Source organism: Fundulus heteroclitus, chromosome 4 (genome assembly GCF_011125445.2).
Source record: "Fundulus heteroclitus isolate FHET01 chromosome 4, MU-UCD_Fhet_4.1, whole genome shotgun sequence".
NCBI classification, from domain to species: Eukaryota; Metazoa; Chordata; class Actinopteri; order Cyprinodontiformes; family Fundulidae; genus Fundulus; species Fundulus heteroclitus.
In genome coordinates, this window is record NC_046364.1 from 17,874,600 (window position 1) to 17,946,688 (window position 72,089).

At 43.1% G+C, this 72,089-nt stretch overlaps 1 protein-coding gene across 7 annotated transcripts; it reads right to left on the reverse strand.

Moving 5' to 3' along the window:
- Nucleotides 1–23,741: 23,741 nt before the first annotated feature.
- LOC105916364 (transducin-like enhancer protein 3-B) lies at nucleotides 23,742–52,969 on the reverse strand. 7 transcript variants are annotated; one of them, XM_012850834.3, is made up of 21 exons: nucleotides 52,493–52,969; nucleotides 51,735–51,999; nucleotides 51,223–51,323; nucleotides 50,948–51,011; nucleotides 49,405–49,449; nucleotides 42,846–42,908; nucleotides 41,939–42,013; nucleotides 36,240–36,441; nucleotides 35,285–35,343; nucleotides 32,603–32,725; nucleotides 32,342–32,392; nucleotides 31,801–31,956; nucleotides 30,699–30,834; nucleotides 30,322–30,494; nucleotides 29,837–29,913; nucleotides 29,489–29,738; nucleotides 28,507–28,754; nucleotides 28,128–28,275; nucleotides 27,883–28,033; nucleotides 25,986–26,062; nucleotides 23,742–25,094 (listed from the first exon to the last, which is right to left on the reverse strand). In XM_012850834.3, exons 2-21 carry the CDS (start codon nucleotides 51,756–51,758, stop codon nucleotides 24,987–24,989), a joined length of 2,331 nt encoding a protein of 776 aa, XP_012706288.1. In that variant the 5' UTR covers nucleotides 51,759–51,999; nucleotides 52,493–52,969; the 3' UTR covers nucleotides 23,742–24,986. The 7 variants fall into 7 exon arrangements, with proteins under 7 accessions (XP_012706288.1, XP_012706287.1, XP_012706285.1 ...); XM_012850833.3 differs by having other exon boundaries at nucleotides 36,240–36,444; XM_012850831.3 differs by having other exon boundaries at nucleotides 41,909–42,013.
- Between the last annotated feature and the right edge of the window lie 19,120 nt (nucleotides 52,970–72,089).

Consider the following 72,089-nt stretch of genomic DNA (forward strand, 5'->3'; position numbering starts at 1 on the left):
CTAAATATTAGTGAGCTGTATTTTTCAAATGGTTTCAGTTTAGCAAAATTTTTTCTGCTTTGTTTCAATATCTCAATATCTTACCCATTCTTGGGGACACATCTGAGCCTCGTAAGCAAATTTCCAGACATGACTGACTGTTGTGCTGTTTGGACTTTATGATAAAGCCTAACTTGTTTCAGCAAATGCAACATCCACCAAAAATGAAAAAGGATTGTCGCTGCAATCGGTGGATTGTTTTTCATTAGTTGCCGAGAGTGAAGAACTCAGAACGAATTAAATGAAATACCAGAGTTTCCTCAATTTACTTTGTCACCAAAAGACCAACCCCGCATTGTGATTCAGATACCACTATCCACCAGAGAGCAAATTGGCTTTGATGGCAGAGAGCAGATCAGTCAGGATTTTACATTAAGGAAAAGTAAGTGAAGATTGATACATTTTATGATCAGTATTAATGCATCAGTCTATGATATGCCCATCTTTACATCCATTACGGCATTCTTAACCTTCAGAAAAATCCCACTTTACACAGTTTTTGAGCTGTGAGCAATTTAAAAGCACAGAAAACACCAGATCAAAAGTTACAGGCCATTGCTTCAGGTTATTTTCCAAATTTCTGAAAGCTGATGGTGCAGCTGTGATTATCCATCTTAAAGTGTAAAATTTTATATTCCTATATATTTTATTCTGTGCTTTTGTTCTAACCCTTTGTTTGTTAACATTTAAAGGTTTTAGTCCGCAAGTCACAAACTCTATTCCCGCAAAGCATCATGGCTTGCAGGAATGACAGCAGTACAGTTCCTCTGTGCGCCTGTGGGGGGCTCTGAACTCAAGAAAAAAATTGATATTGCTCTTCATTACGCGCCCAGTAATTTATTTGTGTAATCTGCTTGTTTGAAGCGGAGTCTGATCTGATGGATACACCCCACCGATGGCTCTAACCCGTACTTTGTGTGGTGACCCTGCCTTGGCCTCTGGTGTCGCTTAGTTTAATCATGGTGCCTGCCGGTGCTGTGTAATTACCAGGACCAGCGTGGTGTCCACAAGGTGAAAGCCACATGGAGCAGTGGCCGACAGCCAGGCATGGGATTTGGCCATGGCGCTCTCTCTGTTTCATCCCAAAGTCTTTGTTTATGTAAAAACAGTAGTGAGCCTTTTACCCCCAGATTACTCCACACTGGGAGGATAAAGATATACACACACAGCCTGGGAACGGGCCTCAGGCCAGGGCCAGCTCAGTCCAGGGATAAAGAGATTGAGGCACAGAGAAGAGGCTCTGCTACAAAGCATCCACACTTTGTCACAAGGTTTGCACTTGTTTGTTTTTAGTTTGGAAAATTGCGACAGGAACGTGCAGGAGCTGCTAAACCTTGAGTATTACAAAACGAGTGTCAGAAAGTCACTAACAAAAAACAAAACAACCGTTAACACATCCAAAAGATTTGGTAAGAATTTATTCGGTCACATCCTTATTATGGGAAAGACTAAATTTGCACACTTCCAGCTGTGATTTTGAACCCTACTCTAAGGAAACAGCTGATGTTCACATATTAAGTGATATGATTGCCAAATAATGGTAAAAACACTGTCATAATAAAAAATATCCTAAAAGCTTTTACTCAAAGGCATTGACTAACATTACCTGAAACAGGATTCATGCTGATTTTGACTTTTCTTTTCAGGATGAACGTATGCAGAATTTGGCTTAAACACATCATTCTTGGCAATATTTTTTTTTTCCGTCAGCAAATAAATAACTCATTCTGTTCTCCAGGCAACAACTTCATTTGCACTTTACAACTTTGAGTACAATTGTTTTTTACTGTAGTCCTAATATGTATAAATATGAAACATACATGATTTCCATACTAGCTTTCAACACAATTCACTGAATCATCGTGCTGTGGAGTTTCCACATATCACTGGCAGATAAACAGCAGAAGTATTATAAACTACAGTGGTACTGGCTTTTACATTCATTATTAAAACACCTTGTTTGAAGCATTAGATGTGATTTATGATGGTTATATTCTGGGATCTTATTGATGTCCTTGTATCATAGGAAAAAAATCTCAAACAGAGACTTTAGCTTTAAGGAGATATACTGATGAAAGATGTTGTAACTTCAAAAGCATCACTAAAGTTGGAAGAAGCTGTCAGCGTTACAAGACACTGTTGTATTAAGAAAATCATTCATTATTGTTTGAAATGTTTTTTTTTCCCAAAGGACCCATTTTCTGGGCCAACACAAAGTTGAAGCAACATCTTCACTACAGAAAGGATGTTATAATAATATCCACGAATAGCCCTGTGAAATATTGTCAAATCCACAATATGCTGCATCCCTAATGATAAATATCACTCATAAACAGCAGTTGTCGATAATTAAACACATTTAACACTGCTAATAGTTGCTAATTAGTTACCATGCGTCATACTAAAATTAAATATGCCAGTTCTTAAAGACCTGACCTGTTTTATTACCTGAATGCTTATATCTGTTGGCTTGAATGAAAATGTTCTTGTTCTCTGATTTTCATCTCTAACACCATTCTGTCTGGATTTTACTAATAGAACAACGCTAGTATACAATACAGTGTAGGGCCATTGTCTCAGAGGCGTTTTTATAGCTGCATCCCTCTTTCTCCCACACCACACCCATCTTATCTGAAGCCACCTGTTAATTTCCTCAACTCCACCTCCTTACAACTGATTGTTTAATTCCTGAGCTAGCGCAGCGAGGTTTGACCTTCCCTTGATTTTCCGAGATGACAAAGCTTGTGCATTGGCTCCCCGCTTTCCTCCATAATCCATCTATATAATCACGCGTGCCCCTCCTCCAAGACAGCCTCCAAGAAAAATACAGTGGAGGTTGTTTGTGGGTGATGGCACACATTAGGATTCCTCTTAGATCATCATTTTTTTCTCTGTAGGAGACTAAATAGACCGAAAGAATAAATGAAAGCACACACAAACACGGGCTAGATTTTCTTTCTCACACATGCACCCGCAAAGAAACAACTAGACAGCGATTGAGGAAGTTAAACCAAATGAATAATTCTAAACAATGGCACACTGACAGTTTGATGATGATTGTCAGCAGGGCTGATTGACCGATAAATGCATGCAAATCAAAACCTTTTTCTGAGTACAATTCAAATTGCTGTTTATCTCTCCCACTGGGATGGAGCGATACAAGGAGGGTTCCCAGTCAGTCACCCACCCATCCCTGCTGGCAGCCTCCGCAGGGAGGAGGGAAGGAGAGGGGCAGACTAAAGTAAACAGTAGAGAACAAATGAGCTCTGTGATGGCTCAGCAAGCACTGCTTCCCTCCTCGCCCGTCTGAATGGCCATTCTTTGTTGATGGCTGAATAGAGGGCTAAATATCTTTTGATATCAGAGCCAGAGCCATCTCTCTCTGGGTGCTATATGCCGAGGCAAAATCCTTTCATATGCAAATAAAATCTTAGGTTATGATTGGTTCTACCCCTGTGGTCGATGTGCTATAATGGACATCCCATTTGGGATCAGAGGATGAGTAATGGGGCCATATTTGGGTTTCTCATCTTCCGTTAGCTTTTGGAGTCTTTGATTGTTCTTTGGGGTTTTGGCATTGTGCGCTTATCCATGCTGGTTGACAAGAGCTTTTTTTTTTCTTTTTTTTTTTTTTGAGGGAAGAAGACCAGATGGTGTCCCGTGAACTGGTGTTTAGCATGGCACACAGGAGGATTTGTGGTGAGGCTAATGCTTAGTTGCAATTCACTGATGGATTAGTGCGTGTTTACGGGGACACATCCATGCGGGTATGCCGTGGCAACCCATTCATCAGGACCTGAATCACAAACTAATGCCTTCTATGTCCGCTAAAGGGGTTAGGTCCAAAAAAACAAAACAAATAAAAAAAACCCACAGGCACACAATGCGGATTGATGTTAAAAGCCAGGGAACACGTAGTGACACCAGGCTCAGATACACCAGCTGAAAAGTACAGTTGGACAGTGGTGCACATCTATCTAAAAAACCATACTTACATAAGAACATGACCTGAGCCAAAACTGCATCTTCAGCTTGAGTTCATAAAGTCCTCAGACTTGAGAGTCGAGAAACTAGAGTCCTTTGAAGGTGAAGTAATTTTCATCCGGTCCAACAACTGGATTCTGATGTGAACATTTCTACGAAGAGCGAGAAAAAAACATGTCCTGCTGCCATTAAATAGCAGCAGGCTGTCAATAGGGTTTTTTTTCCCCTTTAAAATACGGAAACTCATATTATCCTCAGATTGGTGGTTGTCATGGGAAAAGGAGAGACATACTATTTTCTGCAGCCTTGAAAACCACTTGAGTGACACTCAACAGTTTACATAAGAACAGTCAGAACGTTGGCCTTTGTCTGCTGTAGAAATGAGGGCAATTACCCCTGCCTCTTATAATCCTCTCTGTCTTCTGTAATCTTGCTGTGGAGAGGCTGAAAGGAAAATATAAAGGCCGACTTGAGTGCATCGAACGCTCGATCCAGACACAAAGCACTTTTTCTTGTTCAGGAGTGAGATTTTAGAGGTCCGTTTGGTCCTTTGCTGAGGATTTAGGTATAGTTTCACTCTTTTAGTGATGGTCTGCGTTTGGCTGTGAATAGAAATTTACTCCTGGGTGGCCAAAATGTAGACACAGGAATCTGTTGAAGAGACTCAAGAAGGGGCTTCATGAAAAGTGCAACCACTATGTATGAATATAAATATCTTCATGAATCATGAACTTGACTACAAATTATTTTATTATAGAAATATTATACCAAATGCAGCCAATGAATGTCGGTGTTAACAAATTACACTCAGTGCTTAGATAGTTTATCAACAAATTATTTAAATCTAAATTGTACCAATTAGAAATCACTGGAGCTCTTGTCTGAGGTGTTTTACACCAGTGAAGATAAACACGTGTATCATAATGTAATAGTGTCCATAGAGGTACAAAAAAATAAGAAGAGAGGGGGGTGTGCACTGAGCCTGGTTGGACTTCTGACAGCATCACTAAACACATACAGTTCAGATTTAAATCTGATTAATGTTTTTTTTCCTGATAGTAAATTAGACATGTCCTGAAAACACTATGTTGATTTTGTTTTCAGATTATACGTTTCTCAACAATCAGTGGTCAAACCTTTATTGGCATTACACCAATCAAACAAATGCTGACCAGATTTGTGCATGTTTCTGTAACATTAAATGATTACTTTAAACCAGGGGTCACCAATCTTTTTGAAACTGGGAGCTACTTTGTTGATGTTGTGTCATACGAAGGGCTACCAGTAATGACCTTTGAACTAAAAGATTCAGTGTTCACCTTAACTTTATGTAAAATAAACATATTTTTCATGTTTTATTATAGATATCGTCATTTTTAAAGCTATATAAAGGCAAGTGTGAATAAACAGGAAGACTAATGGAATAAAATAAAGTATTACCGTATTTTTCGGACTGTAAGTCCCACTTTTTTTCGTAGTTTGTTCAATCCTGCGACTTATAGTCAGGTGCGACTTATACATCAATTTTAAAAGTTAAATGTTAATGTTAAAAACATGAACCAAGTAGTAAACATTAGCGTCTAATAGCTGCAAAGGGGTGCTCTAGGCTTGTGAAAACTACATTCTGCTCTTGCACCACCTAAAAATTAATTGAAACATTAACTTATAGACACCAAAGACTGAACACATGTTTGTATGTTGTTTTTGCTGTTTCAGTATGCATTCACACAGGGGAGCGTTGCGTGGTGACGTTCGAAGGAAACAGATCGCAACAGAACCGTGTTACTGGGCTGTCTGTGAAGCTAATAACAGCTAGCGCTAGCTTACTGGTCTGTTGTCTGGGCGGTGTACAACTTCGCTGATGCACGCCAGCTTTATGTTGCTCTGAAACATCCTTGTCGTACTGTTAGCTTAGCACGTAGCACCTTTATGCTCACGGTCTAATTTCAGCGTTATTAGACCGCAATACTCTGACAAGAACGTTCCGGGTTGAAGTTGCTGGCTTGTTGTGCTAATTTACCCCATTCAACCCACCACTAATGTTTCATATTATTCAGCCGATTGTGGATGCAGCTGTGCAATTGAATGGGTTGCCTTACCAGATTAAATTTCACTTTTTAGTCTTGGATTCTGTGAAATAAATGTCAAAATAAATGCAACTTATAGTCTGGTGTAACATATATTTTTTTTCCCTCTTTATGACGCATTTTTTGACTGATGTGATTTATATTCTGGAGCGATTTATAGTCCGAAAAACACAGTAGATGCATTTCATTGGTGGATTGTGATCTTTTAGAACAGGCAATGTGTTTTCATTGTTGCCACATGTGGTCTTCAAGGGCTACTTGGTGCCCACGGGCACCGTGTTGGTGACCCCTGCTTTAATCCATCTAGTGTTTGTTGTAAAAGAAGGGCAGAAAGTAGACTCCGTCACTGTTTTGATGAACATTGCAAACAACCCATGAGTCAGGATCCCGTGTCTTCACATCCAGTCCAGCTCCTTGTGGAACGCTGTAACATGTTAGTGTCAGGTAGTTATGCATACAAGAGATAACTTTCTCATAATCGCCTTTTTGTATGAATCACATCTGGAAAGCCCTTGCAGGAGTTTCAGGGTTTGTCAACTGATTTTTTTTTCCCTCTGTTTTTGTGCTGAGGGGAAAACTACATCCTCCCCAAAACATACACGCAGGCACACACCGCTCCTATCATCTGACACACACACATACAACCTCTCTCTAACACTTTGCTTTTCAGTGACACCCAGACAAAACCTTTTTTTCTCTCCACCTGAGGACAATAGCTGTGCAGTGAGGTGAGACCACAAGAGGAAAAGCATTTATCCCAGCGGAGCGGTGCTGATGACCCTTCCTGCTGGCTCCTCTCTTGCTCTCTTTCTCCCTCTGGGCCGACACAGGACGCTTTTGTGTCGGCTGGATGGAGTCAGGGTGGTGGGGGTGCGGAGCCAGCGGCGGGCGGACCGCTGTCACACCACACACAGCTTTTTCAAGACACAGGCTGTACTTTTGACATGTGTCTACTGACATTACCCATGATGCTGCCCCTGCTCCTCCTCCCCGCTGGCTGGGGTTGTCTGCTCGCCTCACAGGGGTAATGGTGTGTGAGACAGGTCGAGAGAGAGAATACGCTGTGACTGCGTTGGTGTGTGTTCATCTGTGTGTATGTGACAGGGGAAAACTCAGCCTGAGAAATAGGGCGAGCAGAGAGGAAGTCATTTTGCTTGTGTGGTTCTAGAAATTGTCCGTTTGTCTGTTTTCCTGAGGCAGTTTTTCCCACAAACAGAGCCAAATATAAAATGTGTTACTGTTTACAAGTGTCCTTACAAATGCTCTTAAGCCCTGATGCATCCAAGAGCCAGCATGGCTTGGGATGATCCTGTTTACATACTGTGTGTAGTTTATTTTTTTAAACAAATTTTCATGATTGAACCTTTTAAAGAAATCATCTCTCTTGAAATTAAAATTAACCTTTGACAGTAAGTTGTTAAAGATTCTTGGCAGGGTCGGTATTTCACTGGTTTTATTTCTGTTTTATTTATTTTTATAGTCACTCTGATTGCTCAGGTCAAGGGACTGCAGTGAAGCAAGGAAGGATTCAATGAAATTATCCAACAATTTTGTACCTGTTGGCTTGAATCTGACATTTTGTAAAAGAAATTCAATTGAAGTGGACTGAACCCTTTCAATGGTTTATACATATTTATTTGACTGAATTAATGGAATTGTTCAAATGGTTTTTTTTCTAACCCTAACCCTTGGTAAAATAAAGGGTTAGTAATAATAAAAGAATTGTACCTTGAGATACCTTTAGTTGGGCTTTGGCACCACACAAATTGATAGCATTAAGCTGACTTTAATATAACGGCTATTCACAATCATCATTTATTTCAGAACAAAAAAGTTAAGTTAAATTGAAACTTAACTTCACCTTGGCCCAAACAGTCATGGCCCAAGTTAGTGTGGTTGGGTTAAGTTTTATAGGTGGTTACATTCAATTGAATTAAATGCCTCAGATTTGACACCCAACCAGCAGGGGCAACCCACCTGTTTTTCCAATCAAGGACCATGCCCTCACGCTTAGAGGAGCTGTCTCTCATTCTGACCACTTTACACTCAGCTGTAAACCACTCTATTTCACCCTGGAGGTCTGGAGGTCATGGACCAAAGAAGCTTACAGAACCACATCATATGCAAAAAGCAAACATGAGATCCTGAGCTTCCCAAACCAGACACCTTCCTCTCCACAATGATGCCTTGAGATCCTGTCCATGAACACCACAAGTGGGATAGGTGATAAACGGCAGCCCCGGCAGAGTCCAATGACAGCTGGGAATAAGCTCAACTTTGTGTCGAGAAATGAGGACACAGCTCTTGCTTTAGGCATACAAGGAATGTACCGCTCTTGAAAGTCCCCCAGCTAATATAGCTATATGGTCGTAAGCCTTCACCAGATCCACAACACCAGAGAAGTATACTCTCATGACCCCCCTAAGCTTTTCAATGAGGGTAAAGATCTAGTCCACTGGTCAAAGGCCAGGGTGAAAGCCACATTGCTCCTCCTGGATCTGAAGTTCAACAATCAGTTGGAGTCATCTCTCAGAGTAAAGTTTCACATGGTCACATAACTGTGATCCCTCAATAATTGGAACAAACTCTCCAGTTCCCTTTCTTGAAAACTGGGACCACCAACCCAGTTTGCCACTCTAACAGTGTTTTCCCGGTACTCTATGTGACATTGAAAAGACATGTCAACCATAACAATCCCTACAATGTCCAGAGCTTTTAGAAAATCAACTGGGGTCGGGGTGGAGGGTTGGGGTATGGACCGGGTTTGCACAGGATAGGGCAGCGTTTGGCCCTGGTCTCGGCTTGAGGCTTGGACGGTCTACACTTCTCAATCCTGGTGAAAGGAATCACCTCCAGGGTCCGGGGGCTGATCATATAATATATAGGATGTGTGTGGTGAGTGCAGGTGTGTGTACAGTGTCCATTCTTGTGTATTATTAGTTTGAGTTCATGGTTGTGAGTATCAGCATGTGTTGGCATTAGGGTGGGAACGTGTGATAGTGACTGCGTACCTATGATTGTGTGCTTGTTTCATTCTGAGACGTTCCTCTCCTGGTGTGTGCTGACTCACTCTTGGTGGGTGCTTCTTGGGGTCTGGACCCCCTAGCTCTGTGGAGGCCCTGCTGGGGGCCAGTATGCCCTTGCGCCTCCGATCACTGGCTGGATCCCATGGCTAGATCTACTCTGGCGTGGCTGGCTTCCGGCAGGGCCTAAGGGCTTATTGCTGCAGCCTCCTGGGGCTTCTGCACTGTGGCTGCTGGGGGGTTTCTGGGGGCTCTTCTCGACTTTTCTTTGGGATGGGGGATACGCCTATTCCTATGTTGGGCCTCCTTAAGCTCCAGTGCTCTGGGGCCCTTTCGGATGTCTGGGTGTCTGGTTTCCCCAGTGTCTGCCTTGGTGCCCCGGGGGCTGGTTTTTGGCTCTTCATAACCATTATTGAACATTTGTCCGATACATAAACCTTACATATATAAGCACACTCTTACAGATACACCTCTATCCAGATAAACCCTATAGTTAGCTTTGGCTGCCGCTACATACACCTGTAACGTTTTGTCTCAACTTTGTCTCTTTCTTTTACCTTTACATTTCTGTGTCCATTGAATTTGAAATAATCCCAAAATAGTGTCCAATAAAGTTTTTGTATTAGTATCAAGCAGAGCACAATAGAAGAAGCACTAATGCTCCACTTGTGAAAGTAAATCTGTTGGGCTGTCTTTGGCATGAAGACAGCCATTCTGAGTGCCAGACAGGATACATAAAAAATAAGTAAATAAATAATTGTTATTAGTTTTATTAAATAAACTTTTTATTAACAATTTCAACCCTTGATTCAGTCAACAACATGAGCTGGAAGATGTGAGGCTAATTCAGAATCATCTCAATGAGTATATCAACCCAAAGTTTTTGTAAAAAGCTGAGTGGCCACATTCCAGCAGTTTGAACCACAACCAGCATCTGGAGAATTTGTACTCCCTATTTAGAGGATCATTATACCAAACCAAGTTAGCCTCTGTATGAACACCTAACAAATGAGAACAAATGAGACCACTAGATATGCATCCATCTTCATTCTGGAAGCTTTAATATTTGTGGCTCTGCTGATTTCTTCTCAGGTTTTCACTCCCATCAGAACCATCTGGAGCTTTGCGACATGCCGGCTGGTGTATAATTGAAGCGATTTGTTGATGGATATTTTTATGAATGTATATCACATTTCAGAAAGGCCCTTAGAAAAGAGTGAAATATAAATACATATCCCATTATTATCTCTTCAGGCGTTATTCTGCTTTTGAAGAATTATTACTCTATGGGTGGTCATGCCTTCACTGATTTGAGTTCCTACTTTTTAGGAATGCCCCCACTCATCTCTGCTGACACATTAAGATCCCGTACTGAATGAGCAGTTTCCCCTTTTGCCTCTCACTTTGCATAAAGCCTGTAGAAATTTCAGGAAGAGGCTCATACTCATTTGCCTGTCACATTAACTCGTTTCCCTCGGGGCTTTTTACCACACTGACCCACCCAAACAAATGACCTGTTCATGGAGCACAAAGCCCCTTTCCTTCTCTGTCAGCCTTCCGGCATCACTTCGCCTCCTCTCTAACCTCTTATGACCTTTTCTTCCTCCTCTTCTCCATTTTTTAATAGTAACGCCCTTTAGATTTGAGACAATATAATTATGCATTTATTAAAAATAACTATAAAGAAAAAAAACTTGTCAGTGTGATGATAGATAGGAGGCAGTTTCTTTAAATAGTAACAAACTTTGACATAACTTCTTTTTATATGTGCGGGCTTGGAAAAAAAACATTTCTAGAAAGAAGTAAACTAAACAGTACCTTTATATTGTCATTAAGTGTTTGAACTCTAAGTTCACTTTCAAAGCTAAAAATGCTTGAAATGTACAAACAACTTCAGACCAACTGAGACAAAAATGAGGTGTTAGAAGCTGATTTGCAGGATGTTAAATTACGGCAAAATTAGATGCATTCACTGACTGAGTGAGCGTTCCCAGAGAAGACCTGCAGACATGCAAAATCTTTGGTTTATCGCCCAGGCCTACTGTGTAATTATGAACAGACAATACAACATATTCTGATTGTAATGAGATGTTCAAGTTAAACAGAAAAGAAGAGATGCAGCAGTTCTTTCACAGAGTGATGTAAAAAAACTGCAATTTGCATGGATGTACTGGACAAACATTCCCTGAGAAGTTTAAAGTGTGCAAATAGACAGTAGCATATGAAAGGCAATTTTATAATTCTCAGTCGGATCAGGAACCTGTGGAACCAGCAGCATGCTTGTAAACATACAGACTATGAACTGGGCTGGTGGTTTATTTGATTCTCAGCAGGGGACAATAGCCTTCACAGCTTTGGGAGAGAAGCTGGTTTTAAGTCTATTAGTTTTTTATTTAATATTCCTGAATGGTTTACCTGATGGAATTGGCCAGGTAGGTGGGATCTGTGGCAACACATCTGGCCCTTTTCTGGACTCGTGCAGCATAAACCGTGTCCCGATCTTGTAGGCGGCATCCCACAATCCCCTGAGCTGTTGACCCTTCAGAAACATGAGAAATGATGACCCCTGATCTAACTTAATATAATTCTCTGCCATAATCTGAGCCATATCTACTGAGCCACAAAACCACAATTAGTCACAGAACACAATGAGCAACTCATAGAAAACTATTTGCAATAATTAGTTGTCAGAGCAAATACATGTTCTTCTGGCTATTACGCATGTATACATGACGCATTTTAAAACGTTTCACGGAAAACGTGGCAAAACAAAAGTATAAGTTGGCAAAATGCTGAAATGACCATGAGAAGAAGGAGTGTCATCAGTGTCTGTGTTTGGTTGCTACATGTAGAATTAGGTTTTATGACATCTTAAAGGTTACAGAGTGAACTCTTACAGACAAACTCTTTTTTTCTGTGTCACGCAGCATCTGACCCCTTGACAGAAAATGCAGAATCACTTCTCTTGGAGGATATTCAGTTAGTGTTTTTTTGTTTTACTTTGCTGCAAAAAAAGCAAAACTTGCTGATTTGGGATATAATAAGGCAAAAACATTCTGTTAGAGCTGTTTAGGGATTTTTTTTGGGAGTTTATTAGAAGGTTTTAATGCAAGGTGGAAAAAATGGTACCTGATGAGACCCAATCCTGCAAATCTTATTCATGAGCCGCTCTACGGGAATGTTGGAGCCGGATTAATGAACAATATTGGTTATTAGGGAAGTCAATGCCTCAAAGAATTCAGTCTGCCTGAAAGAGCAAATGCAACAAAGCACCAACTCAATAATTATTTTATTTTTTTGGTTCATGAGTCAAAATGTTTAATTCTCAAATTGTTGAGAATTGCAAATTGCAAAACATTGCAAAAATTCAAATTAAATAGGAAGCTATGAGTGGTAGCAGGGTAGTGATTCTATAGTGTGTTTCAGGGGTTGTATAAAACACACATTCTTTGCTGCAGTGATTAGCTAGAGTGGTTGTGAAGGGTTGAGATAAACTATTGAACCTGTTTCTGTCCTCTGCTTACTTCACATAAACATTCACCAACTTTTAACATATGTGGCCACAGATGCAACAGAGACCTCCTGAACCTGTTATAATGACATGTTAACTACTGTGGATTATAGTTTCATCTTTTAGCTTCTCATTCTGCTGGGATAAAACCGGTATTTACCTAAACATTTAGACAGTACGTTATAAACGATCAGGAGTCTCTACATTTTCACTTAGCCTCCATTCAGACACCGAAAGGCCAGTAACTTATTCTGGTTGCTACTCAGTAAGTGGGAAATATTTATTTTTGAATTTTCTGGTGCTGTTTTCTGTGGTTTAGATAAGAAGTTTGTGTTCTCTGTTGCAGGTGTGAGCTTACATTGCGGCAGCAGCTGACATATGACTTGTCTCTGTAGAAAACTCTTCTGTTATCTCAGATGCTGTTGGTGACACACAAACAACCAGATGACAACCAAAAGTACTGACCTTACAGGAATATCAACAATTTATTTACTGCATGTATGCTGGATTCAGTTGATTATAAAAATATTAAAACACAGAGTTTGAGACAGGAACAAATGGACGTGCTGATGACTGTTCATTAGCAGTCATAATGTAATCACATATACATAGTGTTCATTTTAAACATACTTTCTTTTGGCCTCCTCTTGCAAGTGTAGTCCTGCTAAAGAGCAACGTAATGCTGAAAATCTACGATTCAATTACCAGGGGAGTTCTCTGCGGCCTAACCCTGTGTAATTTGATCAAGGGTTAATTAACAAAACGCAGCTTGAGAAAATGTGCAGATGATCAACTCTTGTTGTTAAAGCATTTATGCTGTCTGACTGCAGAGAGCAGAGAACTCTCTGAGTTTCTCCTCAGTGGCACTTTTGCCCCATGATCCTAATTATCTGTGAGGCCCTCCTTGTTACAGCTTCAACTGGCTGAGGAGGAAGGAAGGAAGTTTATAATCATGTTCAATTAGTGCTCCTTCACATTTTATCTGAGGCTTTCCACTGTGCTAATGACTTATTTGTACCAATTATTTGCCTTGCTGAGCTTGTTAACCCACATGTTCACCTCAGCAGTTAAAGAGGCTGCTGTTAGAAGTGTTTCACAGTTTCCCTTTTGCTCGTACCACAAGACGAAGATCTGATTTATGTTACTCTCTGACTGCGACGCCACTATTCTGCTGTGCGTTGCCAAGTAGTCGTGTTTAAAGGACCTTCTAATGCTGCCCGCTGAAGTCGGAGTGACGTCATCCCCGAGCCGATAGCGTTCCAGTTTCCCGCTTGTCTGAAGGCAGAATAAAACATGGACCCTCACAGCAAAGCCTTTAAATGCACAAATACAACCAACCCGAGTCACCGGATGCTTTTTAAATTCACATTTTACTGCTAAATTCTTCTCTTTTAAAGCCGAACTAAATGTTTCAACCGAACACGAAACCGTTGCTCGTTTGGCCACTACGGCCACTGTTAACAACACTGTTAAAACAATGACAATAACTCTGAGTGATAAACAATGTTTAAACGTAATAAACACAGAAACGTAGCAGACTAAATGTTACACAATTAACAGAGAACTGCTAAAAACAGTCAAAGTGTGAAGTTTTACACAATGTTGATACGAGTAGCAGCCATCTTGAATGCTAACGTTAAATTGTTGCTTTTTTTTTAATTTGCTTCTCTTTTCTAGTCTCCAACATATTTAGTTTAGCAGTTTTTGGTTGTGTTTCCTGACTTCCTCGGGTACAGAAAGATGTTCTTCTCCACTGGAGGAGGGTTTGTTTCAGCCACATGTCAGTTTGTACCAACCGTGGAGACGTTTTCTCCTGACAACCAATGATTTTAAGTATTTTCTATGTAACCCATGCAATAATTTCTACTGGAAGGAAGTAGCTTTGGGATATTGTAGTTTTATCAGTGGTCATACTTTGACACATTTAATAAGAATCAACTGGCCTACTGGGATTCAAATTCATAATTAAATCAAATGTGAGATTTGAGCATTTTTCAAATTATTTAGCTCTATAATTAATCAAAATGCTAAACTACCAATTTAATTAAATGGAATTCACTGTTGTTGTTGGGTTGTTGTAATGGTGTCCTCTGTGTTTAATTGGCTTCCTGCAGCACAGCCTCCTCCCCAGTTTTTATTTAGTTTTTCCTTCAGCAGATCTCTCTACAGTTTTCTCCTGCACAAAAGAATGTGAAAACTCCAGTTCATGCATTGCTCTCGCTGGTCTGTGTGATCAGAGATCAAGGGAGCAGCTTTTATGGGAGTAAAAGCATTGAATTATACATAACAATATGAAACACACACATGAAGACCTCCTCCAATTTGTGACGCTGGTCCTGAGTGGGCTCTTGTGTCCTGCCGAGTCTGATGAAAGCTTCTCATCTTAAGGGCAGGTCAGACGGAGCAAGGCCTGAACGCTTTCAAAGACACCCAAATGACCTCTGGGAGCTAGAGCAGCAACGGTCTCTGCCTCCACACAACCTCCCTTTAATCTTCCTCTGCTCTCCGTGAGCACTTGGTTATCCTGTGACTGAAGGAGCGGAGGAGGTAGCCTTGTGCTATCTTGTGTTTCTTCGTGCATTCTCAGCCCTCCCTCGGGGTCTTAGAGAAGCCATAGGAAGCGCCCGTCACAGACGTGAAGAAGCAGCAGAGAAAGCTGTAACTGCTGGGAAGACGGCGTGAGGAAGATGAGTAGGTGCAAATAAAAGATTAAACCATTCGAGTCCTGTCTCTGTGAGAATAGCACCTTCATTTTGTTCTCCATGACTTGTCATGGTTCTTTAAAAAGTAAAAGGAAATCCTACGACTGTCAGCCAAGGAGCCCGACCGCTGACAGCCCAAGATGGAGGGGGACCTCCATCCAGTAAATTAAATTATTGTCCAGCATGTTTTTTTCTTCATGATAAGCCTGTTTGTAAAGAAAAAAAAGCCTAATAATTAAGTTTTCTTATTTGTCTTCCTAATTGTCCTTGCAGTAGTGTGGAAGAACCCCCTCCCAATCCCAAACACAGAAATGGTTTTGCCGCCGACATGAGTTCTGACTCTGAGTTTATTAAGCCACTTCAGTAAAGTATAAAATGCTTGGGGCGCTACAGGCAGAGAGAGGAAAATATGCAGCTTCTCCATCACTTTGATGTAAGGAGACCGTACTCTGTCTGTCATCTGAGAAACACGCCTCAAGGTACAGCCTACCTTCTTCTCTGTCCTCCGCTCTAATGGCACCAATAAACTCAGCGGTCTTTATCAGACATGCTTTGCATATTTACTAGTGGAAGTTATAACTAGAAAAGGTCCGACGGGTAACGTTTCGAGGAAGGTGGACATAAATGGCTTCGATGTTTTTTGTAACTTGCTCAAGACTGATGTCGCTTCCAGGCTTGTTCTCACTGCTGCACACAGGATCTGGGCAGGAGGTGAGAAGATGTGAATGAAATTAACATATTGCTGTAGAACCTGAATATCCAAAAGAAGGTTCGGCCCATAGGATTTGGAGCGGAAATCCAAACTTCTACCACAAGCAGAAGCCTAAAATACTAAAGTTTTGGACCGCAGCATGTATATAAAGGCCTGGTTGGAAAACGTGTGGGCATACCCACAGGAAACCTTCTCTGGAACAGTCTGTTTGATGCTATTGTTACCCAATTTTAACAAATGTAGATATTTTAATAGAGTCTACCAAGTTTGTGTGTAACTGATTAGCAAATACAACCAAGAGTCGTCCTACTGTAGCGGCAGTGTGGCGCCATTTTTACAATCAATGGTGCAAGTTCACACCAGTAGCCTAACAAAGTTGGGGCAAGTTGCTCCCGCTATGTTGAGTGTTTTGATATATGTGATCCCCTGACTGTAATTCACATTGTTCATCATTTTAGTTAAAATAAAAAGAACTAAAATAAAGTCACTCCCGAAATCGCCGGCTGTCTGTCTCAACAGGAAGTTATTGAAGTCGTATTAAATCCACAGACCTTCAGTTTAGGTTTCTCATCCACCGATGTTAGGGTTAGGGATTAGCTCTCAGTGAAGGAGATAAATCACATGTATTAAATTAGGTTTAGGTATTAATCTACTGACATTAAGTTTAGGTTTCCTTACCTCTCTCTTGGTCTCCGCATTTTACACTGATTGTAAAATTGCCAGCGCCCTGTCGCTACAGTAGGGTACCTCTCGAAATAACAGCCAAACAGCTCTCAGTCTTCGTCCGTCATTTTTTTTATGAATACCTGCCTGGTGAGGTGTGGTTTTATAGAAAAATAGTTGAACTGAATTCACACACTGGCATTCTCAAACAACAGGCATTATACACGTGTCAAATACAGACCAAAAATCCAGGAAAGTCCTAAAATACATGGATTTATTAACAAAATACTTCAACTAAGTTCAACTGCATTGGTCAACAAACTCTTTCACTAAGCTAGCAACTTTTAAACAAACTATTGAGTAAAATGAATAGAATAAGAAAAACTAATGAAATACAAACAAGGAAAAGATTATAAAATTGAAACCAATAGCCAATAAAATTATTCTGTGCAAGGAATCTTAAAGATGATGTATTTTATTAATATATTCTTGTATTTTTGGAAATAAGGAGCTATAAGAAATCCCACAAACCTTTGTGTGAGATGATATATAAGCACAGTTCACCTCACGGAAATTAGTGAAAATGTCCGAAGAGAAGAACATTTTGTAGTTAATTTTCAGAAGGCTGTCGGCCCGAATTTGACTAGAATCATTCATGAGTGTTTCCATCACGTAATGACGTCGGAGTTAAACCCTGTCTGAAATCGGCACAGAAGTCTGAAGCTGCTTTCCTCCCCACGATAGAGTTGCTACTGTTGACCTCATGAGAGGTCAAGGAACAGGAGCTAGGAGCTATTATTGGATGTATTCGGATGGAGCTTCCACATTCCTGGAAGCTGTTTAGAAAAGATGTTAAGATTATGCATCCTGGGATTTAGAGTTTTAACCAATCTTTTTTTTTTCTGCATAGTTCAGTCCATGTTGTCGTCCAAGGCCAAGTCCTGTCAGGGTCGTAGAACATGTTTAATTCCTTGTTTAGGCCAGTCCACATCCATTTAGGGGTTTACAGCGTTTTCTCTGTCCCGGTACCAAGGAGAATACCTGTTAGGTGAAAAATAAATTGTTTGTTTTCAAAAAGTTTAAAAATGTCTATTTACCACAGATTGGGCCCATTTTTAGCATTTTGTTGCCTTTAGGTGCCATAATAATCAGAGCATGGTGCAGCTTGTTTTTAATAATTCATGTGGACTTGTCAGGTGTGAACACCATGGGCTGTTTAGCTCATATTCATTAAGCTAACCTTATCTGCTTGATTTCTATAATAATAAGTTACTTGAATCCCTGCTACATAATGCAAACAGATAGGAAAAACCACAAAAATATATTTCTTTTTAAATTTATTGGAACAGATATTGCTCTCCAAACAAAACTTATAATTTAAAGGTTTATCTTATCATCTTTATAATATATTTAATTAAGGCTACGTTTGTTTTTTCCACCCACATTTCCCCATTTTAACAATTGTAATATCTGATGGATTTAATTATCGGACCATGACTTTATTGATGGTGAGGGAGGGAACTGATCGAAGCTGTTTAGTAGGAACATCTACGACATGGTTTGTATTGTAGATATATGCTATAAATGTACAATATATTTGCTTTCACATTCTGGAGAATAATCAAATCCCTCAACAGTTGTGGTCGAAAGCCAAAAAGTTTGTAAATCATAGGTCTAGATGAAATATTATTATATATATTATAGCAAATAAGATTTTCACCAAAACACACTTAGCAAAACAAACATTTCCATTCCACAAGTTAAATATAGTTGGCTAAGTTTAGTTTTTTTTTTCCCCCCAGCTGGTGAACGTGTTGAAGGTACTCGAGCAAAATATGTCCCTGTCTGCATTGGTGGCTCAGCCATATGTACAGCGCCTTCAGCCCACACACTCAGCTAAAATCACCCCATATTGCACTCCACCCCACCCCTTCTCTCACAGGCACAGTCAGAAATCACAGCCTTACAGCCAGCACCCCCACAAAAGTGAAAATGAATGTACTCACCTCCTGTGGTGGCAGCAGAGCGAGAGTGTGGGTGAGGAGGGAGAGACATGGCAACTGTTCAGGGCGTTGAGTCAGTACAACACCATGCACAGACATCGTCAGTGGATGCCACGAATACTCGATGAAATGGACCCGAGGAGGAAAATAAATAAATAAAAAATGCAACCTCCTAGTCGTGGGTTGGTTGGTATTTGCATGTGTCTGATTTAGGAGACTTTCTGTCAGGTTTCTGGATCACCTCTGAAATCAGCGCGCGGCCGCAAATTCCCAAAGTGGTGCGTCTTTTTCGAGGTGTGTGGGAGTGTGTGAAATGGGAGTGTGCGTTTCTGCTGCTCGTGTGATTCAAGCGAAGCAAGAGTAATCAGTCACCGTGTCTCTCTGTGATTGTGGCTTGGCTAGCCTCACTCATCTAAAGCCGTGTCTCATCCCTTCCACTGCAACTCCTGTCAGCAAGCCTGAAACCACATACCCTCCCTTTCTGTGTCTGCAGTACCGCTTCCGACTTGCACTAAGAAGATACAAACCAGAGTAAAAGGAAACCATAAAAACTAATAAAGCAGGGGGGAAAAAATTGTAAAACTATTCTTTAGGGCACATAAAACGTGTCTTTACTCCAGATGGCTCTTCTGTTTTGAAGTTAGGAGGGGCGAAAGATAATTTTTGAGAGTTAATTACACTTCTCACTCATAAGCAAACTGGGCTGTTAGTGGGTGTAAAGGCTGCTATTTGTCAGAGAGAGAGAGAGATTTTTGTTGCACGTTGGAAGGCTCAACATGCCACTGACTGTCCATCAAAGCTGCGACAAATGGGACAAATGAACATTTGCTGCTTCTGCCGTACTCCACCTCAGCCTTCACCTCCACTTTAAATCCAGCTGCACATACTTTCCTTGTTACAGCGGCAAAGCAGTATTTTTAAAACTATTTTTGACGGGGCAATCTTTGTCTGAACTTGGCGAACCTCAATTTTGAAAAATGATGGCCTTGTGGCCATCTTCACTCTCCACAGCCTTGTGGGCCGCAATCCACAATGATGCTAATTTGAACTTATTTGTTTTTGTTTCCGTTCAATTGTTTTTGTCAGTAAATAGACAAAAAAATGTTGTAAAGTAAAATGATTGAATATTGTGAGGAAATTGCTAAGGATACCGACGAAGAAATGACTTGCATGTATACTTTCCGGCCACTTTAATAGGTACACCTGTTCAATTGCTTGTTTATCCAAATAGCAAATCAGCGAATCACATGGCAGCCAAGCAATGCATTTAGGCATCCAGCCTATAAAGTGCTGATCTTCTGGGAATTTCACAATCAAAAGATCAATCTCTCAGATTTACAGAAAACTGGGGAAAAGAATCCAGTGAGCACAAGTTGTTTGGGTGAAAATGTCCTGTTATTGTTTAAGGAGATGTTTCAAGAGGATGAAGCAACAGCACCAAAGAAAAACCACAACCTAGGTACACACACAACACAGCAAGAAGGTCACACTGGAAAGTGAGCTTACGCTTGATGCAGACTCATCAAAATTGGACAGCAAGAAAAGTGTTGCCTGATCTGAATGGTCCTAGTAGCTGCTATTACAATCAGATGGTGTTGATGATATTATATGTAAACAATATTCCCTTGATGCCTATTGTTGAAAATATGCAACAAACCAATGGACTTATTTAAGCATCCTTTAAATCAGACTGTTGTACAACAACAGTGTCTTCAGTCAGAGGCTTCTCAAGATCAGCTGTAAGACAGACCTATACAGGAGATCCTTCCTGCCTGTAGCCATCAGCAACAACAACTCATTGAAGAAACCTATGTAACATCAGTTACACCAGCATTTAATTTCCCTTAGGGGTTAATAAAGTATTTTTTAATTGGGTTGTATTTCCTGCTAGTGCAAGAGAGCTAACCCATTAGCAACAAAGACAAAGTCAGGCTGGAAATAAGAAGCTATTTTTGTAAGTTGTGCGAAGATTAAAAACAAAACTCACTTGCTTATTGAGTGCTTCTACAACCTATGTTATGACAGGAACTCTGTGTGATCAGTTTTTTTTAAAGTTATCACAGTATTTCAGTTTTTTGCACATTTGCAACATGCAGCCATTGTGCTAAGTCCTAAACACAGTGCTATATAGAAACCACTGATTTTCTTTGGGAAACCCTAGTTATTTTATCTAGATATTTTCAATAATCTTAATAATAATAACATGCTGAGATATAAATGTAATCTCTATTTTTTTATACAGATCAAAATTAATTCATCCAGACAAACTGCAATGTTCACCTTTGCCCCAACAAAAACAAAAACTGCTCTATTCCATTGGAATGGAGCAGTTTGGTAAAGCACCAGTGGTTACAGTGTTACAGATATATGCTATTTATGTTCTGCTCCTAATCTGTTTATTACCTTGTTATTACTTTATGTGCAAGGTTTTGAGCATTGTGCCTATTGTTACACATTTGCAACATACCTAAATTTCAATAAAAACATTTGTGGAAGAGTCAAAGTAACAATCTCACCTTAATTTGGCAAATACTTAAAGGTAAAAAAAACAGACAAAAAATGATTTCTATACATAAATAAATCCAGCTGTCAAGGGGATATGAAAGCTCGGGTTTCTCCAGTCTTGTATCAGCGGTTCAGGCTGGTGGTACTGGTCTAACGGTGTGGGGAGTATTTTCTTGGTAACCTTTGGTCCTCTTGGTACTGAACACAGTTAAAACCCCACAGTGTCGTTGTTAAACGTGTCTAACCCTTAACGACCACAGAATATCCATCTGTTAATGGCTATGTCCAGCAAGATAACGCACAAGGTGACAAAGCGCATATCATGACCAACTGGTTTCATGAACATAATGAGTTCACTTCTCTCCAGTGGCCTCCACGGTCAACAGATCTCCATCCAACATGGCACATTGGTGGGGTGGGAAGTGTGCGACGGCAACTGTGTGATGCAGTAATGTCGACATGGACCAAGTTTTTTGAAGAATGTTTCTAACTTCCCGTTGAATCTGCCACCACGACTTAAGACAGGTCTGGAGGCTAAAGATGCTCTTTATTAGCCACACCTTGCAAGTACTTGGTTTGCCAGCTGTTCTTGTTGTCACTCTTGAGTTGCAAAAATTTACGTTCTTCTGTCTTTTGATTTCCAGTCCAATGCTTGATTTGATGGTCCAATTTTTAACGTCATCTCGACAAAGGCAGTTTGTCAAATGTGGGAAAAGGTTTGGTTTAAAAAAAAAGAAGGTCTGGGCGGTAGATAGTGTAACACTCCCGCTGTTTTCCTTCGTAGCTGAAAAACAAACTGATATGACTGTTCTAGCCTTCCCAGATAGAATATACCACATATCTGCAAACATGATTGCCTTGCGATTCCTACTTTTGAATTTCTCCTGCAGCTGTTTTCTTGAGTACTATAAGCTACGCCTGCAACCCTGTTGCTTGAAATTGAAGCAGTGTTCCCACAGGGTTGTGCTGTTGAAATAAAACTTGATTTGTTTGGTCCCAATGATATTAGATAAGTCTCTGAAGCAAAATCTGATATACACAGGAATGTCTTTAAATAATTACCATATTATAACAATCTTGAAAAGTCAGGAAAGGGGAATATATATATATATATATATATATATATATATATATATATATATATATATATATATATATATATATATAATTTAATGAATATGTGAATTTTTCAAAATGACAAGGTCTAACCAGATCTTTTTACACTGATTGCTTTGGGGGTTTGTTTCCACCTTGGAGAAGGTTTTCATAAGTCAGCTGTTTTTCATCCACCACACTAAAGTCTTGAGTTGAACATATTGGTCATGGTAGATGTAGAGGTTTTATGAACAGATATACAAAAAAAAAAAAAAAAAAAAGAGTGAAACATTAGATTTGTTTTATACTAATGTTTTCTTACAGCGTTTTAGTCCTTGTCTCGTTTAATTGCCATAGTTTTGGTTTTTTCATGACGCTTGTAGTTGACGTGTTTAAAACTTAACTGTAGAAATATTTGCAGCAAATGTATAGATTACATTACAAAACGGCAAAGAAAAACATGTAGGAAGCGAGAGAGCACGTAACAAAAGCAGAACAGATGTTTTGTTTTTTTCTGTGACCGGTCTCTATAGATTTTCAGGTGATAATAACCGGACAGCAACATGTTTGTGTCGACTGATTTGAAGCCAATATTCTTGAGCACTGACCCCACTAACGTCCCAACCTTTGTTGTTTTTGTATGTTTTTTGCAGCAAATCGAAGCATACATCAGCTACACAAACCCAACAAAGCGTGTGCAGTCGGCTGCATGAAAACAGCGCAGCAGGACTGGAGTTGGGTCGTCGTACTGAGGTGAGATTCTGCTATATTTTCACTACTGAACTGTGTCTTAGTCCACCAGAGACGCTACGTCGCTTATGTCCGCTCCCTATTAAGAGCTGAACCCTGTCAGCACAGTTGTGTTCAAAACAATAAAGGTCCTACAACCTCTTTATGTTTGTATATGCCTAATAATTTACTAATTGGTGTAGTTGAGTAATAAAAAAAACCCATCTTGATTTGCATGCTACTGATTGTGTGTAGCCAAACTATTTATTGTAAGGGGTGTGTTAAACTGGTGTCAAACAGGTGGGCTTTATAGGCGGACAGATGATGGGTATAGTGCATTCCTCCATATAAACCAGAACAGGGAGGTTTGATAATAAAAAGGAAGAGAGAACATATAAGGAGGCTTGGAAAGCGGTCTGCTCAGTTAAAATTATCTTATCTAAGCTTTAAATAAGAAAGGAAAGGAAAGGCAGAAAGATCTGCTCCAAACAGGTGAACAGCTCCAGGCTGATCAGAGGGTCTAAAAAGGTACCAGTGAGTGCTTTAACAATTAGAAGATGATAATTAGAAGCCAAGCTGACCAAAAAGCCTCGTCTGTGTGGCACGGTGCCAAAAGAACACAATGAGCGGCCTTATTTCTTGCCAGAAACCTCAGCTGAAATGATTGATAAGCCACCAGGAAGCGAACCATCCTAGAAAAAAAACAGTTTTATTGATTCATTAACAACTGTACATTTGTTTTCAGTGCCGACAGCGATTGCTACATACTTTGGTGTGAATCAGAGGTGCAGTTTCCCCCTTTTGTTGTAAAATGCCAGCAGGATGAGAAGCACAGTAAAACAGACCAGAAGTATTTACCCTCAGCTTCATTTGCTACCTACAGTATGGGTTTTCATGTGTGCTTCCCTCCGTCCTCAAAAAGCATTTACAGGCACTGAACATTTCTGTGAGGACGGACGGACGTGTACAGTCCGCCTTTCCTCTCCATCACAGCCAAAACAACTTATTCCAGGAATATTGGTCGGATACAGCGGGGCGCAGGAATTTCAGCAGCACAGATTGGACCGCTGGAGTTGAGTTTGAATAGAAATCACTGGAGCAGCTAAAGAATCTGTATAACATGGGTTTAGAGAAAAAAAAAGGCGCTGTTTGTGCCTTTTGCAACGCTTCTGCTGCCAGCTGAGGTCCAAGGGTTAGACTGCACTTTAACATCCTCCATCTGCCACAAGCGATCAACACAAACAGGGGAAAGCACACACAGACCAGAACATTAGGACACGTGTACAGTTTTTTTTTTTTTTATACAGAAAGTAAATTTACATCCGTTTCTCTTCCTGAACAAACGTCCTACTCGTTCCTGTAGAGGTCCCACCGAGTCGGAGAACCGACCACAGTTTGTCCGTTAAGAGCAATGTGACTTAAGGCCATTTAAAAAAAAAAAAAAATCTCCATGAAATGTTCAACATTGCAAGATTTGAGCTCCTCTGATTCCCGGAAAGATCAGCCTGCAGAATGTGCTTTAGAAAACGCTCAGGGTGCAGTATTTAAAAAGTTCCCGTCTGCATTCTGGTTTCTCTCTCAAGATGAGAGCGACCGAAAACAATGGCCGCAAGTACACCCAGGACATGAAAATATATATATACTTTTATAATATATAAAACGTCTCATTTAATCCAGTATTTACACAGTGTACAGGATTGAGGAATTCGTTTCTCAGAAATGAAGCGCCGCTCCACCCAGTCACATCCGAAAATGCAAAACGAGGGAATAAAAAAAAAAATCCTTCCAGAAGAGTTTCCACAGGCCTACAGTGCAGCTGGTTTCCAAAATAGGTTTGAGGAAAAAAAAAATGTAGTTTGCTTCAACCTGTTGTGGCCCACGTTAAATCAGGAAAATAATCTCAGTAGAAGTGCTGAAAGGGAGCCCGTCCTCCTCAGTAGATGACCTCGTAGACGGTAGCCTTCTTGTCACCAGAACCCGTCACGATGTATTTGTCATCCGCAGAGATGTCACAGCTCAGGACGGAGGACGACTCCTTCGACTGGAAAAAAACCAAACACAACAAACAGTCAACAACATTCCTGTTTCTCATCGGATGCGTGCAACCTATCAGTCTGTGTGACCCATAAAGGCCGTGACACAAGAGGCACACGTGCAGCGGCGCTCTGTGAGGGTTAAACTGGTTCGACACACCCTAAATGTCTCATTTCTGCACGAGTGACTCGTTCAACGTCGGCTCCGCGCATTCTCACCGGAACATGAGTTCATCTAGAGCCGTCACTGAAACGTCACGAACGGCTAGTTTATTTACAGACTCTGCTCTGAGCCAATAAACCTTTAACCACGTCAATACCGGAGACAAATACAGCTGTTGGTCCAAAATATTTGTAGCGGTGTTTTCTTTGTTTCTGTGTAGGAGTGGTTTCAGTAGAAAACAGCTTCTAATGTTTTTCCTGTAATACTACTGTTATAACCGATGTGAAAGACTGAAAACTTAGCTAACTGAACTTTATAATGACTTAAACAGATTTATTTATTTCTTATCTCAGGTTTATTTAAAAACCCCACAATTCCAGCTGCGATGTCACATATCAAAACAACAGCATGATCAAACCCCTTCCCCTCTTGAAATACACACAAAGGGCAACTAGATGGAAATAAACAATAATATCGGCCCAGTTTTAACTTATCGGACCGATGCGTAAAAAAATCACCACCATTGGCCGATGTTGATGTTAATACCGATCTATCGTGCATCCCTAGTTGTAAATCTCCAAACAACAGATACTACAGCATTTATGCACATTGATGATTATTATTGCTCTTACATCGGGATAATCGGATCCTGACGTTATAATTTAAACCAATGACTGTTTGATGAAGATGATGATGTCTGACACTTTAGTAATGCGGCGTTTATTTCCCCAGTTACCTGGAATATGCTGGCACCATAAGGAGTCCTCCATGCATTCAGCAGGTTGTCCTTCCCCGTGCTCACAAACCATTTACCTGCAGGCACAGATTGGACACCTTTAACAAGCTGAAGGTAAGGGTCCTCACACACACATAGCAGAGCAACCGTTACCGTATTAAAACATGCCACTTTAATCACCTCATCACAATCATACAACACATAATGAAGGAGACTCACAGCTCTAACCCAGTTAATTATTCAAATGACCCTCTGATTAATTAAGCGACTCACTAGCTGGCTGCTGATTTAATCAGTGACACCAAGAGCTCGGTGTCATCTGAATGAACCGCTCTGGGCTGGAGGAGAGGAGGCTGTGCTCCTTGTTTTCTGAGGATAAATTCATGTGAACAAACATTTTTGAAGCTCTGGGTTTGCTGTTAAATGATCATTGTTTGGAATTGAACAAATAGTCCTCCACACATCCGGAAAGTGACAAACACTTAAAACCACTAACAGCCCACCGGTGTCCATCGCAGCTCATCAAAAAGTAAAATTGTGCAAAATCATCTCCCTTTGTTGTTTGAAATCTCCCCTGAGCTGCCAGATAATGGAGACTATTAAAGCTCAGGGCTGATTGATTATTACGTGTCTTTAAATCCTGGTATTCAGGTTTTCTTCCACCTGGCTGAACTCTGCAGCGGTCAAAGCTAAATGCAGCGTAGTGCTGCTGTAACGTCTGCACTTTTAGACCTTGTTGCACTAATAATTAATATGGACCTCCATAAATGCCCTGATGATTAATTCAGATTCAAGTCAAAATTTCTAACTTCTGAACCCTAAAAATGTACATAATGTTTGCAGGAATAACCTGTTTATTTACACTTCTGGCAGTTTGCATGTCAGTAAATTGGTGGTAGGCACCATGAAGTTGTTGTGAAAGATTAGATGTTTAGCTGACCTACTAAATAATCAGGATCTCTATCTAGCTCTATGACCCAGCTACAAAGTACCAATAGTGAACTTTGACTATTTTTAACTACAGCAGATTTTGTTAAGCAAACTTCAAGTTCTGGATCCTAAATATTACATTTATTAAACTCAAGATAGCAAAATTACACACAATTTGTTTATATACATATGGCTATTGTGAGACAAATCTTGCTTTCTTTTTTTACAGATCACCTATCATAAAATCAGACGGGCAACACTGTACAATTGCTACTTGTGACAAAGGTCCTTTAAGGTTTGTACATGTAGGTTGGATAGAAATACAATTACAGCTCCAAACATTAGAATAGCAAGAAGAAGAAAAATAAATTATTTCAAAGAGTGAAACTCTGATTGATTAGAGTGAATTACTTCAAGACTTTTCTTGTAAATCTTATTACGATTAATGAAAACAGTATTTTACAGTATTCTAATTGTCTCACTGAATTTTGGGTTTTAATTTTCTGTAAGTAATAATCTTTAAAATGACTTGGCCATAAACAATTGCACCATCTGTAATGAATCTATAAAACTGGAGATTTACTTACTGAAATGTGACAATATACAACTTTGTCAAGATGGATCTAATTTTTGGAGCTTTACTTGTGTCAGAAACCGATAGATCGAGATGTCCAGTCAGCCTATAAAGTAAAACTATAACAAGCTCAGTTGTTATTAAAGAGAAAACTGTGACTTTACAGCATTTCACAAATATTCTGTCTATAAAATCAAAAGAACGAGAGCATATCTGATGAAAAAAAAATGGTCCACCTGTGATTTAAAGATTAGTACAGCTTCTGTGGGGAGTTAGGGTTGGAGGTTTGTTCAAAACCAACTTAGAAATCTCCCAACGCAATTTCAGCGGTGAAACCCAGACAGGTCCTTCCCCGGTGAACCCGTTTCTAGGCAGCTGCTGCGGGTTACTCACCACAGTAGGCAAACTTGAGGGAGAGGACGCAGCTTTCGTGTAGATGCAGCTGGTACTTGTCTGGCTTGGTGTGGTGAAGTACCTCCACGTTGCTGCTCTCCATCCCCACAGCCAGCCATTCTCCAGTGGGACAGTAGCCCAGTGAGAAGATCTGCAGCAACGAGCAAACAAACCGTGACGCAAGTCTGTCTGACTACCAGCGAACGTCTCCTGCAGGCTACCACCCTGTGTGGGTTTAGTTGTACCTGTGAGGTAAAGTCGTGTTGCTGGAGCTGCCGGCCCTCCCTCAGATCCCAGGAGCGGACGGTGTTGTCGAGCCCTCCGGTCCACAGCTTGGTCCCGTCGTGGGAGATGTCTATACAGCTGGCTCCATCGGTGTGGCCCTGGAACTGCCTGGAGAAGAGAACGTAAACACGTCAAGGCCCGGGGGGACTACGTCAACGTCAGTCAACAGGGGGCTTTTCTGTCCTGTAACATATACTCTGTAGTTCACAGGCAGATGGAGGGAAGTATTTAATAGTTCCTAACAGTTAAAGACTACATTTAGCTTTCTACAAACTCACAAAAACCAGATAGATCATTTATGTTTAGCCCAGAGCACAGCGATATGGGCAAAGTACAGACCTGACAAGGGTCTGGTTATGGAGGTCCCACACGGCGATGTTTCCATCAGAGCAGCAGGAGAAGCAGACCTTGGCGTCGGGGCTGATGGCCAGAGCGTAACAGGCCGGAGCGGAGGAAGTGAGCTCGGCTTTGATGCGGGGCGTCTGCGAGGCCAGGTCCCAGATGGTCAGCGTGCTGGCCTCGCCGCCGACGATCAAGGTGCGGCCGTCGGGCAGCAGCTTGCAGGAGCGGATATAATTGTCTCTGTTCTGAAAGGCGAAAAAAAAAAAAAGACGCAGGATTTATTGGAATCTTGATAACCGGGTACAATAAATTTGTAAATCACGTTCATGCTCCATCATCATCATCGCGTTGAACTACGTAGAGAGTGGCAGGTGAGGCTGCCCGCCCGCTAGTGAAGATGTGAAGCTTTAACGAGAGGAAAGGCCGTCGGGCTGCAGGCTCCACGGGAGCAGAAAGACAAATCAACAGCGCTGCAGAAGCTATTGGTCAAATTAAAACGGCACCCTGATGGCTTTATCAAACCAAACGGCACTCTGGACACACCTTAAGGGTGCAGGAGGCCGTGTGAGCCGAGCGGCATGGAGACGGAGTCAAAATGAGAAACGGGAGGCAGTCGGGGGAAAGTAATGAGCTGCGTAATGGCAGACAGGGTCGGCCAATCAGAACGTCATTACTCAGCAGGGTCGTTTTTTTTTTTTTTTTTTTCCTCTCCACCAAGGATAATTTCAGCACAGCAGTGAGACACTTTACTGAATTATTCCCGTCTCTATCTGCTGGGATGTGTGGACAGCTGTAGAGGGACGGTGAGTCAGGCTACATTTAATACTAAAGAAAACTCTTGGTGTGTTAGACCGAGACCTCATTAGCACGCTGGGATTCCCTTCATGGCTGAACACATTTAGCGTCGGCCTGAACTCGACTCCGGTTCTCCATCTTTGTCTGAAAATGTAAAAAAAAAAAAAAAAAAACATGTAATTACCAGGCAGTCGAGTTGGGACACGGGGCTCTTGCTGCCCGGCTGACTGATGTCCCAGATCTTGACGCAGCCCTTTCCGCCCGTGTAGACGTGACGCGTCGGGTTGCTGATGGTGACGGCGCACACCACCTCCCCGTGGCTCAGCGTGTTGATCTGACGAGCGTGGCGGGGGATGCCGGGGCCTATCAGTGCATCTGGAGGGAAGGGCACGGGCTGCATCTGGCCGTCTGCACTCACATGGAAAGAGTACGCTCTGCAAGAAAAACATAAAAACACACAGGAGACGTGTAAAGTGTGGGAATAAAATCCAGTTAAACGCTGGAGGCAAAAAAAATAAATATGCAAACATACGGTTTTCCTCCTGAAATGGAAGTGAGGCTCGCTGGCAGGCCTGGAGCTCGCATGTGAGGATGGGGGTCAAACCCCGCCTGCACGAGGAAAATAAATAATGAGTTTATTTTCAACCAGCAACAAAGCAGGAGATTCAGACGCCAAACACCACGAGGAACTGCAGAGCTAGAATTTCCAGGAAAATCCCTTTAAATATGCAGATTGAGCTTCATTCTGCCCAGAGAAGCTTGACAAACACGTTAAACACTCTGGGCAGAAATCTGTCACTTCATCAGTTCAGGAAATCCAGAACGAATAAAGCAGAAACTAAAAGAGGTTCAAATACCGTGACCACTGAAATGATCCTGTTACACATGTTTGAGAGGACCCAGTGTTGTATTACTGAGTACGGATTAAAATGTTCAACGACGACGGGAGGAACTTTGTTGCGTTTCGTATATATCCACAATTGAACCAAAAATGTCTATAAAAGCTGCTATACTTACAATAGGGGAGCGTCCGTAGGCGGCGGCGGCAGCGGCGCTCATCTGAGGGGAAATGAGACCCGGATACACGCCGGGGCTGGTCAGGGATCCGTTCATTTCATGATGACCCATCATGGCAAACGGAGAGGCGTAAGAACCAGCAATAGACAGGGGGGTGCGGAGGGCCGGGGCAGCTGACGGCGAGAAGGAAACCTGCTTTAACACGTTAATGAACTCTCCGTAAGGTCAGAGCAGCCACATGGCGAGTCTGTGGCTGATGTCTCAGTCGCTTTTTCAGGATAGACACTGAATCGTGTGTTAAACTTGCTCGATAAACAGAGTCCTCTGCTAAATGTAGCATAGTTATACTTCTGATTAATTCATTAGTCAGTAATTACCTAATGCCTCCATGCCGGGTGGTTTGCCCATGGACAGAGGCCGCAGCCCTGGAGTGGTGCTGGTTCCTGGTGTGGGTGCCTCGTTCCTCGGCGTAGGCGTGTTGGACTTTAGGCTCGGCGTTGACGACTTGTCGTTCTGCAACAGAGAGACTCTTCAGCATCGAAGTGCTCAGCGGGTCCCCTTACAAAAATATCCCCCTCAAAAACAGACACACAAATGAAAGCGTACCCAAAGAGGGCCCCCCCCCCCCCCCACACACACACACACACACACACAGGAAAATCCAGAGTGACAAGCTGAGTGGACGGCTCGAGTTAATCCAATCTAACATGGGCACTTTATCACAACCGCGGTTGCGGGCGTGCCACAGAGCGTCAGGGTGAGCGTATAAACCTTTGCTCAGAAGCCAAGCTCGTCAGGACTACCTAGAAAAACCTTATGCAAGGCGGTGGCCCAAATAATTATGTATTAATCCCTCGCCAATTAAGAAAGAAGTGGAGCTTCAGCTGCCTGACCTGTTAATGAGGGAAGAACTGGGTTTTATAATGGGCGGACAGAAGTAGCTGCTGTGTTGACAGTTTATTCCAGGATAATGGTTTATGCAATACAGCGTTTCACGCTTATGAAGTAGTTCTCAGAAACCCTAAGTCTCCTGTGTTTATTTCTACTACGGTTTTCTTCGGTTTGTTTTTCCTTTGACGACCGGTGTGACTGTTAAGCACTTTTGCTCCACTGTTGTTTTTAAACGTGCTACATAGATAAACTTGACATTGACATTTTAGAGATGGAGGAGCAGCAGATTAGACAAAGCGAACATAAAGCAGGCAGCACATGTCCCTCTGCAGACTCGGGGGATATTTACAGCCTCAGAGCAACGGAGAAATGACCATTTACTGGGTAAGCCATAAAGCAGATTGATAGGACTGAGCCATAGGGTTTGATTTCCTGAGAAGACATCCGCCTCTTTGCTCCCTCAAATCCTCCGCGGCAGTCAACTCTCCTAAGCCTCCGCATTAGTCTTCCACACACCCACCCACTTCATTTGACAAATGCTCTTTAGTCTGTCAGTTCAGGCTTCATCGCCTCCGCCGCAGCACTCACGTGGGTGTGGTCCTTGGCCTTGGACGACGGTGTGCTGCCCGAAGAGGCGACGGAGGCAGGGCTGTTGGGCGCGGCGTCTTTCTTCAGCACGCGGGACTTGTCCAGGCCGTTTTCCGGAGGAGAGTGGGCGGGGCTCACTCGAGGGGTGGCGGGATCCTAAACGACACAGAGAGGCGCAAGACTGAGCAAATAGGCCGCAGGAAAAGCCGCCGGCATTTACATGTAGGTCAAACAAGCAGGGGCCTCATGGGCAAACACAGATAAATATACTTGTGTATGCTCATGCCCCCCCCCCCTACATGTATGCACTTTTCATTCACCTGTCACACCCTTTTCTCTTTGTATTCTTTGTCTTAGATTCTGCATGAATGGCGAAAGGAAATTCACCGAGTAAACACTCTCCGAGCACACAACCAATATTATGACAGACGCTTTGGCAACCCAGTGAAAGGTGTTGAGGCTTCAGGCAGACAAAGGAGGGCTGTGTTTGGTTTCTTTGCAGCCCAAGAATGTGGCCCAGCAGCTAAACGGCCGCCCTTACCTCATTGGACACGTCCACCACCAGGTCGTCGCTCTTCTCGCCGTCGCTGTCCTGAAATAAGAAGGAGCGACCTTTAGTGGCGAGGAATTTATTTGATCTGGATGACGAGCTAGATCTTCATTTAAGCTGTAGACGTTGCTCCGTGACTCTCTTTGGCTGTCGGGGTTCCAGGTTCAGCCCTAAAGGCGTCATTTAGGGCTGAGTCCGAATTACCAGCTAGCTTTTTTTTTAAAAAGACAAAACAAATATGCAAACACTCACATATCCTCTGTTGCTGTCTTTGTCGTCCGCTTTGCGCTTCTTTGAGTCCAGGCTGTAGTCGGAGGAGCTGCGGTGCTTCTCGCTCGCTACCCGCAGGCTGTCTGATGGCGACACAGAGTTGTTCTGCCACAAACAACACAAGGACCACATGAGATTCAAGTTCTCACGCAGTTAGCTTGGCGCGCTGCGGGCATCTTTAATCAGCATGCTGCACCACGCGAAGAACACTTAGAAAATGCAGAGAATCTATGTTTAACTTGGACAACGCACATGGAGTAACAAAGCATCTCAACATGTTCTACACGGACATCGGTCTTTAAGCTGCTGACGCGGCAATATTGGACCTGTCATGTTATGCCCATCTGGTAATGGTCAACACTTAAACGCAGTCACGAAGGGAGGAAACCTACAAAATGGTGCGTTTCCATCCAGTCTTATCTGTGTAGGATTTATATTGGTCCGCTCAGCGGCAATATTGACAGTAAAGCTAAGTGTGCAACGCTCTTGGACTGGGTTAGAGTCACGGGTGGGTGAAGAGGATTCTTGGAAAGCTTAGCCCTGCTGCTGCCCGAGCAGCGGAGCAAGGAGGAAACAGAGGAGGCAGCTGAGCAAAACCACAAACCCACAAAAACACGGAAAGACAAAATCAGTAACTGGCAAACACGAGTCAAACACGGACGTCAGATAAAACCAGAGCAGAATGGACGCTACCGCCGTGGCCAGGCTAAAGCCCCGTATTAAAAACAATTTATTAGTTTTTTATTCAAACTTATGCTACATTATCAATACATGTATAGAAAAACAACCGACTGTTGATCTAAAATCCCACAGCTACGCACTGCAAAAACAGAACTAAAAATAAGTATATTTTTCTTGAAAGTAGTGTATTTGTACTTTATTTGAGCAGGTAAATAAGATAATTTGCCAATGGAATAAGATTTTTGCACTTAAAATAGGAACAACTTATCTCCATCAACTTGTTTCAAGGGCATTATATCTAATTATCTTATTTTAGGGGTAAAAATACTCTTTCCATTGGCAGATAATCTTATTTACCTGCTCAAATCAGGGGCAAATACACCAATTTCAAGAAATTTTTACTTATTTTTAGTTCCGTTTTTGCAGTGCGTGTCCGTTACAACAGGTCAAAGCTACCAAACCAACGGACATGAAGATCAACAGGATTAAAAGGGGGGGAAGAAAACAGAAAGAGACCATTGAGAAATCCAGGACGAGGGCAATGTGGCGAGACAAAGAGTGCCGCCCGCAGAGAAGGGTCCTGACAGGGCAGAGTGAGAAAATTAGTGGGAAACGAGGAGGAAGAGACAAGAGACTAAAACAGGAAAGGAACTTGGCAATAACAGCCTCGCTGTAGCCATGAGGTCTCCCCCCACTAGTGGGAACGCTCCGAGAAGTTGGCACTTTCTCAAAAGCTGCAAACTGGGGTTTTTGTATTCTCAGTTAGTGGAGAGGCGCTGCCACTCAGGCTGAAAGGCAACAAGTGGGTAGGTGGGGGTAGACGTCAGCACGCCTTGACCCTTGTGGTGAATCTATTCAACACAGCCCAACGATTATTAGAAACATGACATAAAAAGGGAAGTGGAGAATGAGCTCCGGAGACGATGTGAACTGAGGTAGAGCAGCTAATGGACCGCTGAATAAAACGTCTTCTTTACAGAGTCAAACCTTTTTTTCCCAAGCGAGTCGGGCCGATTTTCTGCCCCCTCCTTAGACTAAAACAAGGGGATATGTTCAGCTGCCGCAAAAACAAAGCCACCAGTCTGGCTTGGTGAGATGCTGTCTCCTACAGTATTACAGCCTGTCTGTATCGGAGCCCGAGGGGCCTTGGCATCCTCAGATTGCTTCGTCTCAGTAACCCTGCACTTCCCTTTAACTGCGGTATCAGATGACCTGAGACAACAGAACAGGAAGACCTTGTGTGCGTGTCCCAGCGCACTGAACAAAAACAGGGAGGAGAGGCTGGCTGAGAGATCGGGCAAGGTGGTATTGCCTGCCGCTTGTCACCAAATGAGAAGGGGGGGGTGGGGGGTGGGGGAGAGTTAGGGTTCCCTTTTGACATGAGTGAGCCCATTCAGGATGGCCAGTCAATGGGAACTTAATCTGTTTGAGCACATCCAGCGGAGCGTTACACTCCAGCTAACTGAGAGCTTTAAGCCCGTCCAATAAACAAGGACTTTAACATGAGAAGAGATGGAGCGATGGGGACAACACAAGCCAGAGGGAGAGAGAGAGAGAGAAAAAAAATGAGAGGAACAGAGCAGAAAGCAGAGGGCAGGACGGCAAAGAAAGCACAAAGTTTTGCTGAATGAGCGCTAATAATGACCGAGTTGGACTCATGACTTAGTAAATCCTCTAAAGTGGCAAGGAAGGAGAGTCAAAGTCACTTTTAATTGTGCTGAAATTAAAAGGAGGTAGCACACTGCTAATCCTTGTCCAGTGATTGGAGTCATTTTCCACCTGGATTAAAAAGCCACTGGCTCATTCAGCCAGCAGATACCCTCCTGAGTAGAAAGATGTGTGTTCTTACACAGACAGCACGGATGTCTACTGAACAGTGAGCTGAGGTCTATGTAAAGCACACCTAATGACCAAACACGGTGAGCTAGGAACAGAGCAAGGCCGCAGACACACAGGAGACGGAGAGGTGGAGAGTCAACGTACCGTGCTGGACTCGCGTTCTTTCAGAGGAATGGCCAGAGGCGAGTGGAAAGATGAGGGGCCAGGAGGGAGGAAAGCAAAACACAAATTAGTATGGGAGGTAACAAAGACTGCAATCAAAGAGCAGTAAAACAACTCCTGTTCTTCTGAGGACTGAGCTGTGGAGGTCTGTGTGAAAACGCTCGTTACAACCTGCTAACCAAGGTTATTAGAAGGTCTGATGATCAAAAACCTAACGCTACTTCACATCTACTTTTGACGCCATAGAGAACAAAGGCAGTTATTTATTAACTTTGAATTGGTATATTAAGGAAAGGATAATTCTCTAAATGTTACATCCTACTGTCGTTTTATTTATACTACAATGGTATTTACTCCATTTCCCGTAAATGGACAGCGCCTCCCACCCCATGCATGGAGCTACTGCTCAGCTCCTTCAGGGACAGACTGCTGCCTCCTACACGCAGAAAAGGAGCGTTATCACAGATCCTTCCTCCCAGCAGCTGTCAGGCTTTATAACCATCGCTGCTCCCAATAAACTCAATAAGTGTTTATCGTCGCTGCTGTTGTATAGCGTTTTCCCACCTTAGAACTAGTCCGTTTGTGTTTTTCATGCATAAACATTCGTGTTTTGAAATTTTCTTAAAATCCCCCCTACTCGGTTGCTCTTTAATTTTTGAGCACGATCATTTTAATGACTGTATAGTATTTTTTTTTATGTTGTAAATTTGCTCTTTGCTGCTGGTTCACCTTTACTATAAAGGGTTATTTTATTCTAAATAGCTGATTCTCTCTTAGAAGATAAGGTACAGAAAATGAGCTAAAACTGGATTTTTCCCCCTCGCTGCGGCTGCGAATAATTCGGCCGCTTGTGTTTCTTGGATGAAATCCGCTCGCAGCTCTTGTCGGCGACACTAAAGTGCTGCGGGCGCTCGGTGTGGCAGGCTGTGCTCCTCACCTCGGTGCTCCATGTCATGGTGGTTCTTCTCATCCTTCACAGGCAGGTGGGCCTGGCTGCCAAGAGCGCCCAGAGCCAGCAAACCGGATCCAGCGCCTGTCACCGGGGGGAGGCCGGGCGGCTGGAGGCCTGATGGGTGAGGGGGCAGCTGGACCGGGGGGCCGTGGGCGGCGTGAGAGAGGTGCTGGGCCTGGAGCTGCTGCTGCTGTAAACAGACGCAGGGAGACAGGAGACAAGACAAAGGACAAGTGGGTCAGCTGGGAAATGTCTCCTCTATAAGTGACCGCGCTCTCGCCGTGCGCTCCAGCTGGCTTCTGGAGACTTCTCGCTCCGAGCCAAAGCATTTGTATCGAGCCGTGGCTCAACATGCAGGTCCAGCTTGCTGCGGTAGCCGACCGGCTGTCTGATAAACAATAAAAGTGTTTTTTGGTAGCCGTACACGTTCGGTGAATCGTTTAGTGCGTTCACTGCAAAAACCGCTGCTGTAAGTTATACTTTCCTGTTCTTCTGGCTTTAGCTCTCAGCTGTGACGACACCAGGAAGAAATGTTAAACGTTTTTCCCAAATTAAAAAAAACACACATGTTTAGACATGAAACCATCCAGAAACAGAACCGATGCCTTTTATATGAATCTAAACCTGCAGAGTAAAAATGTTAAATTCCCAATACACAGAAATCACATTTGAGATAACTAAACCGCTCTTTACGTCATTTTAGGACCTCGGCAACATTTAAAAGCCTTTAAACAAATCTGTAATGAGGACTTTTTATCCACCGTCCCTTTGAGTTCAATGAAGTATTTCTGAACCAGACTGAATAAAACCTAAACCTGATTACTGATCTGTTCTTCTTCGCTGTTTAGAGCTTTTGGATTTTTTTTTTTTTTTTTTCAAATAAACTCCAAAAGAGCTGTCTACCACAAGGGATTTCATCCTCTCTGACAAATAAAAATAAAGAATGATCTGAAGTAATTTTCTAAAATCTACTCCCACTCTACTGGAAGGAAATGTGTCCAATAAAGCTCACCTGCCAGCAAGTGAATTTGAGTTATTCTGCTTTAATCAGCGGTCAGTCAATCCCATTTTCTACTGTACCAAACAGCCACAGTCCAAAGGAAAGTGGGTCCAATACAAATCCTTTTAAAAATGAGCTAATTAAACAGATCATTTGAGCTTTTTCGTGATCGTCTGCAAAGTTTACCACAAATACTTGACTTCCAAGACAAATATAACTAAAAAACGAGGAGTAAGAACAAAACAATCTGCTTAAAAATAAGAAAGAGACAACGCAGGGGTTAGAAATGGGGGTCCAGATCGGAAAGTTCAGCACCCTAAACTGAAACGGCGCTCTTTGAAGTTTTTCATCCCGATGAGCATCGTTTACTTCTCCACTGGGTTTGGATTTTCTTCATTATTCTTGCACTACAGGGACTTTTACTTTTACTGCTGTTCATTTTCTTTTCCGATGGTGAAAGACCAGCTTTGTTTTGATTGAACATCGCCTCACCTCAGGCCACCAGATATGGCACCAAACAGTTATGCTCAGAGTCCACAACGGCTTCAATCATAGCCGGGGCAGAAGAAGAAGAAGAAGAAGAAAAAAAAAAATAAAAAATCAATAGGTCTGCTCTTGAAAGCCTCAAATCCTTTCAACACTCTGGAAAACCAAGCCAGCTTGCCCCGCCTCGGCAAAACACCACTAAGCAGAAGACAGCGGAGAACACACACACACACACACACACACACACACACACACACACACACACACACACACACACACATCTCCCAAGAGGCCGTGAATGTCTGTGAGAGGCAGTCAGAGCCAAGAGAGTAGATAGACAGGAGTTAAATAGCCACTCAGGCAAGAGGGAAGCAAGTGCTTTAAAACAAGGTTAAATAACACTTAGCACATCCATCAACTGCCTCTTCAAAAAGCGAGTGAGGGAAAGAAAAAAAAAAAGAAAAAAAAAGATTGCCTTTCTGCTTGCAAGATAGAACCTCAATAACCTGATCTATACATTCATTATACAAAATGGAGAAAGTGGAGCGATGTATCTGGGGTGGCCTACCACATTCAAAAGTTTATTTAACAGATGGCCATTATTCCGTCGGCCCATTATGTCAAGCTGGACCTGGGATCGTCAAAGATGGATGCCAGCGAACGGGGGCCAACATTGTTAATCGATTTTAGACTGGAGAGCCGAGCTGCCCCGCTTCTGGAGAAAACGGAAAGGCGAGCGAAAAACAGAAAAAGGGGAAAAAGGGGCAGCCAGAACAAGACGGGGAAGGAGAGGCGGAATCAGAAGGATAAAAAAAAATAAATAACAAGAATAAAAGAGAGAGTGGGCGAGGGATTGAGGCAGGGACGTCCCTATTGAGTGTGCCTAATGAGGAAAAGCGTGCAGGGATCATTATCAAGAAGCCTCATTAGCGTGCTATGACTGAGGAGAAGAGAGACGAGGGAGGGAAGTCATGAGGGGCAGAGAGACAGAAAAGCAGGGAGGAAATTTTCTGAAAATAAATTGCTTCCAATTCAATATTCATGGATAAAGAGCTAGCTCTCTTTCACACATATCTTTTTTCATTATGTGTAAATGCTGCAGCAGCTCGGGCAACTTCCACAGGAAGCAGGCAATTAAAGTTAACTAGGCGAAGCTGGCTCCCTGCAGAACGGTACTGTCAGGTGGAACAAGCGTCAACAGAACCAGCACAAACCAGCTGGCAGACTGGCTTAATAGGTCTGGCAATGATCGGCGCATTACCCGCTGTGGCTTACAACAGGTTCTGCTGCTCATCAGCGATTCTTCGCTCATCTGAAGAAAGATGAAGAAACGCTAAATAGTATAAAAACAACAAACATGACTGAGGGGAAGGGCAGAGGGATTTTTTCCTAGCTTGGCAGCCATCTGGGTCGTCTGGCATTCAAATTGGCCAAATAAGAAAGGACAAAACACGAAATATCCAAGTTAACATTTGTTTTACTTTAACCTTCAAAGCCCAATCAACCAAAAAAAAAAAAATGAAAGTCAGACCATTGAAACAAAGCAGACACTAGGAGTTAGCTGCTGGTGACAGATCATAAGGATTCAGCCACACCAGGAATATAAACAGTTGGTTATTTGCATTATCAGATTCATATCTATTCACTTTTTAGCCATAAAAAAAATCTAATTTAATTAGCAGAAACGGTGAAATATACAGACTTATTCAACTCTAGTACTTTAAAGAAAAAAAGCTTCTAAACGATCATTTAAAACAGGCGTGTAAAAAGAGTTCAGTAACGCAGTGTATACATATCCAAATGAAACATGTAAAGAGCAGGACATTGTGGTAAGCAAATGAGCTGTAGTGGTATTAAAATCAGCCAGGTGTAGAGGTTTGTGCCACCTTTCACAGATTAGCATTTACATGATACGCGACGAGCAGCAAACCACCTGTAGCTGCCGCGTCAACCAGTACCCAACTACAATCCTGCTTGATGTCGGACTTATGGAAATGATGGTAGGGCCATGCAAATGGGACACATCTGTGACATTCGTCAAATAAAGACTCAATCGTGAGTCGCCTCTGGCTAAAAAAATATGCAAAACAGTGGAGAAGAGCGCTAAATAGCCTCTCTGACTATACTCCACTAGAGCGTCCGGAAAACTGGGTCGGCCTTTCTGGTGACTACATAAAAGGAAAACAGCTTCTATGTCAGTAGGTAACTTTACGTCAGAGAACACAAAAAATCACATGTGGGGTTCCCCAAGGGTCCGTCCTGGGTCCCCTCCTATTTAATATCTACATGTTCCTTCTGGCTCAGTTTATGACAAACAAGATTAGGTACAACAACTATGCAGACGACACACAGCTCTACATCACCATGTCACCAGGTGAGTATGAACCCCTTCAAGCACTGAGTAAATGCTCAGAATGGTCGAATAAAAACAAAACTGAAGCAATAATTTTGGACAAATGGAGGAGAGATCTAAAGTTCGTGCACTGCTTCAGCTAGAAACCACTAATCAGGCCTATAATCTGGGTGTAGTGATGGACTCAGACCTCCAAAAGCATTTAAAGACAATTACAAGGTCGGCCTTCTATCACCTGAAGAACATTTGTAGGATTAAAGGACTAATGTCTCAGCAGGATCTGGAAAAACTAATCCATGCGTTTATACTTAGTCGAATTGATTACTGCAATGGTGTTTTCACAGGTCTGCCTAAAAAGTGGATCAGACAGCTGCAGCTGATCCAGAACGCTGCTGCCCGCATCCTCACCAAGACTAAGAAAGTAGAGCACATCACCCCAGTTCTAAAGTCCTTACACTGGCTCCCTGTATCTCAGAGAATAGACTTTATAATCCTTCTGTTAGTTTATAAATCCCTGAATGGCTTAGCACCTAAATACATCACAGACTTGTTATCAGTGTATCAACCATCCAGACCACTCAGGTCTTCTGGCTCCAGCCTGCACTGCATACCTAGAACCAGAACTAAACATGGAGAAGCAGCATTTAGTTTTTATGATTCACTTATCTGGAACTCTATTTATGAATTGTCTTGTCACTGAAATGTGTTATACAAATAAACTTGCCTTGCCCACAGCCCATGGAGCAGCCTCTAGTTTCCATCTGATATCAAATCAGACTTTTAAGCCAAACAAATGCAGTGTTAGTAAGACGCTGCTTAACTGAACAATGCCTTAGAATAAAACCAGAGCAGATCTCTTTGGAGTCTACTTGTCTGAAAACGGCCGTCACTTGGTGGAAACTAAAAGGTCAGTAACGGCTTGGTGGAGGCTTTCTCCGTTTAGCCTCATTGCTGTAAAATTCTTAACTAAAGCTTCGGTCAGAGATAAAACCAGATGTGCTCCTGTATTATTTGGATGTTTTAAAGATCAGCAGAACACTGCATATTCTACACCGGGCATATTTACATAATTATCTTGACCCAGGAACTAAAGAAACATTAAAACTAGAGCGGCTCATGACTTTAGACCCACAGCTGCTGTGGAGACCACCAAGTAAAGGTTTTCCTGTTCCACGCTGCGTAGCCTGAACTTGAATCCCTAACGTTGTAGAAATGTTTAGTACCTGCACAGTTCCCACTGCTGTTATCTCTGTTGCAATCCCAAAGCTTGTCCTGACCTGAACACTTTAATTCTCTGGTCCAGAGGTAGAGGTAAGCCTGTTGGCTGAAACCTTTATGTAATTAAAGAGCAAGTCAAGTGAAATGTGAGAAACTCTATAATCTGATCCCAGCTGGAACACCGCTTTAGAGCAGAGGCTCACTTTGGAGCGACTCCCTGTGTGCCTAAAGGCCAAAATTGCAGCAATCAGAGAATTTACAGCCGTCATCACCGCATTTACAGATCATGGCAAACATTGCATACTCCAAAATTGATAAACAACTGAAGACAGGGACAAGTCTGCAAAAGTGAAGGGACCACGGCATGGCTGGTGCGTCCTTAGACATACAAAGAGTAGCAGCAACATGGCTGCAGATTAAAACACTAAGACTAAAATTTAGCACTTTGGATGAGGAGAGGGTTGAAATTAATACCCCCAAGCATAATGTAGCAGACTTCAACTGTCTATAAATCTATGAGAGTGCTGGTCCTCCTCCGTGATGCAGTTTTGTCCCTGCTTTTTGATTAAATGGAAGAAAAAGAGGGGGTATACACACAGTCAGAGGCAGATTGGGAAGTCCACGTACCCCGATGATAGCATTCAGCTCAGTCATTGTCACCTGCTTAGCCCTCTCAACAGCTTGAGCCACCTGCTGTTGATGCTGCAGGACACACAAAGCACAAAAGATCAGCAACACCATTCAATAGTTCAGCTAAAAAAAACACATTCAGACATCCGCTGCTTCTCAAGGGTGAAAATAGACCCTTAAGTGTCCCTTAAAAACCAGTGAAAAAGGTCCAGACTGGGTGCTTTCTGAGGCTCACAGAAACCTCGCAGAGCGATCCCATGCTCTGCGAGGTTTCTGTGAGATGCACAAAAATAAACCGCGGTTAGAATGAAGTAAATTAGACAATCAAAACTGGAATGTCATTTAGAAAAACAACATTTCCCTTTTGGCAAACAGGATTTCATCTGGAGGTTTTATTTCAAATTAAAGTAACAGGTAGTTTTAACTACTTGGGGTGTTAATCAAAACTTTGTAATGGTAGCTTCATAATTTCATCGAAACAGGCTGAGAAAAGGTGTGAAAGCAAGTTGCTGGATGCATGAGGATGCAAAAAAGGTTTTGAGCCTGTATTGGTATATCTAAATAAAATAAAAAGCTCTAAAAGTGGAGAAAAGTGAGGTTTAAACTGTTGGATATAGGACCTGATCTGATTGCGTTCAGTGCAAAAAGCTGAGCACCAATCCCACCGTCAGAAAAACGGCCCAGTGAAGCGTCACGTGTCCCTACTGTACCACCGTAGCTGCACAGCCCTCTACCAGAACGGTGAAACATTTCTAAAGTACCCGCTGCCACTGTGCGTTTAAAAACCAAAACGTAGCATCGATAACAAAACCTGTTGCTCACATCCCATTCAAGCAATACGCCTCTGAACAACAGCTTCTGTTTCAGTGTTTCGAGATAAACAGCGGGGCTGACGGACACTCACCTCTTGTGACAAGAATGGCATGATCTGAGCCAGAATTGCGTTGAGGCGTTTGGCAATTTCAGTCTGCAGGAGAGAAGAAAGAAAATATTAGAGGAGCTGCGCGCACGCAAGAGCCGAGCCGTTTAATTACCTATGAAACCAAAACGGTTTGCAGGGTCCATCTGGGTAAAACATGCATTTTCTAACCAAATTGTATTTCTAACTAAATTGGGACCGCCCAAGAACAAATTTACTTCCCCCCCTCTCCAATGCTTCCATTAAGCCCAAGCCTTTATTTCATTAGGAGGCTGAAATATGCTAATACCATCTGGCTGGAGAGAGCCTAATGAGGTCCATACTTCATAATTACGGTCCATAAAGAGAAAGGGGGGAGGAGGGGGGGCCCACGCTGAAGCAGACAGGTTAACTCTCCAGCCCTATCTATCAGAGGCATCTTTTGTATCGACCACACGGTATTAGCCGGCAGAGTAAGATGATACTGTGCAGCTGGATGTACATAATGCACTTTGCAGCGCTGCATTTGGGCAAATGGATACGCCGCGCTGCCCGTCTGCTCCACTCGCAGGTCCCAGGACATTTTTACCCGAGCCAATTTCCCCTTTTAAACTCCGCACTTTCCGCAGAGCCCGGGCGGACGGGCGGCGCGGCGGAGAGAAGCACAAAAGCGGAAAAAGCAGAGCGGAGGAGCGGAGGAGGGGAGGAGGTGAAGGCAGAAGAGAAATCCTCTGATTTGACACTAAGGTAATGTGGTTTGACTGAACCAGGGGAGGTGAACTAATTGATTCTGAGAGATTAGGGGGTGGAGGCCCAGCAGGTGTGTGTGGGTTGAAGAGGTCCTTCCCGCCATTTTGTACGCTGCTGCATTCCACTCATTTACTCCTTAACCTTGTTTGAATGTGAAAAAGGAGAGGGGGGGGAGACGGGAGGTGCCAGCAGCTTTCTGGAAAACCTCTGTCACCCTTTTCATTTTCAGGGGGCAGGCAGAGAAGGGAAGAAAGGAGGAGGGGGGATGGAGGGGATGGAGGGGGGGGGACCTTTGCTGTCCTGTCAGGATTTATCTCACAACCCCTGTTTGACCTCAAACGGACCGTGCCTCTCCTCTCTCTCTCTCCCTCGTTCTCCCGAAAGCGTCTTCACACCCCCTTCACGCTAATCTCCGCTCCTCTCCTCCTCGCCCGCCCTCCTTTCTCTCCTTCCTCCCATCCGCCCCTCTTCTGTTGCTGGGGCAACGCTATCTGGCAGGGCTTATCGTTATGTAAATTGGGCCGGGGCTCTGACCAGAACAGCCTGTAAAATCATATTAGGAGCAGCGCAGAGGCAGGTCATTAAATTGAATTTTCGGCCTGTCGATCTGATCGGCGCAGGAAACTAATGAGGGATAACTGGGAATGTGGAGGCGGTGGGAGGGGGGGGGGGGGCTACGCTGGGGGTGAGCTGACATGGAGAAGGGGTGGGGAAGGGGGGGGGACTCTTTGGGGACTCATAAAGCATCATCATTAGCAGGGGGTGGGGTGGGGGGGCTGTATACAACGACACTGGCAGGGTGAGCGTGTTTGGGTGTTGCACCACTTGCCTGCAAATGGCTGCAGGGGGAGCAGCGCAGGGCTTGTAGAAACAGCTGTATGCTGATACTCTCTCCTATTAAAGCCCGGCCGCACACACACACACACACACACACACACACACACACACACACACACACACACACACACACGCATCCATTTGCTCATAGCAAATCACCACTTCAGGGCCACCATTTGAGGCCAGAAGCATTCATGGAATTCAGCCGCACTTTGCCTTTTTGTTGAACTTATTGTATTTTTGTCCCACAGAAAGCCCCACACACACACAAAAAAAAAAAGACAGAGCACCAACCAGATACAAAAAAAAAAGGCTAAAATCATGCCGTGCCACTTTTTAAGATACATTTTCTAAAACTGTTGACCTCTTAAGTTCATCTCGGGCTCTAAAGTCTTTCTCCTCCCATCAGTGTCTCCTCTCTCTGCATCTTTACTGAACGTGAGGTGAGGGCAGCCGAGTCTCTGTAGTTAGTGGCAGCATCTTGTCCAGTCGGCTCGCCAAGCGAGGGGTAATGAGGGCAAGTGTGTTTGGACAAATTCCTGACGGCCAAACATGGAGACGTTCATAGCACGACTCCAAACAGGCCCGCTCCAGCTTTTTTGAAACAACCCATTTTCCGCGGTGCTTTCAGCGGGCCGTTTATAGTCACTTAAAGCCGCCGGCCTTTGAGCCGGCAGAAGCCGTTCTCCGCAGCGCCACAATTACAGGTACTCAGCGCCGGCTAGAAGCACCGGGAGCCTGGAGAGGCTCGCTCTCCCCGCCGCGTCCCCCTCTGTCGATGGTGCGTTGAAAGCCGCTTGGCTGGCGCGTCGCTCCGGGCATTAGCCTCCCGAGTGGAGAGCGGAGTCTCTGACGAGGATTCAATTGGCGGGGAAAAAAAACAAGTGGCATATGATGAGGAGGCAGAGATGGCTGTTTGGGAATTATCTCCTCAGGCCGACCAAGAGGAAGAAGGAGCCACTTAGAGGCACCTTCTTCATTACAAATGCATGAGCGACATTTTGCATTTAGCAAGAGCCTGTACGCAGGAGAAGAAGCAGCAATCCTTTCTGCATGGGGGGGGTAACCCATGGAAATGAAGCGTTTGTGACGGATCCAGGCGTTCAGCGTCGGAGCTACAGATATATGGATTCTGCACGGCCTACACAGACCCGGACGTGTTGAATCCCGACACCGGCCAGTTAGGAAAGCGTCACCCAGACTATAATTGTGTAACACCGCCTCACCGACTTCTCCTGCCTGGCTATCAAAATAAAGCAAGTCTCCCAGCCCTGAGTAACCTCATCACACTCCCCCGAGTGTGTGTGTGTGTGTGTGTGTGTGTGTTCTCCTACTCAGTTTGTTTTGGCTTTGAGACAGATCGACCATCATCACCTTGGCAAACAATTCCAGGAATCCGCTATAAATTATTCATTTGCACAAGCCCTTGTTCCCCCCCCCCCCCCCCCCCCCCCCTTTCCTCCAGGAAGCAGACACGATCCGTCTCAATAAAAGCGTTTTCTCCCTTTTCCTTCATTCAGTGAGGAACCGGAGGCACGCAGCGCATTGGTGAAAGCGGCCTGCTAAAGGCAAACAAAGCGTCGAGCGGCACAACGTACACAAGGAAGTGCTGGACCGGTTCATTTTTTTTTTTAATTTTCATTTCTTTTCCACGCGCTACTTGAGAGAAAAGGCTGAAACTAAAACACGGGCGCGCATGAAAGCGATAAACAGGCAGCCGAAAGAGAGCGAGGCGGTGAAAAACAAAGCGCCCCCCCCACAGACACACACCTCCACCACCACAGTCAGCAGGGCATGTTGCTGAGGCAGCCTAATGAGCTGCGCTAATTAAAATCACTTATTGACAGCAAGCAAGGGTGATTACCTCCACCCCGCACTTTTTGCCATCATAAGAGACACTGTCAAAACAAATTACCTCCCGGCAGCCGCACACACATCCCTTTCATGACGAGCACTCGGCTCAGCAGCAGCAGCAGCAGCAGCAGCAGCAGCGGCGGTGTGCTGGAACCTCCATTACTGTATGTTTGTGGAAGTGCACACAGACCCGGGTTTCCATGTTGGGATATTTATAGACGTGCACGCGTGTGTTTATGCACAAGTCCCCTTTTAGTCCAGATTTGTTGGGGTAACAACAAAAGTGAATTTATAATGCGTTTCTTTCACACTACGATAAATCTTCAACACAAGCAAAGTAGCGTGCCCGCCCGCTTCCAATAATCCAGCCAGCAGCCTTTCATATGGATAACGGGGGGACGGCCAGGGGCCGGCTGTTTACCTCTCGCTGATGGCGTCACAAACACTTGTTCAGCGGGGATGGGCGAGGGGGAAAGAAAGGAAGGAGGGTGGCAGGAACGATAAATTATTCAGAGAGCTCTCCGCCGGGCTTATTGACAAACAAAGGAGATGCACGGGGACAAGTCGATTAACCCGTTTACCCCGGAACGCCTAGTCGCCAGATTACATCCAACGTTAGCTTCCCGCTCGCTCTGTCCGCCGGCATCCGCAGCGTCCCTCCGACCGCAGATCACTTCTACCTGCTTACAGCTGAGGAGGGCCTGGCAGAAAGAGCAGCCTGGACGGCCAGAGAGAGCGCGGGCCTGGCAGGTTGGGCTTCCAGAAAATCAGGAAGCGCATCTAGTTAGCACACCTCGCGCCAACTAAAACGTCAACAGCAGATGAATTGAGCAGTGTGCCACTGGCTGCTCCGGCCGGGCTACCCACCCACCCACCGGTGCCATTAACCTTCTGGATCTCACGGCCGCGAGGCCTCCGCCCCACCGTTCTCCATCTCTCCTCCTCCTCCCCTGCCTCCACTCTCATCCATCACACCACACAGCTAACGACACAAGGGCCATCATTCACATCACCTTACTTGGGTGGTGGGCGAGGTGATGGAAAAAAAAAAAAAAAACAGGAGATGGAAAAGAGATGCAAAATATATGAATATGGAATTAAAGACAAGTCTGAATTAGAAAATGTTAATAAAGGCGAAGAGGTGAGAAGATAAATAGTGAGCCCTTTAAAATGGGCCTAAAGGAATGCCTACTTTGGTCTTTACATGACGACATGCCACCTGCCAAGCAACCAACTGGGAGGAAGTATGCGTCTGAGCTCAAACGGGGACTTTTATTTCAGATTTAGTCATCCTAACAAACCTAAAGGACGTTTATCACACTAGAGCCAACACAGCAGCGTTTATGCTTTGGATCTGGAGCTCAAAGACACGACCGTGAACCGGGCGTTCAAACGCCGGCTCATGTCTTCCCCTTCACGTAACGCACCATTTAGAGTCGTGTTCGCTTCGGCTCCTGGGCTGCGACACGTGTCTTAACTAAACACTTTAAAAAGTTAAAAAGGTCCAAGGTTTACAGAAAGAGGCGAGAAGGTTTCACGTCAGAAATTATCTGCATGCTCGTCTGAAGCGGCTCTGAGGCAAAGAAGATAATGACAAAAATGTTGATCTCTGATAACACTGGTGAGCACACTCATCATGTCGGTCCTCATTTCCCATAAAACATCACAAATAACTGAACCAACACTTGCTCCTGTCCATTATTGAAGTACTCTTCATGTAGCAGCCATTGGGCCTTAGTAGATAAATCACTAGCGTCGCCCTGACATTGGCCCAATAAAGCTACTAGAATCAAAGCTCCTTCTGCAACAAGTGGCGCGACTGTAGTCACAAACTAAATTGTTAGAAGCGGTGCGTCTCTCTGCGCATTTTTACGAACGGACACCATGTTTGGGCGGCGGTGGAGAGAGAGAACCATATTTCTGAAGCCATTTTTATTAGCTTCCGTTTCTTATGCTGCTCTCAAACATCCGAGTCATGCTGCTAGCTTAGCACCTAGCACAGCGGGCGTAGCGGCCTAATTTCCGTGTGATTTTGGCAACTTTGGCCACAAAAGAAGCACCAAAATAACTGAGACTGGTCCGTTTTATGTTTATGAAGTTCAAAAGTAAAACCAATCCACCGTCTCTCAAGCTTCCCTTTTCTGAGGTATCCCTGCTGAAAGTAAAAGTGCTCAGTGGTTCGTCTCATTCTAGTCCAGTTTCTTGGTATCTTGGTCCTAGAGTATCGTTTCCTCCGTTAGCGTCGCCTCTGGTCTCTTCACATCGTGTTCAACGGTATCAGTTACAGCAAACATTGCTTTTTTTTTTTCTTCTTTCCTCTCCCTCCTTTTGACAAAGCGTTGAAACCCTTTAGTTTGAGCAAAGTAAACACCACACATGGACTCCCTTAACCTCTTGCCGCGGTGTGACGTGGCCGTTAAACGCCAAACACGTTTCTTGTTCACACAACTTGCGGCTCAGCTCCTGGGAGCTCCGGGGCCGGTTTTGGGTAGAGCCCTGTGAATCTCAGCCAGCCGTCCGAATGAGTCAGCGACACGCTCTATTGTTCGGGCATTTCTCCAAAGCGAAACCTCCTCGCTGCCTTCCTTTTGACGTCTGGGACGCGACAAACCAAAAGATAAACTGGAAGCACCCTGGAAAGATGGGTGTGAAGCACAGAAACTATGCTCTAATTATCTCGATCTATCCACCGCCCGCTTTCCTCGTGCTCCCAATCCACTGAAGAGGGGCGTAAAAAACACTTTAGACATTAGTCGACTTCACCTGTGACAGGTACTTGCTAATTAAGAGCTTTTAGATTCCTTAAAAAAAGAAAAAAAAAAAGACAAAAACAAACCACTCAAAAGCATACAGTGTCGGTTTGTCTGCCAAATACTTCACTTTAATCTTATCACGCGTCCCATCAGACGGTGTGCCCTTAGTGTTGTTTAACCTGTCAGCATTTTTACAACAGGAAGCCTGTATGTGTACGCCTCTGAAAAGCATTTGGAGATAAGGGCAGGAACTAAGGTCAGATATGCATGCGTGCGTGTGTTTATACTCTTCAAACACTAGGGGAGGAAAAAAAAAAAAAAACACAAGACCTTTTGGATGTACATAGGCCATATCTGATGTGGCTACATACCTGTTTGTGCATCTCGATGTTGAGGCCGTAGGACATCTCGTAGTACTGGAAAAGAAAGGGGGCGGAACCGTCAGAACCTCACACCTTTGGTCTCAGAGATGCGTTAGACGTAAACTTGAATATATTTAACAAGAACGGTTTCTAAGCATGTCATTTGGACTCGCAGAACCCATCTATGAACAGCGATGAGAAAATAAAAAAGGCCAGCGGGACGTTTTAACCGGACACAGAAACAATAAAAAGGAGGCGGCGAAAATCAATGTTTCAGAAAAAGAATGGATCCAAAGATGCAGAGTGGCGTCGACCAAAGGGGTTGAAGGTTTTCAGCTGCATTTAACCGCCACAGCGACAGCAGGCGGGTTTCTTTGAGGGAAAGCCGTCTTTACACAACCATCACCTATGACCTCAAACACCCAGAGAGAAAACAAACTCATCCTCGGTGACTGGCAAAACCCAAACTAACCAGATCCAAACTGAAGCGTAGTCATTTCTCTTGTTTATCAAAGACACACAACTCACCTTCCCTTTTTTTCTCCCCCCCTCTTATAGCTACTCATAACACCTTACAGTGCATCACTAATCACAGCTTCCAGTGGCTGGAGGCCCGTCTTGGCAAGAACCTTTGAGTTGGGCCAGGTTTACAAAACCATCCGTTTATGCCGCCTGTTATGCGAACTATCGTACAAACGATCTCCTGTCCTGGACGTTTACGTTTAAGCCATCTCTTAAAAGAGGATTGGATGAAAACGTTCGTTAGCAAGTGGAGAATGATTCGCAATAGTCGCAATATTTCGATATTTAGAGCAATTCTTGAGCTGGCTTTGCTCGTTTGCATCCACTGAGCAGCGGGATAACTTCTAATTACATTTAATCCTCCTTATTACAGCTAATAATAGGTCCAGCTGTTGACTAAAATGACGTAACACCAATTTAAAATGAGCATGAACGGTGGGACTGCCACCAAAGGGGGGAAATAAAGGAAAAGGGATCAGAGGTGGTCGCTGGGGACACACGTGGTTCTAACACGTGTACTTAGAGCTGTCCACTTGACATCTGATCAAACGGGGAGCGTGTTAGCAGCCGGTCTGAACGGCCTCAGACTCTTCCACTGTGTGAGAACGCTGCGGCTGCGACGCTCGTTTCACTTTGAGGAGGTTACTAAAACAAAACAATAAGACGACACACAGGAAAACCACTGAATCCTGCCCAAAGCCGGCAGAGGAGCCGGCGACTTCCTTTGGATCGTGTCAGGGAGGCGGGAGGGGGGGGGGGGGGGGGAGTCTGTCGGGTCACAAAGAGGAACCCGGAGACGCAGATGGGAGGTGGGGGTCGTCACACCCTGCAATCAATAGCTGGACGTTTGACCCCGTCTAGAATTTCACCCCTCCTCCTCCTCCTCCTCGTCCAATGAAAACAAGCGAGTCAACAATCTGACAGGATCTTGGGAAAACAACCGGCTTGCACCACCTGTGACTTTTCACCTGAGGCAAATGGGCGGGTATGGCATTAAATCTGATTCACGGCGCACAATTATCGCACTTACCATGACATAGTGCCGCTGCATTTCCGTCTTTTCATTGGCCAGCTTGTCGTACTCGACTTTGAGGCTTTTTTAGGAAGACAAACAAAAAGAGACAAAGCGTTAACGGTACACACGGCAACGGCTGAAAGGCAAATGCTGGAGCGACACGAGAAACGTGAGAAAGCCGTTCTCCGACGTTAGATGCCGTAAGCTCCAATAATGGAGCAACCAGTAGCAGCTTCCTCTTCCCATTGTTTCCAGGAAGCCAGAGCTGTTTACAGTCAGTTAGTCATTACCTGTGGTACTGGGCCTGCAGGAACTGAAATTCGTCTTTGATCCTATCGCAGGACTCTGCCACCGTGAACTTGAAGCCAGGCTGCCCTGGTTGGTGAGGTGCCTGAAAAAAAAAATAGAAAGAAAAAAAAAAAAAAGAGTGGAAACGCCGCAGGTGTAAACATCAGCAGCAGATCTGGCTCCTGCCACCTCCTCCTGCTTTTTTCTGGGTAGACCCAGCTCTTTATCTCTTCACGGGGTTTGCCCTCATGTCTGCCGAGGCTCGGTTAGCAGAAGAGAGGCAGGGCAGCCGCTTAATCCACGCCAGCACGCCGTGGCGTTTGTCATTTTAGCAGTAAAACAGCATTTTTTAAAAACATCTCTCAGCTTCTTCTTTGCTCAAGTAAAAAAAACAAAAGCGACACCAACTCCAGCCACAAATAGGCGTGGATCAATTCTCAGGTAATTAAGCTATTTTAAAAAAAGCTGGTGTATTTGCATCAATGAAGAGACGGTGCCAAAGACAGCGACTTACCGGATGCCGGCCTTGTGGATACATGTCGAGTCTTTTACACGAGGGAACCGACGTGTTTCTCTCCCACCGCCACCCTCCCCCCGTAGAAATCCCAGAGAAGGTGCGGTAAATCACCGCCACCCCCTCCCCTGTGCACGCAGGATGGCGGCGGACAAAGCCTCCTCTCGGCTGCGAGGCGCACTTTCAGAGCCCGACCAGTGGATGGATGGACGGATGGATGGACGGACGCGTCGCCTCCTCGCTCAGCCTTCCCTGGCTTTTGGACCTGAACAGAAAACGAGGGGGGAACCGCTGAGGATCAAACCGACAACAACACAAAGCAGGAATTCAACCTCATCGACCTGACCCCCCCGGTTACGTAAAAGAAACCTGAATAAAAGTCGTTCTTGATCGGGATTAAAAATACAATAACATAAAATATACTTCCCAAGTTAATGTTAGATTCTTCACCAGCCACCTTAGTCTGCATCCCGGAGAGGAAATGTAAACAAAAAATGTGCTACATTTTATATACCAAATATTGTATACCAAAGTATACAATCCCAAAGTTTTAGATCTAAATAACACTCGTTGGTGCTTCGCTTTTCTTATAAATGCACCGAGCTCTTTTTCCATAAAGAGAGGGAAAAGATAAACACTAGTGTGTTTCAGTGGTTCGAGGAGATCTGAAAACAAGAAGTCGGCTCCCATAAAAGCCACACCACCACTCGCCTTGTTAGCGGCTCTCTTCGTGTAGCCTTTTTTTTTTTTTTTTTTACCTTTGTCTCGACGGAATCCTCCCTCCTCTGCACAGGTAACAGATAGTATCCACACACTGCGGAATATGATCGACTTTCCACCGTCGCCGAAGACTTAAAAGAGCTAAAAGCAATGTATTTAGTCGCTCCCCTCTTTTTTTTTTCGTCCGCGTCGTCTTGTTCGGCCCCTTGAGAGTCGTTTAAAGCCCGGTGACTCCGAGGCGGAGAGCGTCGCTCCGTCCGTCCGTCCGTCCGATCGGACGCTGGAAACCCCTCGACTAGGACGTGTCCTCGAACGCAGACAACTTCAAGAAGAGGCTTAGTTAGATCCTGCAGCGGTACGCCAAGTCTCCGGTAACTCCCGATAGCGTGAGCTGTCGACTGAAGCAGTTATTTTGTGCTGAAATATCGAGCGTCGTGAAATTCACCGCCAGCCTGCCGTTGGGTACCCAGTTCCTCCGCCGCGCGCTGTACCACACACAGACTGTGCACTGACACGAGGACCTCACTGCTCAGAGAGGGCCGCGCCGACCAATCGCCTTCTTCGGCGGAGCTCGTCCGCGAACAGCCAATCATGACCTCCGTCCCCACGTGGGGTTCCAAGGGAGCAGGCGTTCTGATTGGGCAAATGACGTGACCTCACGCGGACGCCATTTTGAATGTGAAGTGACACACTGAGCGCTCAACAACTTGTTCAAAACAAAAGGTAATAATTTATATGTCCGTACATTTCAGCCAAGCAGTACGAATGCAATCGACATCTATTAAACTTTGGCTATCCGAGCTTATGTCTGTGGCGTGTACGTTTCCAAAGGGGGCGTGTTTATTTAAGAAAATTAAAGAACATACTTTCTATATAAACATATAAAAATTGAGGCGATGCCACCCACAAATGTTGGAACACGAATATCACATTTCCACATATAACAGAGGCAGTTATATCCTAGGAAAAAACAGCCTCATCTGCCAATCCAAGTACAAGAAGAAAACGCTTACGTTCATTTAAACCTGAAAATGCACAGGATATATCAAAAAGATGCCTTATCTACAACAGAGCGTCTTTTTAGTGACTTGAATTGATCGACCTATTTCTAACGAGACCTTAAGCGTGTACAAGCTTCCCTATCAGCATCAATAGGAAGACTACAACACCTCTGTGCCTCCGCCTATCGTGTGTTGCCCACCCTACGCACCCCACGTGGGGCCTCTTCCGCCGCCTTGTTGCTTTCTACCCAATCGCGTCGTAGCTGTCTGCCTGCGCCGCTTACGATTGGCTGTGCGCTGGAAGAGCTGTCAGTCACGAGTCCCGGTTGTCAATTAAACCCACGTTGGGTACAGCGCTGACAAATGCCTGTGCTACTCTCCCTCCTGCCTGCGAACAGTGCCTGGAATGGCTGCTTAATTAGCTTCGAATGGCTTTTCCTTTCAGCTCAAACAATCTGTCACTACCATGTGGTAAAAAGAGCCATGCATAAAACAAAAGCAGGAAAAAAAAAAAAAGCTAGTAGGGGCTTAAATATCAGTTTGATCCCCCCCTCCCCAAAACATTTGCTGCAAAACAAAGCTTTTACCTCACTCAAATACTGGCTCCTTTCACTCATGTGTTTCTGCCCTCAATTTCCTTTAAAAGTGCATTTATTTGTTTATATAAGAGTCCATTTAGAGCCATCGTGTTTTGATTCAAGCACTGGATTTATGTTACTGGACCTAGTTTTGTTAGCCTTAATAAGATTTGCGGTTTTACTGGTTTATTGGTGCGTTGTTAAATATTGTACTTAATCTGGTGTAAAATAGTGAAAGAAATTTTTATTATCTTATTCAAAAACACTCCATATGAAAATGGTTTAATAATTAAATCAGTCATTTATAATAATCAGCACAGACTATACTCCTTAGAGAATTATCCAAAATAAATCAATTATTATGTAATGAAACCCATTGCTTATAGTCACTGAGATCAAAGTACTCAAAGAAATAAATAAAAAACATGCAATTGGATCCACTTTGGAACATTTTGTTCTTCTCAGACCGAAACGACGCTTTGTAATATTTCATAATTTTCTGAAGCACAATGAAGTGCACAAAGTACTAAATTTGAGCTGTAGCTAGCACGCTGCGTGCTTCAGCTGCTGCTTAGCAACAAATGGATCCCTCCTGCAGATGTGGCGACATCAGTTAGGATAATAACTCATGTACTGAGGGCATGTCGCGGAGTGACACTCTGTCGGGGAGACTTTAGAGAAGGCTTTCACATAAAACTTCAGCAAATGATTCATTGTTCCAGTAGCAGTCGTAATCACAGAATCTTAGAAGCGACAGACGTTAAACAATATAAAACTCGGTCTGTTTGTGAAAATCCCAGTTTTTCTCCGAGAACATGGTTCACAGCTGTAGGTGAAAACGCCCCCGATTCACTCTGCGATGGCATCTTAACCATTGAAAGAGATGACAATAAGTTAAAACGCGTCTTCTTCCAACCTCTTGCAAACAGTTTGAAAAATGACAGAAAGTAGGAAAAAAAATACTTATTAAGCATCTGCTGACTGTTATCTCTCGTTAGTGAATTCAGGCCCCGTCCACATGAAGACGGGTTTGGCGGTATACAGCAGGGACGTGCAGAGGGGGGGGCGGAGGGGGCTTGAGCACCTGCCCCTTTGCTCCTTGGTGCCCAAAGTGCCCTTTTGTCAGTTTTTTTTTTTTTTTTTTGTGTGCGTGTTTGTTGGTGTGTGTGTGTGCATGGTGCATGTCCAAAAGAATAATAATAATAATAAAAATACATGATCCACATAACGTACCCTCACTCTGCCCTACTTTTTCTCTCGCAGCTCCCAGCTCCGCTGCCTCACGCTGGCCAGTCTGTCCTGCCCTCAGTGGACCTGTCCCTTTAAATCTGCAGCACACTTGACTGTGCTCTGTGCTGTTTAACTCCACTGTCATTGGTTATACTGCTTTAAATCCCGCCTTCCCTCTTTCTGATTGGCTGTTTTCTAGTCTGTCCGTCTGCGTGCTTGCTTGGAGCGGAGATTTCAGTTTTACAGTTATCATACAGGAATACTGTGGTTACCACAATTAATACTAGGCTACGGAACTAGTCCCAGTTAAGAAACTAATTATCTGCAGTAAAATAGGTGAAAGCTGCTGAGTGCAGTTCTGTAAAGAAGCAGGCGAGAGAGTTTTGATTTATGGAACTTGAGAAATGTAAGTAACCAACGTTAGCATCTCAAAATAGCATCTAATACGGTACCGCACACGTGACGTCACCGTCTCAAGAGCAACGCCCCTTTTGCCGCTTAGGTAGGGCATACAGGAGAGAAAGCACGGATAACCCAGCTATTACAAGCGCAACAGAAACAGCGATATGACCGACTTTACAGCCGTTAAACTTTCCCAAGACGATGTCCCAGGCGCACGGATTACTGGCCGAACTGTCGAAGAATACACCAACCTTCAGCTCAAACGATGGCTTGAGGTTCGAGGGCTTAAAAAAACTGGAAAACTGGCCAGTTGATCGAACGGTAAGCTTTGTTTTTTTTTTCCTGCGCCGGCGATCATGGCAGTGTCGGCCGTTTTTTTTTTTTTGTTGTTGTTTGCAATCACCGTCCAGGAATGGGTATATGTTTAATGTTTGTCTCATTTGAAATGTTTTTGAGTAAGCTATCCTGGTAGCAGGCTATCATGTTAGCGCCTGCTACCATGATAGCCTATATGCTGTCATGGTAGCAGGCGCTACTTTATTAACATGTCGGCCACCAAAATACTCTTACCTTGACTTGATGTCGCTGGAATTGGGTCAGGATGTTCTTCGGTTGGGCCCTTTCCTCCGACAAAATGCTTGCTACATATGTACTTGAATTTGGTAACTTTTTCCGGGTTGAACTGTTGTGTAGGCCGACCGCCCCGGTGTTCCAAGCACACACATTTCTCCTTGGCAGTCTTGAAGAAAACATCCTTCATATGCGGCCGATCAGCGTAACTCGAGTCGCTGTTGCACGTTCCATAGCAACAATGTTTAAAAACCATGGTCTTAGATTTGGAAAAAGCAGTCGTTTACCGAGTAAAACCTAGGCTAACGCACGTCTCTTTTACAGCAAAACAACGGTGGCTTTCCGGAGTTTGCCCCACTGCGTACCACGTGATGTGACGTCATCGTGACGTTGTGTTTCTAAAAATACCTCGCGCGCGGTACCCCATTCTGAAGTATAATGCATTTATCAACAGAAACCTAATCTGTTTTATAAAACTAAATATTTTGTGCCAGGCTGGAGTTCTGAAGCCGGCTGGAAAGATGGAAAAGCAAAGACTGTAGACTATTAAAAATTCTGATTCTTAGCCACAGCTGCCTGAAAAAGAAAAGGTGAGGGTTTCCCTTTTACCAATATTTCGTTGCTATTATTGTTTAATTTTTTTGTTGACCCTCTGATGCAGTTCAGGTATAAATAGCAGGTGATATTTCTTTTATATGATATACAACACAACAACACTATATGCTGCCTAAACAACTGCTATATTTTGTTTAGACTTTTACTTATTTATAATAGCGTAATTAGGATTTCACAAAATGATAGTGCTATTTATTTCACTATTTCTACTTCTAGAATTAGAATTACGACAAATACAACCGAGGAACACTATTTACATTGCTTTTATTGTACAAAGATTTCCACACTGTCTATTAGTAAACTACTGCAAACCAGGGGCGGAGCTAGACATTCTTATCATCAGGGACTTAATCCATAAAATATTACTTCATTACGAGGGTAATTTGGTACACCAAAAAAGTAAAAAGTATTTAATCTGTTGATATGGTCGTAAAATTAATTTAATATAGGCCTTAACATATCTTAAAGTTTTATCTGCTGTTCTGTATTAGTCTTACTAGTATATACCAATAGTATATTGAGTGATGAAATGGACAACCACTCATGAAACAATTCAGTTTTGGTGTCACCAATCTTACTCAAAGTACAGTATTGGGTCCTCCATGCTCCTTATTTATTAAGATTTATTGCACATTTAAACATCGACAACTCACTATTGTTAGGGAAATAATTTAATTGTCTGAGAAGATGTAGGTAAGGAGAAGCTGTTATCTACTCTTCAGATATATGATGTAAGAAATGTGTTTGGAATGTTGCAGATGGTAAAAATTGATAGGTCTCTGTTGCTGGTAAGTTCAAATGCAAACTTTTTCAAAGTGGGAAAAAAGTCTCAATTCAACGTTCATCAGATCGGGCGCTGCTTTATAATTTATAATAATAATAGAACTTTATTGATCTCACAATGGAGAAATTCACTTCTGCATCTTTACCCATCCCCTTGGTGAGCAGTGGGCTGCCACTGTGCGGCGCCAGGGGAGCAATCGGGGTTAAGTGTCTTGCTCAGGGACCCAGAATGGTAGTCTGTGGGAGTTGAACTCAGAATCTCTGGGACCCAAGATCAATGCTCTAACCACTAGGCCACCAGATTAACAAAAAGCATCTGGTGTGTGTCGTGCTTATAAAATTTGTATAAATGTAGTAAGAAATACTGCTTTTCTCTTTAGACAGAAGAAACGCGCCCTGACGCTCAAGTCAAGCATAAAGAAATAGGAGCATGCATACTGCGTAGGACCAATGATGTCAGAGCAATGAAGTGTCCCTAGGGTTAAAGTTCAAATCAAAGTTCAAATCAAACCTACGCCCTTGATTCCATGTTACATTCTTTATAGTATGGGTTGGTACATTTCAGCCGGATGTATAGCAAGGTATGTTTCTGTATCGCGTTTTAAATCCGTGCCCCATGTGCCCTCTTTTAACTTTGAGCACCTGCCCCTCCAACGGTCTCTGCACGTCCCTGGTATACAGCAACAAACTTTTTAGTCAGGTAGGGGGTCCCAGACAGGCGAAGAGGCCGCTAAACCAACAACATTTGAAACTTGGCCCCCCGCGCCGCTGATTCGCTAACAAATGCAACAACAATGGCGGACTTCGGAGTTGCGGTTGTGTCTCGGAGACTACACAATTTACTGCGTCTGCGTGGAGCGCCTTGTGGTTGTTCCACCCAAATGTACTACGGCTCATCCGGCTTGGTACGGTTTCGTCTTTGAGCTGAAACGTTTCTTTGCGGATACAGTATTCGCCTCTGTGTGGACTTAGCCTCAAAGCGGTCATATAAATGTAGCAGTGCAAACAGAGCCTTTAAGTATTGACCTACGTCCTCTCCCCACTGTCACTGTGGCCAGTACATCTCAGATCCAGCTTCCTTTTAAGTTAGTGTGAAATGTATAGACGAGGTATGAAAATATTACAGTGCTAAAACAGCCTGCGGGTTCTGTGTTTTTTATACGTGCATTTCTATTTTGCAATAAACAAGATTGAAGGTGGGGCTTTCACAAGACCCAGCTTGTTAATCAGGTCACACCAATTATATTTGGTGCTATAATTTAGCAAACCCTTAGAATTGCTTCATATTCTTGATATAGGTTCAAAGGCATCCACCTTTCACCTTGTCGTTTTTACTCTGCTAGCAACCTAAAGGTGAATAAAGACCCAAGTGTGACTGTGTGTGTGCTAACTGAATTGATGGCGTAAGACCGCAATTCTTTCTTTCCAGTTCCTGAAAAGAGCAGCAATGCTAAAAATCCAATATACGCACATTGCTCAACATTTTCCCAATAATTTGCACAATTTCAACTTCATAACGTTCACTTCTCTCGCAAAACGGCGGTAAAAACGGTTTGAGGAAGTTTGTTTCATGCTTAGATACCACTTCCCAGATTAGCTCTTTCTGTCATAAACTATTGGCTGACTGGTTGTGCAGCTCTCAGCCGAGCATTTGGCTCCAAACAAAACGATTTATTACCTTTTGTATGGAAGAATCCTTTTATTTCAACTTTAACGTAAACTAAACCTCTTTATCATTCTTCTAAGGTTATGCAGCTGACATGTTGTTGGGTCAAAAATGGGCTTTTCAGTGAAGGTATGCATATAAATCCTCATAAGTGTGTTTAAATAAGATGCAGCATGCAAAAGAAGCGAAAAGAGTCAAATCCAGTTCAAGCAGAGGTTTGCAGAGAAAGAATACCGGTGCAGGCTGCGGTGTGGAGCTCCACTAATGAATCAGCAGTTGCTGCAGGTTTGCTTCTCCTTTACTTTCGCATTCATTAAAAAAAAAAAAAAAAAAAAAAACAGAGTGAAAGACATTATCACATACACTGCTCAAGAGATGCATTAACACACAAACATGAGACAAATATTCACAGGAAGGGTGCCTCTGCGGGCAGAGGAAGGAGAGCCGCGATATTTCCAACATCATCGTCCATTCATCATATCTGTAGTCAAGTGGGCATGTAGTGTTGATTTAAGTGGAGCTGTTGGTCAGCGGCGCAGATATTTGACAGTTTGCTCTGCGCTGAGCTTCCTGGGATTGGTATGTGTAGGCCCAGTGTAAGGATGTGGGTTATCTGGGAACTGGCAAACACAGCGGTGGTCTCCGCAGGCCTGAGCCGCTGATTCAAGAACCTCTTACAAACAGACATTATCATACGGCTTCATCTGACACGTAGTCGGTCGTGAATGCATCACACGCATTCATTCGCACACAAACAACCGCACAAAGATTCACTTTTCATCCCACTCAATAGAGAGTGGCCTAGATTAAGCAACAACAAAGAAGTGGGCTTCACCGCTGGGAGAAGTGGGGCCGGTCCACCCTTCTAGACCTCTGCACTGTTTATTTGCACTGGAAACCCAGACGCTGTGAAACTCCCACTCTGAGGCACTGCGCAAATATTGAGGCTATTTGCAGAGGTGGTTTTAATTCTTTACAGAGCAATGATTGGCTCTTTGCACTCTCATCTCTGCAGAAGCTTCGTCAGTGGATTCCTTTGGCCTCCTTTGCCTCCCACCCCCCAAAACCAACTTAAAGCAGCCATTAAATAAATATGATTGGTGTATATTTTTAATGGCTTTAGTGGCCTCTAAAGAGTAAAATCACATTTAATCTGCTTATCAAATCAAATTCTCAGTTCAAACAAATTCAGCCACATCCAGATCCAAACTACGCTTTCTATTGTTAATCCTCTGCTCCTTTTTTTTTTAATAACAAATAGGGATCGAAAAACTCCATGACTCAATGACTGATACAAACGATGGATGGATGGATGGATGGATGCATGGATGGATGCATGGATGGATGGATGCATGGATGGATGGATGGATGACAAGGAGAGAAGTATTGATGGATGGATGGATGGATGGATGGATGGAATGGATGGATGGATGGATGCATGGATGACAAGGAGAGAAGTATTGATGGATGGATGGATGGATGGATGGATGGATGGATGCATGGATGGATGCATGGATGACAAGGAGAGAAGTATTGATGGATGGATGGATGGATGGATGGATGGATGCATGGATGCATGGATGCATGGATGACAAGGAGAGAAGTATTGATGGATGGATGGATGGATGGATGGATGGATGGATGGATGGATGGATGGATGGATGGATGGATGGATGCATGGATGCATGCATGACAAGGAGGGAAGTATTGGTGGATGGATGGATGGATGGATGGATGGATGGATGACAAGGAGAGAAGTATTGATGGATGGATGGATGGATGGATGGATGGATGGATGGATGGAATGGATGGATGGATGGATGGATGAATGAATGCATGGATACATGGATGCATGGATGGATGCATGACAAGGAGGGAAATATTGATGGATGGATGGATGGATGGATGGATGACAAGGAGAGAAGTATTGATGGATGGATGGATGGATGGATGGATGGATGGATGGATGGATGGATGGATGGATGGATGGATGGATGGATGGATGGATGGATGGATGACAAGGAGAGAAGTATTGATGGATGGATGGATGGATGGATGGATGGATGGATGGATGGATGGATGGATGGATGGATGGATGGAATGGATGGATGGATGAATGCATGGATACATGGATGCATGGATGGATGCATGACAAGGAGGGAAATATTGATGGATGGATGGATGGATGGATGGATGAATGGTTGGATGGATGGATGCATGGATGGATGCATGACAAGGAGGGAAGTATTGATGGATGGATGGATGGATGGATGGATGGATGGATGGATGGATGGATGGATGGATGGATGGATAGATGGACGGATGACAAGGAGGGAAGTATTGATGGATGATATGGATAGATGAAAGTATGGAAGGGTGGGTGGATGGATGACAAGGAAGGGATGGATGGATGGATGGATGGATGGATGGATGGATGGATGGATGGATGGATGGATGGATGGATGGATGGATGGATGACTAGGGTGGAAGTATGGAAGGATGGGTGGATGGATACTCATCTAGACTTGGAACATTGTTAAATTAGATCCACGCTTTTCCAGATTTCACCAGGAACCCTGAGAGAAAACAAATCATGCTCACTCATCTGACGGGGGGACCTGAAACGTAAAGATGAGTCTCTCCACAGCCAAATAGCCTGTTCTGCTGATTTCTCTTGAGATTATGTGTTATAAGCAAGGAGTAAAACTGATTAATAAAAAAAAAATTCATTCTTTGAGGGTGACATCACCCTTGTGAGGCTGTTTATATTCCGCCATCCCTCAGATTAATTACTTCACCCATTCAAGTGCTGCCATTTCCAGCCATCCCAGTCGCTTTGAATTAGAGGACCGCAGCGCTGGGGCTGCTTTCTACCCCGGTGTGTTCGGTGGGATGGCCGCTGCAGCATTCTAAAGCGCCCACTGACTCAGGATTATTGACATGCTTTCACAGGCGAGTTCAAGCCTTGAAAGGAGACATTCCTCGCCACAATGGGCCCAGTGTGTGTCGCGGGGGCAGCAGACATGAATAGAGCCCTTAAGTATCACTGTGACTCGTCAGCCTCTAATCAATGCAAACAAGATGAAAGGCCCTTATCAAGAGACACAAACACAGACATGAGCAGCGCCTGATCAAAAAAGGTGAAGGCTCTTTTCGTGTAATCTCTACATTAGTAAGTGCTGTTAGCTGGGATGTAGGTGCAGGCGGAATCAAAGCGCAGAAGCTGCTGAAAAGATACAATGTTCTGCGGAAACAGAAAACATGGACCCAAACGTGCTTCAGTCCTTTCCATTTATTGACAGGCCCATATCAATTACACAGAATGCATTTGTTGCTCATCTTTTTGATTTGTTTTACTTGCTTTCAAAGGCAAATGGTGGTGTGACTAATGATTATTTTACTAATCGAGCATTCCATTTATTAATTTGAAGAGTAATTGGTTAAAAAGCACTGGCACACTCCGCAGATTTTTCATTGAACTACTTAAGTTTATTTCATTAGCAATAGAAATATGTGAACGTTAAAATCAAGTAGAGAAATCATTCAATAATTTTTTAAATAAAATCTACATTTTATTACTTGAAATTGAATAACACAGCATGTGTGTAATTAACTCTAAGGGCAAGTTAGGGCACTGTTCCACCAGCCCTATATGTTTTGGCTTGCCTGACTCGGCTCCTCACTGCTCGGTTTATCTTCGCCCGTTTTGTGATTCAAACACCTCCTGGGGGTGGCTTTAGCCTCGCCCAACACAAGCTCCCTTAGAGCAGCCACCAGTGCCAGGGGCCGACCGCTCCTTCACCCGGCTGTTTTCCGTCACAGAGTTAAAATTTACTAGCCTTGCCTGCAAGCTGAAGTCTCGCGGTATTCGTGCGTTCACAAACACACGAGAATCCATCTTGTACCGCTGCCCCTTCAACCGTTTGTCTCCAAACCAAAAACGGTTCGGGCCAATCACATTGCAGTATTTTGGTTTAAGGCGCACGCGTAGCTGCTGCTATCACATCTGATTTGTAAGAATCCACAATTTCTTCTTTGATAGTAGAACAGCAAGAAATGCCTTGACTAGCTTACCTTCTGGTGGTTTCTCTCGGCAGCACCGGCTCGCATTTTAATTTAATACCGTGATTCGCTAAAACCAACCTTTGGCAGGTGGGCACTAGGTGTCTCTTCACCCAATCAGCTTGGAGGGTCCTGCTCCTTTCCCCAAATGGATTCAATGCCAGCAGTCCCAGATTGATAATGTGCAGCACAGAGTGCTACACATTATCAACCTGGCTGGCCAGGTTAAAGATTTACACTTCATATGAGAATTTTTTTTTTTGCCTCAGCCATGGCGGAAGCGAGGAGAACATGCTAATAAAAAATATTTTTAACCACAGTAGAATTATTTCTATCGGCTTGATTTCGCCGGACTCCCCGGCTGTTTCAGCGGTGTAAGCACCAGGCGTTGGCCAACCTTGAGCTACTTTCAGAGGCCACCTTTGTGAAATCACCCCGCTGCTCCCCCCGGGTGCTCTGAGTCTGAAAGCCTTGTAACCATGAGGTAGATGGAGGGACACTTCAGAGACAAAACCTAACAGCTTTCTCATTTCTCCTCACCCCTCGGCCAATCACTGAAAAGCAGTGGTTTCACACAAAACTCCTGTCGGGTCAGCCCAGTTTGACCCTGGTCTCCTGAAACGCTCGCAAGTGAGCAGAGCTGTGAGGTGGGCGGCCCATAGGAGCCGCTGGAACAGGGCCTTTACACTACTCTTGGTTTTTGCTGCAAAAACAGACGAAAATAAGCTTTAAAAAGATAAATAGTAAATTGAAATGAGACATAAAGAACAGCGTCTTTTAAACCTCACTTTCAGTTTCCTCGTGCAAGCGAGTGGTTAGATTCTGCAGACAGCGATGGGAAGTTTGGCCTTTTTTCAGACAGCCAGCTCTTTTGGTTCAGCTCCCAAAGAGGAGCCGGCTCCTTCAACACCCGAATGGCTCTTAATTTAGGCCTTCTATTACAATATTTTACCCTTAATTAGTAAAAATTTATAGCTTGTGTGTTGAAAACCCCTTTAGCATTCAGTGTTTCTATTAGAAGCTATATAATTGCCTAATTTAGTAAATTTGGTCTATTACAAAGTGATGCTTTTTAAATGCAAAAATTAACAAAAAACTGAACCAGAACAAAACCCTCCTGCAGTGGATCCTGTTCCTAAACTGGAATGCTAGTTCATCTTAGCTGTACACTCACCGCGCTGTTTTCTTTTCCGTTAAGTTTGAAACTATCCCAAAGTTTTAATACTTGCTCTCGTTTTCTCTGCACTTCTTTCTGCCCCTCGCCATCCCCCTCCAGAGCTGATAACTTTTACGTCCACGTATCCGCAGCAAAGGCTATCGTTAGCGGAAGTGAGTGCTGTGCAAAACAGAGGGCCATCTGGCTGAATGGTTAGACAGTTGTTAAAAAGAATTTAACGAAGCCTCAAGGCAGATAATCGATAATCGAGGAAATTCAGAAATCGAGGAATCGTTTCAGCCCTAAACACATTCAGATAATTTGATGAAACAACACTTGATCTTTGCGCAGCAGAGTTATGTAAATGGTGCTTAGATAAAGTGTCATTGTGCTGCACGGCCCTGCAGCGTGGCAGTAAGCGCTCACGAGGTGTCAATGTGTCCACCTTTGTTGATGCATAATGACTGAGACTGCTCCGCAGAGCCATAATGAATTCCGAGCGGCTTTGCTTCTCGTGCTGTTTGTGATTAATTTGTTCATTTAGTCAGCACTCGTGACCAGGCCTACAGGCCGGCTCAGTCTAACGCTCTTTAGTGGGCTGGTGTTATTTTTTGTGATTACCGTCCAAGTGGCTGCTGCTGGGGAAGAAGGTCAACAAAGTGACCTCATCCTGTCCATCAGCTTGAGAGTGAAAGAGGACCTCATGACGATGGAGAGACCTTCTCTGCTTTTAACAAGTGAATGAGTGTTTTACACACACGCGTCGCTAACACAGGAGCCTTTTCCACAGCTGTGGCTCCAGTGCTGGTTTAGAGCCAGTGTCTAGCTGAGAATCAGTTCTTTCTGTTTTGACCAGAGAAACCTTGGCTCTGGGCCACACCAACTCTTTCAATATCCAGAGAAATGAGCTGCTTACATCCAGGGGTGAAGGTGGTTTTATGGAGAATAACTCAAGGCTTAAACATGTTTTGTGGCGGTGCTCTGCAAACGTACTACTACATGGAATAGCATGTATCTGCCATTTAGTGGTGGTCTCAAGAGTAAGTGGAACAATCTGGTAATTGCTGCTGGGTTCTGGCGGTGGCAATGCTGCTGTTCTTTAGCTGCGCTTCCTGTGGAAACAATAAGTGGTGCTGGTAATTGTTGCACCTTTATACTTTGTAGTTCACTCAGGGATCAGAACCAGAGTGTAATATAAAATCTTCAGAACATAATATACAATTCAGATTAAACTAAAGAAGACATTTCAGCACTTTATTGATACTTATCACTGTAATTCATCAAAACATTTAACCAACAACATAATTAAACTGGTATGAAGCAAACGATTAATAATTAAAAAATGAAGGTAGGTTGGGACAAAATAGGACCACAGGGCTACAAATGGGCCAGACTAAGGCTATGTCCACAGGAAGCCGAATACTGTCTCTGCACGGAAACGTTTGAGCGTAAATATGAAACCGCATCAAGCATAATACCATGGCATGCCAGTGAGTGACGTGGTAATGCTGCCGCAGAATTAAAGGATGAAGAAGAAGGAAGAAGAGCGGGATGATAACAATGAATGCAAGAGAGAGAAAAGCGGTGTCTGTCGGTCCACACATACACAGTAGAGGAGCAAAACGTGTTTAGCGTAAACTCCACTACAAGTTGACTAGTGTCTGAAACACAACTGCAACTCAGAAGTCCGCCATTGTTGATGTTTGTGTTAGCAGGCACGTGTTAAGGGAGAGGCGGGACCTACGTTGCCCAGCATGCACAAACACACCAGGTTGTAGCCGGTTTTGCGGATAGGGGTGTACAGACGACGCCATCGCGGGGGGTGGCTTCAAATGTCGGTTTCACAGCCGCTTCGTCTGAACGGGGCCCCCCTATCTGACTAGAAAGTTTCGGATACAGCCAAGCTTGTCTCCATGTGAACAGGGCCTGATTGGTGAAAAACCAAACAGCCTAATAAAGATGTCCTTAGTAGCGAAGTAGAAAGGATGTAAAGCTCTTCTGCTGCACTTTCTTGTCTGTCTTTTACAGATCCTTTTCTTTTTTTTTTTGGTTGTTTTGTCAAGTTTAGTAACTGAACAACAAAAAGCTCTATCTCTGTGCTGATTCGGTTGAGGCAGCCCTGCAGTGAAAAAGTCAGTCAGCAGTGGTATAAAAACAGAGACCCTTTACTCTAAGGGCGAAATCAACATAGACAGATACCTCCAAACCACCATGTCCCAGCTCTGAATGGCACTTGCACCAAGCTGGGTCTTTGGAGAAGTTCTTGTCTATTATTTTTAAATACCGATGAACTGTGATCAAGCTGCTTCAGGTGGAGTTTGTTAATCAGTTTGTTAATTGGTCAGTGCAAACAACGGATCCCTTTTTAAACACGTATAAAATGAGATCAGTTGTTTGCACTGACCAAGCATACTGCCTGGAAAGTGCAAATAATAAGTCTGTTGTGTTTGCGTGTTATATGTTATGTGTGTACATCCTGAGCCAAACCAAACCCCGATAAAGATTCTTGACTCTTAATCTCATCCCACTGACCGTTAGATTGCTTAACCCAGTGCAAAAAAAAAAGCCAAATGTTAACCTCCAAAGAAGGCATGGGTGCATAAACCTTTCTGGCAGACGACAACCAATAAAATTACAACCTTCACTCCATCCCCATCTGGGACAGTAGCCACGCTTTGGGTGGGCTGGGGAAAGCACAGATTAATCAATTTAGAGCCATGTGGCTAAAAGAAATGGGCCTCAGTGTCATGTTGTATTTATACTCTAGGGAATCAAAGAGTCATGGATCACTAATTAGAAGTTCAGCGTAAAAAAGTAAACTATCATTTTGGAAAAGTTGTTCAGTTTTGTTTATTTAAGAGATTGGTAGATATACCACTTTTTTCTCCCACCCAATGAATAGATATTCTCAGATTGAAGATTGTTTTTACTTCATTTCACTGTGTGAAATTATGTCACTGCAAATAAAGTTGCTTTTACTTTAAGGCTTTTTACACATCTTCACCAGGGGAAGCAGCTACCACTTTAAGATGATAAAACAAAGGTTCCGCTGCAATCCTGCAAATTGTTGGCTTACAAGTATCTGTGGTTTGCACAGAACTGCTGCCTTGTTATTACAATGTAAACTGTCTATTAAAAAGAGGAAAAGGGGGATGTACAAAGTAGTTGAGAGCAGCCTGACATCTTAGTGACATTTTAAATGTCTCCTCCACATAATGATCTTATTTTCATCAGCTGCTCAGCAGGAAACTAAAGAGCTGAGTTCATTATGGACCGGAGCAAAATGTGGTTTCCAAGGGAACAAGCACCTACACGCAGGACTGAAGACGAGATGAGGTTTTTGTACTCGCGTATGCCTCAGAGGGGAACTGTGCAGAGTCCGTGCATGCCTACATTGTGTGTGCTACACACAGTGTGGTGTTTTCGTTCATGTGAACCCACTCAGCTCTGAACTAAATGGAATGAGGTAAATCACCTGGGAGACTGTAGCCACGCCATTGATTTTATGGGTCATCAGATAACGCCGGGGCTTGCTGAGCGCATGCCCTTCAGCACTAAGAAGGCTATCATTTAGCCAGATCGATAGCTCTAATTACCTCACCCCACCCACTGCAATAAATTCAGGACATCACGCAGTCTTCAAGGATCTGGAATGCGATCAAATCACATCCGCGTTGCAGTGATCCGGACTAAACTTTAAACATAGACTCTTTCATCTCTATATTCACACCAGTGTAAGATTTGCTACATGCAGCATGCAATAAGGGAACCCTTCAGCAACATTTCAGACTTCATTGTAGATTGATACCCATGTAAGAAGGTAAAGACAACAACAACAACAACGAGTTAAATCATTCAGAAATCTGGTAAAAGTGCTGGTTGGCTGTTGTTAGAATGAGAGCGAGAAGCTCAGCGCAGCACCACAGGATGTTCTAGAGTGGACCAATCAAAGCAGAGCGTGGTTTTATAAATGTTGCAGGAGTTGAAACCTGTAACAGAAACTCACAGTGAGATAAAAACCTCTGCCACAGTCGCAAACGTGGTTTGTGCGTTCTGAGACAGTTTGAAACAAAGAGGGCCAAAGCACAAACGGAAGTCTGGCTTGGAGTTTCACCTTGACTTACTCGTCTAGTTAAATTTTCTCTCAGCAACGCGTCCGCTTCGTGTATCATTAACGCTACGCAGACGGCCAAACAGCGTCTCGTGTTAATATCTTCAAGCTGTCCACTTGGAAGTAATGCTGTTGTCAGTGTTTTGCCCTTGCCGCCCGAGTCTCTCACCTCTAACATGCTGAGTGCTGCCGGCCCCGCTATCTGGTTTCTCCACACTCCTAGCCCTGCAGTGGACCACTTATCACCGAGGCTGGCAAACTGCCCGCTGCCCATCACGTTCTGTCTTTCACGCCGTCTCTCATTCAGTGGGAGGAAGCAGCTCAAGTGTGCAAATTCTTAAGCCGAGCAATGTGGCAAAAACTGAGTACACATGTTGAAGCTTTGATAGATCAATTTGGTTGTGTCAAGTGATGTTTTGACGGGACTCTGAAGAGAAAAGACAGAAAAGACTAGCATGTACGATACAGATGTGATAACAGATGTTTTCACAGTGAAAACATCTGTTTTCACTGTGAAAAGGTATTTGTCCCTCACAGGTCTCTGCTACATTTTTTGTTTTTTATGTTTATGCTTCAGAGCCACAAAATTTAAGATCATGCAAAGAGCATCCAACTGATGAGTTGAAAGATTATGGAGAAGGTATTTACTGCACTCTGCATCCTGTGTATTCAAACCGATGCAACACTCTTCGACCAGTAAAGTGAACATTCAGTTGAAATAGGAAGCTTATGTTTTAACTGGGTGAGAAGCAGTTTTTGGTTTACTGACGTTTAGTTAACATAGTTTATTATCTACATGTTGCAAAGTCATTATCATCTGTTTTTACTCTGAGGTTTCCTATAAGCAAAGGATTACAGGAAACGTCTCATATATGCATTGAAAACCTTGACCACTGCGACATTACTGATACCTAGATATTGATTTGTATTTCGTTTCATATTTACAGATAATAATGATGTACAGTTATCATGCATTATGATTTACCCAGCTGTTTTCCTTTTGTTTAAAAGTATCAATAAAACATTCAATTACCTTATTGCTGATGGTAATAATCGGCCTGGGGAATGATGAAAAGGATGGGTAAGTTCAATGCTGCTAGAAAAATGTTTTAAAGAGAAAATAGGTACTGTAACTTCAAAACAAAAGCTGACCATCAAGAAAAAAATATAATATAAAGAAAAACCTGTCAGGAGCAATAAATGCCCAATTGCATTTTTTAATTGAGTTAGTAATATGACTTGGAGCTCTATCTATCTATCTATCTATCTATCTATCTATCTATCTATCTATCTATCTATCTATCTATCTATCTATCTATCTATCTATCTATCTATCTATCTATCTATCTATCTATCTATCTATCTATCTATCTATCTATCTATCTATCTATCTATCTATCTATCTATCTATCTATCTATCTATCTATCTATCTATCTATCTATCTATCTATCTATCTATCTATCTATCTATCTATCTATCTATCTATCTATCTATCTATCTATCTATCTATCTATCTATCTATCTATCTATCTATCTATCTATCTATCTATCTATATTGATATATATTCATGAGAATGAATATTTATCAACAATGAGGCATACCCTCTGAGGCATACGCGAGCAAAAAAACACAACAAAACAAATGATATATATATATATATATCATTTGTTTTGTTGTGTTTTTTTGCTCGCGTATGCCTATCGCGTATATATATATATATATATATATATATATATATATATATATATATATATATATATATATATATATATATATATATATATATATATATATATATATAGATATATACTGGTTTTTCTACATGAATTTTCACATGGATAAACCCATCTGGATGGGTGTTTTTTTTGAACAGCTCCATTTAAACTAATGTAACAGGAACTGTGGTCGTATGATGGTGGCTTGTACTTTGTTAACCTGCCCATTCTTACCAAGTCACAAAAGTTAGTCTTTGCGTGAAAAACGATTTAGACTGATCACAAGAAGAGCGCTGGGTTGTATACGAGTGTAAATCTCCAAGCACTAAAATAAAAATCTTTAAACTTCGTGCCTGCACCACAAAGACAAAGTTATTTATATGCGTTCGTAAGGGTGTCTGTCCCCATTTCCAAAAGGTCTGACAAACTGCGCTGCCCCCATGCTGGCAGGCCCCTGCAATGCAGGCGTGCATCCAAACACATCTAAACATGCCCGGCAGCTGGCCTGAGGGCCGGTGTAACTGTTTAGCTCATAATAGTGACTGATTAGAATACCAGTGGCGAGAAGTGAACTCAAAGCAGTTGTTGACAAGGGATATTAAGCAAAGTGGGGAGTCCAGCCACAGGGATTTGATGATGCCACCAGGGAAACATGTGCTGGCCCACACAGAGGCTCTCTTTAACACCATAGCATCCAAACAGCTGATAACTCAATCCAAGAGACGAGAGGAGGGTTACACTGTTTCAGCCCACAGCCAGACAGGAGGGAAACTGAGAGTCTGATCATTAAAGCCCCGTGACTAAACGGCAGAGAGTGGACTTATCTTACTGCTCTTTCATGATACAAATATCTTTTTTCTAATATAGTTTTTGGCAGATTTTCCTTTCTCTGCTGCTCCTTCCAAATCTACCAGAGCTTTGAGAATGTGACCTTTTCAGATACGAGAGCCAAACCAAAACCTTAAATATCATTTTGCCTTGGTAGTTGCTGCTTAGCTGTACTTGATCCGATCGACCTACGCATGCTTCTTCAGTACAAATTTGTTGGTCTGTTTGCTCCTCTCTGTAGCGTGTTTCCAATCTGATGAGATTCTTTCGTATCACCCTAAAGAAAACCCCAAAAAAACAAGAAGTTCTTTACATGAAAAAGTAAAATACTGGTTATTAGTATTTGCAATAATCCTGAAAGAAGTGACTTCTGCTGCTATCACCAGGTCATGCGTATATATATATATATATATATATATATATATATATATATATATATATATATATATATATATATATATATACTGGACTATAACTGTAACCACAACTGTAATAGCTAATGTGCAATAACTAATGTAATTTAATACACTGTGCTAAAACCCGTGCAATAATCCTGAAAGAGGTGACTTCTGCTGCTATCACCAAGTGAATATATGTCAATACATACATACATATACACACATATATATATATATATATATATATATATATATATATATATATATATATATATATATATATATATATATATATATATGTATATGTATGTATATAACCGTGAATGTACATATGACATCATCTGCCTACTCCGATTTCTTTTGTATTTTTATTCTTAGTTTTCTCATTTTCTTTTTTGATCCACTGTATATATGAAGATATACTGTATGTAACTGACAGGCTATATGGGCTATATTTTTGCAATAATAATAAAAGGGACAAGGAACACTGACTCTTCTAAAAGTAAAATTTATTCATG

Excerpts from the sequence above, each read along its gene's own strand:
- LOC105916364 (XM_012850830.3), bottom strand. The coding sequence starts at position 51,758 with ATGTATCCACAAGGCCGGCATCCG. Across the intron at positions 51,324-51,734 it reads ATCCACAAGGCCGGCATCCG|GCACCTCACCAACCAGGGCA; the intron begins GTAAGTCGCTGT and ends TTTTTTTTTCAG. Across the intron at positions 42,909-49,404 it reads ACATCGAGATGCACAAACAG|ACTGAAATTGCCAAACGCCT; the intron begins GTATGTAGCCAC and ends TCTCTCCTGCAG.